We start from the raw sequence: 72,089 nt of genomic DNA on the forward strand, positions 1-72,089 counted from the left end.
GCCTGCTACAAAGTCTGCCCCATATAGTTACTGGAGTAATAATTATGATTCAACATTTAATTATTATTCAATTGAATTTATATAGTCACAATATAGTAAATATTGCTTTTGTGTGCGGTATGATGAACACATTTAGTAAGGTTAATACCCTGGTTAAGTTCTGCCTTGCGTCTGTGTCAAAAGCTTAGGTTCCAAGTGCAGGCCCATGTACTAAAATATATAAGGGAATGCCGGCTCTCTAATTCTTTATATGAAAATGACAGCTGGGGCGACCAAGACGGATCGCGTGTACTCAGATTTGCAATTCTAAGGACGTTCTCTCCAAAGGATCCATTAAAACCAGATTTAAATGGAGTTACCATGGGGTTGGTATGTCTTTACAACTACAGGCTAGCAAGAATTAAATGTTTTGTACAGTATGTGTTGGTGTACAAACCAATGTACGTGGTTGTTATAATGATATTCTACACATTTTTACATGTAACCAGTTGCAGATACATTAATTTCACCCACAAATTACATTTAATATGTATATATCTGAGGGGTTATCTGGAATATGATGGTGCTGGTTAAGTACTTGGAGAGACTTATGGAGTCTTTTATACTCTGATTAAAGTCGAAATAAATGAAAGTCCTCGATTTCAGGTCATAAATGTGTCCCCGGTCAAGGGAAAGTGATAAACAATCAAGACACTCCCCTACAGACTTGTAAAGGTATTTAGAGACCCGTTTTGTGGTTGATCCCTTTCATACACTCAAGCATCTACGTGACATTTATCAACATGGCTTTCTTTCTATTGTACTCTTTTTCCATAGGAGAAATTCTCTACCCGCAGATTAGTGAAGTGCTCAGGGACGAGAATGCGGTAAACACTCCCTAATTGGAATGCATGTTAAATGTGGTGAGAGATAATATAATGTGTACAGTTGCATTTATGCTTGTACTGTACTTCTTTTACATCTGACATTCAGCTCTCGTGACATGTTTTACAGGAACATTTATCACGACTCCATATATTAACCAAACTGTGATGGTAATAACAACAGCCAAACCAGGATTTGATACTAAACATTGTGCCTTTAAAAACAAAAAACAGAAACAATGCACATTTATGCTTTCAAACAAATAGTTAAGAAATGAAAAAACACATGGATTTTTACTGGCTGCTCAACAGCTAAATCAGGTTTCAAATTAAACTAAGGAGTACTGAAGAAAGCTTATGTTACTAAATCCTTTGTTCCATTTTTTAGAAGTTACCGTCATTTCACCATACCTGGTGTTGGTCCTTTGTACTCTTCTAGGTGAGCTCCAAGTATTGGGACCTCTTGGGCTCCAGCTGTATCCCCTCTGAGCCAAAGAACCTTGAAGCAGAATGAAAATTCATATACCGAGATTTGGTCATAGGAATGACAGGCTGTCGTAATTTACTTCTGTTGTAAACATGTTGTTTTCATTGGAATTAGACAGTCAATACACATTTGAAGTGAGATAATATCATAGGTAAGTTGGCAAGAGAAAACTGTGCTGTGATGAGTAACAAAATAATACCTATAACAGAAAACCTGCTGCACTGCACCTTCCTATATCGATGTTCTCTCTTGGTCATCATACCATAAATATGTCAGTATATCTACTCGTTCCATACTCAAAAATAATTCAAAACGTGTGTGAAGTCTGCTTCTCAACAGGTTAACTACAGATTTGACAATCAATTAGGTAAGATTGTTTTTCTCTGTACCTGTTCCCAAATCTCTGTCACCCAGAGTACACCAAATTATTGTAAAATGAACTTGCACTGCAAATTGATAATGAAATACATTGCTAAGTGTTCTAAACAACTTACCAGAGGCACTTGGACTCAGAGATAATGTACGATTTGAAAGAGCAGGATATTCATTCTGCAAATCAAATAGTTCTATATTATGCAAAGCACAGACTTATTATTTCTTACCTTAACTACTAAACATTGCTAATAAACATTATTTGAATTTAAACCGGTCACCAAAAGAACAGGAAATTTGGCATACTTTCTAGGAGCACGTGCCGTCCGACTTAAGAATGTAAACTGGCGATGCAATAAGGATTAAGCAATATAACATTGTCTCTTCAACTTTGTTAGCCCTTCACAGTTTAAAGTACAAAATTGAGACCACTGCAACATTAAAAAAAAAATAAAAAGCTGTGTGTGCTGAGCACGCGCATAGTAAGTGAAACTTCTTTGACTTTTGTCACAGAAATTGTATTTGTGTTGGTGATGTTTTAATTAAAAATCAAAATACAATTTCAGTTACAAAACGCAAATAAATTTGACTTAGAATGCGCGTGCTCGGCACACATCCCATGTATTAGCTATTTGCACTAAGTGTGAATTCCTTGTGTGTATGTGTGTCAGTGTGTGTGTCAGTCAGTCAGTCAGTCAGTCAGTGTGTGTGTGTGTATGTCAGTCAGTCAGTCAGTGTGTGTGTCAGTCAGTGTGTGTGTGTGTGTCAGTCAGTGTGTGTGTATGTGTGTCAGTCAGTGTGTATGTGTAAGTCAGTGTGTGTGTCAGTCAGTGTTTGGGTGGGTCAGAGTGTGCGGGGGGGTGTGGGTGAGTCAGTCAGTGTGCGGGGAGGGGTGGGTGAGTCAGTCAGTGTGCGGGGAGGGGTGGGTCAGTCAGTCAGTGTGTGGGGAGGTGTGGGTGAGTCAGTCAGTGTGCGGGGAGGGGTGGGTCAGTCAGTCAGTGTGCGGGGAGGTGTGGGTGGGTCAGTCAGTCAGTGTGCGGGGAGGTGTGGGTGGGTCAGTCAGTCAGTGTGCGGGGAGGTGTGGGTGGGTCAGTCAGTCAGTGTGCGGGGAGGTGTGGGTGGGTCAGTCAGTCAGTGTGCGGGGAGGTGTGGGTGGGTCAGTCAGTCAGTGTGCGGGGAGGTGTGGGTGGGTCAGTCAGTCAGTGTGCGGGGAGGTGTGGGTGGGTCAGTCAGTCAGTGTGCGGGGAGGTGTGGGTGGGTCAGTCAGTCAGTGTGCGGGGAAGTGTGGGTGGGTGGGTCAGTCAGTCAGTGTGCGGGGAAGTGTGGGTGGGTGGGTCAGTCAGTCATTGTGCGTGGAGGTGTGTGTGGGTGGGTCAGTCAGACAGACAGTGTGCGGGGAGGTGTGGGTGGGTCAGTCAGTGAGTGTGCGGGGAGGTGTGGGTGGGTCAGTCAGTCAGTGTGCGGGGAGGTGTGGGTGGGTCAGTCAGTCAGTGTGCGGGGAGGTGTGGGTGGGTCAGTCAGTCAGTGTGCGGGGAGGTGTGGGTGGGTCAGTCAGTCAGTGTGCGGGGAGGTGTGGGTGGGTCAGTCAGTCAGTGTGCGGGGAGGTGTGGGTGGGTCAGTCAGTCAGTGTGCGGGGAAGTGTGGGTGGGTGGGTCAGTCAGTCAGTGTGCGGGGAAGTGTGGGTGGGTGGGTCAGTCAGTCATTGTGCGTGGAGGTGTGTGGGTGGGTCAGTCAGACAGACAGTGTGCGGGGAGGTGTGGGTGGGTCAGTCAGTGAGTGTGCGGGGAGGTGTGGGTGGGTCAGTCAGTCAGTCAGTGTGCGGGGAGGTGTGGGTCAGTCAGTCAGTCAGTATGCGGGGAGGTGTGGGTGGGTCAGTCAGTGTGTGGGGGGGTGGGTGGGTCAGTCAGTGTGTCAGTCAGTGTGTGGGGGGGGGGTGGGTGGGTCAGTCAGTGTGTGGGGGGGGGTGGGTGGGTCAGTCAGTGTGTGGGGGGTTCAGTCAGTGTGTGGGGGGCGGGGGTGGGTGGGTCAGTCAGTGTGTGGGGGGGTGGGTGGGTCAGTCAGTGTGTGGGGGGGGTGGGTGGGTCAGTCAGTGTGTGGGGGGGTGGGTGAGTCAGTGTGTAGGGGGGTGGGTGGGTCAGTCAGTGTGTGTTCAGTCAGTGTGTGGGGGGGTGGGTGGGTCAGTCAGTGTGGGGGGGGGTGGGTGGGTCAGTCAGTGTGTGGGGGGGGGGTGGGGGGGTCAGTCAGTGTGTGGGGGGGGTAGGTGGGTCAGTCAGTGTGTGGGGGGTGGGTGGGTCAGTCAGTGTGTGGGGGGGGGTGGGTGGGTCAGTCAGTCAGTGTGCGGGGAGGTGTGGGTGGGTCAGTCAGTCAGTGTGCGGGGAGGTGTGGGTGGGTCAGTCAGTCAGTGTGCGGGGAGGTGTGGGTGGGTCAGTCAGTCAGTGTGCGGGGAGGTGTGGGTGGGTCAGTCAGTCAGTGTGCGGGGAGGTGTGGGTGGGTCAGTCAGTCAGTGTGCGGGGAAGTGTGGGTGGGTGGGTCAGTCAGTCAGTGTGCGGGGAAGTGTGGGTGGGTGGGTCAGTCAGTCATTGTGCGTGGAGGTGTGTGTGGGTGGGTCAGTCAGACAGACAGTGTGCGGGGAGGTGTGGGTGGGTCAGTCAGTGAGTGTGCGGGGAGGTGTGGGTGGGTCAGTCAGTCAGTCAGTGTGCGGGGAGGTGTGGGTCAGTCAGTCAGTCAGTGTGCGGGGAGGTGTGGGTGGGTCAGTCAGTGTGTGGGGGGGTGGGTGGGTCAGTCAGTGTGTCAGTCAGTGTGTGGGGGGGGGTGGGTGGGTCAGTCAGTGTGTGGGGGGGGGTGGGTGGGTCAGTCAGTGTGTGGGGGGTTCAGTCAGTGTGTGGGGGGCGGGGGTGGGTGGGTCAGTCAGTGTGTGGGGGGGTGGGTGGGTCAGTCAGTGTGTGGGGGGGGTGGGTGGGTCAGTCAGTGTGTGGGGGGGTGGGTGAGTCAGTGTGTAGGGGGGTGGGTGGGTCAGTCAGTGTGTGTTCAGTCAGTGTGTGGGGGGGTGGGTGGGTCAGTCAGTGTGGGGGGGGTGGGTGGGTCAGTCAGTGTGTGGGGGGGGGGTGGGGGGGTCAGTCAGTGTGTGGGGGGGGTAGGTGGGTCAGTCAGTGTGTGGGGGGTGGGTGGGTCAGTCAGTGTGTGGGGGGGGGGTGGGTGGGTCAGTCAGTCAGTGTGCGGGGAGGTGTGGGTGGGTCAGTCAGTCAGTGTGTGGGGAGGTGTGGGTGGGTCAGTCAGTCAGTGTGCGGGGAGGTGTGGGTGGGTCAGTCAGTCAGTGTGCGGGGAGGTGTGGGTGGGTCAGTCAGTCAGTGTGCGGGGAGGTGTGGGTGGGTCAGTCAGTCAGTGTGCGGGGAGGTGTGGGTGGGTCAGTCAGTCAGTGTGCGGGGAGGTGTGGGTGGGTCAGTCAGTCAGTGTGCGGGGAGGTGTGGGTGGGTCAGTCAGTCAGTGTGCGGGGAAGTGTGGGTGAGTGGGTCAGTCAGTCAGTGTGCGGGGAAGTGTGGGTGGGTGGGTCAGTCAGTCATTGTGCGTGGAGGTGTGTGTGGGTGGGTCAGTCAGACAGACAGTGTGCGGGGAGGTGTGGGTGGGTCAGTCAGTCAGTGTGCGGGGAGGTGTGGGTGGGTCAGTCAGTCAGTCAGTGTGCGGGGAGGTGTGGGTGGGTCAGTCAGTGTGTGGGGGGGTGGGTGGGTCAGTCAGTGTGTGGGGGGGTGGGTGGGTCAGTCAGTGTGTGGGGGGGGGGTGGGTGGCTCAGTCAGTGTGTGGGGGGGGGTGGGTGGGTCAGTCAGTGTGTGGGGGGTTCAGTCAGTGTGTGGGGGGGGTGGGTGGGTCAGTCAGTGTGTGGGGGGGTGGGTGGGTCAGTCAGTGTGTGGGGGGGTGGGTGGGTCAGTCAGTGTGTGGGGGGGTGGGTGAGTCAGTGTGTGGGGGGGTGGGTGGGTCAGTCAGTGTGTGGGGGGGGTGGGTGGGTCAGTCAGTGTGGGGGGGGGGTTGGTGGGTCAGTCAGTGTGTGGGGGGGGGGTGGGGGGGTCAGTCAGTGTGTGGGGGGGTGGGTGGGTCAGTCAGTGTGTGGGGGGGTGGGTGGGTCAGTCAGTGTGTGGGGGGGGGGTGGGTGGGTCAGTCAGTGTGTGGGGGGGGTGGGTGCGTCAGTCAGTGTGTGGGGGGGGGGGGTCAGTCAGTGTGTGGGGGGGGTGGGTGGGTCAGTCAGTGTGTGGGGGTGGGTGGGTCAGTCAGTGTGTGGGGGGGGTGGGTCAGTCAGTGTGTGGGGGGGGGGTGGGTGGGTCAGTCAGTGTGTGGGTCAGTCACTGTGGGTGGGGTGTGGGTGGGTCAGTCAGTGTGTGGGGGGGGGTGGGTCAGTCAGTGTGTGTCGGGGGGTGGGTTCAGTCAGTGTGTGTGTGGGGGGGGGGGTCAGTCAGTGTGTGTGGGGGGGGGGTCAGTCAGTGTGTGTGGGGGGGGGGCGGGTGGGTCAGTCAGTGTGTGGGGGGGGGTGGGTGGGTCAGTCAGTGTGTGGGGGGGGTGGGTGGGTCAGTCAGTGTGTGGGGGGGGGTCAGTCAGTGTGTGGGGGGGTGGGTGGGTCAGTCAGTGTGTGGGGGGGGTGGGGGGGTCAGTCAGTGACGGGGGGGGTGGGTGGGTCAGTCAGTGTGTGGGGGGGGTGTGGGGGTCAGTCAGTGTGTGGGGGGCGTGGGGGGGGTCAGTCAGTGTGTGTGGGGGGGGTCAGTCAGTGGGTGGGGTCAGTCAGTGTGTGGGGGAGGGGGTCAGTGAGTGTGTGGGGGTGTGTGTCAGTGTGTGTGTCAGTCAGTGTGTATGTGTGTGTGTGTATGTGAGTCAGTGTGTGTGTATGTGAGTCAGTACAGTATGTGTGTATGTGTCAGTGTGTATGTGTCAGTGTGTATGTATGTGTGTGTGTGTGTGTGTGTCCTGCCCCCCTTTCTCCTGACTCTCCCCAGCACACTTGTCCTCCCCCCAGCACACTTGTCCTCCCCCCAGCACCCTTATCCTTTCCCTGCACCCAGACCCTTTCAGCATTCCCCCCCCCCCCCCATTCCTACCAGATCGCGGCACAGAGGAGATGGAGGCAGTGTCGGCGGGGGGAGAGGGAGAAGCGCGTCATCGTCAGCTGGAGCCAACTCGGAGGCTTCTGATGGTGCTGTGGGGGACGTGGGGGACGCAGCGCACTCATCACCCCCCTCCTCCCCCCCCGTTTCCGGAGCAGTTCTATGCCTCGGCCGGGGCATGCACCGGGAGGAGAGGCCGCAGGAGATCAGTGCCTGCATAGAGCCCCGGGGAGCAGTGTGGGCTTCAGTGTCCCTGTGAGGAGAGTCATGGCGTCTCGAGCGTCGCCATGACTACCGGGCATGCGCAGCATATCAATGGGCGGGGAACGGGCGGGGAATCAGCGGCGCCGTCACAACTGCGCATGCGCGGCATGGCAGCGGCCGTTAGGAGCGCCGCATTTGTCACGATGTGTGGGGGGGGTGGGGCTGGGGGGGGGAGGGGGCTTAGGGGGGGGAGCGATTAGGAGCGGCGCCGGCGGCGATCTGATTTGTGGAGCGGGTGTGATGTCAGTGTTGGGGTCGGGCTGAGCCAGAACACAGCCCGGCCTCAACTGCCAGCACTGACGTCACATCCGTTTCATTTCTGTCTCCACAATTCTTTTTTGCCCCATCACGAATGAGGTGCCACTAAGGAAGTTTCACTTCAAAAAAAGTTTGCACTCACTATAATCAGTTTTTCTCAACAATCTTCTCAGGACAACTCAAATGTTAGGAATAACAAATTAATTACCAAGCATGTGTGCAATTATATTAAATATGAATGTGTGATGGATATAACCAGCCAATAGCCTAGCTAAGGTGCCCAAGTGAGAAGATTGAGAGAAAGTGTCGCAGACACACACAATTACAAGTTGCTATAAAACTACTTCAGAGCAATTTGCAGTCAGCTCTGAAGTGGGATCCAGCAGAACTTTCTAATGCACTAATTTGCACAGAACGATAGCCTACAAAGTGAAAAAAGATCCCAGCTCTGCAAGCTGAGGCAAAGAGACTAGTAACAGGCACTGGCATTCACGGACCGTTCTACTCCAAAAAGCTCAAATGGCTAAAATTCAACTAAAGCGTATTTTTGGAACAAAGGATCAGAGTTACAGTTTTGATTTGATTCAATAAGGTGGGTGGGGAGGGAGAGAACCCATACACTGCACTATATCCAGGAGGAAGATTAGAAAACAGACTTTGGCTTAGTCAGTATGCACTCTGTTCTAGAACCATAACAGTAAAATACATTTGCAAGACCAAAAAGGCAGATTGACTTACTGGATAATGACTAGAGTTGCCATTGTACGAGGCTTCGAAAACACTCTCAGTCATGCCAGTCCTTTCCCACTGGGGACACCGGTTTGCTATATAATAAGATTGTGGCTGCAATGCACCCGACATATGGCTTTCTGGTATACTTCTGTGCCTTTTAAGCTTTGAAAAAGACAGATCATCACTTGCTGCCCTTTTACGTCTGCTTGACACTGGTGAATTGATCAGAGCATTTACAGTTTCTGATACTTGCGTTTCTTGGCTAATTGCGTTTAGGATTCTTCGCCTGGGCAAAAACATCGGATGTGGATCCCCTAAAACTAGTTTCCTGTACACGGTTTTAAGTTCTGAACTGGTTTTAGCAGGACTTTTCACTATAGGAAATGTGGAAAAAGAATGCCTTCTTCTTATGGTGCCTTGAATCTCTTTGGGCCACATAATCAGCCCTACATGGTTAGAAGTCTGTGCTGGTGACTTTATCTCACAATTCTCCAGCTTCCTTTGATTCAGCAACGCCGCAGACAACAGTTTTGATGGCGATTCACCAACTTGATAGCTTTCTCTTGGACCCAATAATGAAGAACATGGAAGTACACATCTGGTAAACCATGCGTCACTTTTACGCAAACATTCTGGCCTTGATGCGATGCCGCTCTCATTACAGATTTCGTTAGTAAAAGTCTGGTCTGTGGGAAGGGTATGTGACAAAAAAGAAGCTTGCAGTAGATTCGGCTTTGCAACTTGAAGACTTTGTTCTGTGTAAGGATCTCTGGAGCACAAGCTCCTCTGCCCACGTTCAGCAATACCGGAATTGTTCAAATCGCTTGTATCTTCAGGTCTCCAAGGCATGTGGGAATTTGCCTCATAATTAACAGTGCAACACGCTTTCTCTTTCTTAGAAATTGGGCCCAGCAGCGACTTTGAAAGCCTGGATGTGGGAATCTCTCTTTTTACTCTGGTAAGATCTGTCTTGTGCTTGTTAGCGTACCAAACATTGCGTCTGTAGTATTGAAGTACATTAACGGCTGCCCATTTTTTGCTTTGGATTTCCATCAGTCTGCTGAAAAATTGTATCATATTCGGATAAAAGTCAGCAAGAGTGACATCCCCGAATTCAGAGAAATTAGAGTCGTTACAGTCCACAGATTCTGGCTTATCTGTTTCACTGTCCTCCCCTTCCGTAAAACAAAGTGTCTGCTTACATGCTCCTGCTGTACTATCCGACGCCAACTGTCTATTGTGTCTACCAATAAATCTTTTCAGTTGTGTGGCAATGGAGACTTTTAGAGGAGAAGCAAAAGAACGGGAAGCATTGGTACTTTTATGTTCAAGATATCCAAGAGAAATATCTTCTCTGTTACCTGGAAAATGAAAATTTATAACGTTATCAATTACATTTTAAAGATCTAAAAAAAGTCAATAATTGTTCAGCTTTAACACTGTGTATTTATTCTGCAGTTGTTTTTGTAACTGGATTGGACAAGTCCCATGACCTGCATTATTTTCAGCTCTGTGACCTCCTAGTTCCAGACATACCTTCGGTGAAGTTACCGCTGTGGAAGCAGGAGATTTAAATGGCCATGATTCCAGCTTCCTATTGGCCTGCGATTTGAACGGACATTTAATTTCCCTGGAGGCTTTATACCAGTAATTTGCACCAGCATATAGTAAGATTCAGCTCCGGGGAACTCCCCAAAACTAATAAAAACCAGCCGGGTTTGCCGCGAGATCTTTGATAGATGTACAATGTTCTGTTACGTATGCTGTAGAATAGGGGCTAGTGAATATATTCTGTCATGATGTAACAATGTGACAAAACATTGACATAATGCTAACTCAGATCACACAAGCTTTCCATCTGCAATGACACACCCTCTGTGAAGTGAAGTAATGCACCATTATAACAGTGACGTCACTTCCATTCACATAAATGAAAGTTAATGCACCATTGATTGTACAGTACAGCACATTGCTTCTCACCATAAAAGAGACCGCAGTTCCTAAACAACCAACTGGACAAGACAGATATCAGATTTTTCAGTGAATGGTTTCCAAATCAACCAATTTTGTCTACAAGGTCCTTGAGCAATCTACCAAACATTACTATACAGATGCAGCCTTGGTCGTATCAGGTAGAATAAACCCACTGAAAGCAGCCATGGTTTTTACGGTTCGTTCCCCGAGCCGCAGCGTTTTGCTTTTCTTCACACAGCTCTGGCGATAGTAATACTGGCTACATCTGTATCCAATACAAAGGCAGAGAATGGCGGGGGAGGGGGGCATTTTTTATTACCGTGTTTATTTTTCATTGGCGAAACTTTTACAGAAAAATATTTTTCTCCTGTGCGTTCAACCTACAAAAAAAAGAAAAGAAAAAGATAATAGATCACGTCCTAACTAAGGCCTCGTCCAGGCTCTTCGCTTGCGTGCTGAGGCGCAGGGAAAGCGTTGTCTTTCCCTGGCCTTGCGGTTGCTTGCCCTGCGCTCCGTCAGGGGGCGGGCCAGTTCCGTCACGGAGCTGGTCCGCCCTCATTGGGCGAACCGCTCACGTGACCGGCAAGCGCTTGATTTTTTTGGATTTTTAAAATTGGGTAAGACCTACGGTTCCGCGCGCTTGCGGAAGCGTAAGCGAGCCCCTACTGAAGCCGCTCTAATTGCGACTGTAGGGGCTCAGTGCTGAACGGGAGCGCGCGTCAGCATGCTTCAGCAAGCAAGTGCTTACCATGGACGAGGCCTAAAGGTGTAATTAGCAGTGACATCTACAAGTCATACTCTACATTTTACTTGCCAATTTCCTATCAAATGGCAGAAAAGCCAATTGGCTACAGATCATAGAATTTACTTAGTAAAAAGTCATTTATTTATAAAGAGATAATATTTAGCAGCGCAGTACAACGGGCTGTGAAAGACCATAACAATAAAATGACATTAACAGACAATAAGCAAGGAGGGCCTTGCTCAAAGGATACAGTCCAAAACGTGAGGGCGTGCAAGTTAGTGGGGAAGAAAAAAGGAAGGGTGTGTGCCGAGCATGCGCGTTCTAAGTGAAACTTCTTTGTGTTTTGTCACTGACATTGTATTTTGATTGTTATGATTTTGATTGAATTAAAGACTTGAGTATAATTTTTTTTCCTGCAGAAATTTCCATAATACCAGTTGGAAAAGATGATACAATTGACTTATGATAACTAAAGTAAGATATACAGGTAAACCCCGTTATAGCGCGACCCGTTTTCACGTGGCTCCCGTTTAAAAATAAATAAATATATAAATCAAAAATTTTTTTTACATGTTTTTTTGCACACTGCACGCTTCACACTGCACACACTGCACACACACTCTCACTGCACACACACACACTCTCACTGCACACACACACTCACTGCACACACACTCTCACTGCACCACTGCACACACTCACAGGACACTACATACTCACAGGACACTGCACACACTGACTGCACACTGCACACACACTGCACACACTCACAGGACACTGCACACACTCACAGGACACTGCACACTGCACACACTCACAGGACACTGCACACACTCACAGGACACTGCACACACTCACAGGACACTGCACACACTCACAGGATACTGCACACTGCACACACATTCACAGGACACTGCACACACACTCACAGGACACTGCACAGCACACACACTCACAGGACACTGCACAGCACACACACTGACAGGACACTGCACAGTACACACACTCACAGGACACTGCACAGCACACACACTCACAGGACACACACACTCTCTCCCTCTCCCCCCCCCCCCCCCCCCCACACACAGGATAGAATGTCTGTGGTGTAGAGCAGGAGAAGCTATCAGGAACACAGACACACAGACACACAGCTCTCTTCCTAGACAGGGCAGGCTCCCCTGGCGTCCCTGAAAAGTTTGCGAGTGAGAGCAGGAGAAGCTGCTGTGCGGGTGATCAGTGGACATGTGAGTAAAATTGCCATGGAGAGAAGGCTGCAGCCCTGAGCCTCGCACTCTCCAAGCACTGCCTGCAGCTCTCTGACTGCTGGGGAGGAGGGAGGAGTAGCACAGTGCAGCACAGTGCGATGATGCGATCCCAGCTCTCCCCCCTCTGTAGACACGGAACCCCGGGCGCGGCGGCCATTTTTAAATTTGTTTAATTAATTAATTAATTTAATTAGCGCGACCCCGTTTGTAGCGCGGTCGGATCGGGTGGTCCCCGAGGACCGCGCTATAACGGGGTTTACCTGTATACATAATTTGGATTTTAAAGTATCTAAATGCCGATACTTTCAAAAGTCTTTCATTCAATCAAAATCATAAAAATCAAAATACAAATCAGTGACAAAACAAAGAAGTTTCACTTCGAACGCGCGTGATCGGCACACACTTTTTTTTTAAAACTCACTTCTATATTTTGCTTTCATTCAGGATTACCCATGTTGTCCTTAGTTACAGTATGTGATACATTTGTATTTTATTTATTATTCATCCTCATGCTTGTGTTGCTGGTTCTTTTCATTCATAAATTTTCAACACACATACTAAGTTTTTTTTTTCAATTATCCTTAGACCAGAAGTGTTTGTTTATTTAGACAGTTGCATACATTGTATTGTATTGTATTGTATTGTATGTCTTTATTTATATAGCGCCATTAGTGTACATAGCGCTTCACAGTAGTAATACATGTGGTAATCAAATAAATAACAGATAATATAAATAACAGATCATGGGAATAAGTGCTTTAGACATAAAAGTAACATTTCGGAAGAGGAGTCCCTGCCCTGAGGAGCTTACATTCTAATTGGTAGGTAGGGAGAACGTACACAGACAGTAGGAGGGAGTTCTGGTAAGTGCGTCTGCAGGGGGCCAATCTTTATGTATCCTGTGTTCAGAATATCCACAGTGCTATTCATATGCTTCTTTAAGTAAGTGTGTCTTAAGGTGGGTCTTAAAGGTGGATAGAGAGGGTGCAAGTCGGGTACTGAGGGGAAGGGCATTCCAGAGGTGTGGGGCAGTCAGTGAAAAAGGTTTAAGGCGGGAGAGGGCTTTAGATACAAAGGGGGTAGAAAGTAGACATCCTTGAGCAGAACGCAAGAGTCGGGATGGTGCATAGCGAGAAATTAGGGCTGAGATGTAAGGAGGAGCAGAAAAGTGTAAAGCTTTAAAAGTGAGGAGAAGAATGGAGTGTGAGATGCGGGATTTGATCGGAAGCCAGGAGAGGGATTTCATGAGGGGAGATGCTGAGACAGATCTAGGAAAGAGTAGAGTGATTCTGGCAGCAGCATTTAGGATAGATTGTAGGGGAGACAGGTGAGAGGCAGGAAGGCCAGACAGCAGGAGGTTACAGTAATCAAGACGGGAGAGAATGAGGGCCTGAGTCAGAGTTTTAGCAGTCGAACAACAGAGGAAAGGGCGTATCTTAGTTATATTGCGGAGGAAAAAGCGACAAGTTTTAGAAATGTTTTGAATGTGAGGGGCGAATGTGAGAGAGGAGTCGAGTGTGACCCCTAGGCAGCGTGCTTGGGCTACTGGGTGAATGATTGTAGTTCCAACAGTAATGTGGAAGGAGGTAGTAGGGCCAGGTTTGGGAGGAAGTATGAGGAGCTCTGTTTTAGCCATGTTGAGTTTAAGGCGTCGGAGGGCCATCCAGGATGATATAGCAGAGAGACATTCAGAAACTTTGGTTTGTACAGCAGGTGTAAGGTCAGGTGTTGAAAAGTATATTTGTGTGTCGTCGGCAAAGAGGTGATAATTAAACCCAAAAGATGTTATTAGGTCACCTATAGAGAGTGTGTACAGAGAAAAGAGAAGAGGTCCCAGGACAGAGCCCTGGGGTACCCCCAAAGAGAGATCAAAAGAGGAGGAGGAGGTGTTAGCAGAAGAGACACTAAAAGTACGATGGGAGAGGTAGGATGAGATCCATGATAGAGCTTTGTTCCGAATACCTAGAGTATGGAGAATGTGGAGGAGAAGAGGGTGGTCCACGGTGTCAAATGCTGCAGAGAGGTCGAGTAATATGAGCAGAGTGTAATGACCTCTGTCTTTGGCAGCATGGAGGTCGTCAGTTATTTTGGTGAGGGCTGTTTCGGTGGAGTGAGCAGTGCGGAAGCCAGATTGTAGAGGGTCTAGGAGAGAATAGGTGTTGAGAAAATGGAGCAAGCGAGAGAATACAAGACGTTCAAGTAGTTTAGAGGCAAAAGGCAGGAGGGAGACAGGTCGATAGTTAGAAAGACAGGTAGGGTCAAGCTTGCTGTTTTTGAGTAATGGTATGACTGTTGCATGTTTGAAGGAGGATGGAAAGGTTCCAGAGCAGAGGGAGGAGTTAAAAATGTGTGTAAGCGTAGGGATTATAGTAGGAGCTAGAGGTTTTAGGAGATGGGAGGGAATGGGGTCAAGAGGGCAAGTGGTAGAGGGAGAAGAGGAGATCAACAGCGACACATCCTCCTCTGAGACAGTGGAAAAAGACTCAAGGAAGGCAGGAGGAGAGTTAGGAAGAGGTGTAGGATGGGGGGAAGAAACAGAGGGGATGTTCTGCCGTATGGATTCCACCTTTTCCTTAAAATAGTCAGCAAAGTCCTGAGCGGAGATGGAAGAAGGAGAGGCAGCTGAGGGTGGTTTGAGTAGAGTATCAAAGACAGAGAACAGTCGGCGTGGGTTAGACTTGTGCATGTTGATTAGTGCAGAAAAGTAGGCTTGTTTAGCTTGCGAGAGGGCAGAGTTGAAACAGGATAGCATAAATTTGTAGTGAAGGAAGTCTGCGAGAGTGTGAGACTTCCTCCAGAGGCGTTCAGAGGAACGAGTGGAGGAACGCAGCATGCGCGTGTGGGAATTTAGCCAGGGTCTAGGGTTAGAAGGGCGAGGGCGGCAGAGAGAAAGCGGGGCATGTAGATCAAGAGACGAGGACAAGACAGAGTTGTACTTTCTTTCATACATACAATGAATTTAACAGATGGGTGTGTAATATCAATTGTTACTTCTTTATAAGCTCATGTTCTGCTCATTTAGAGGGCTATTGAATCACCTTTGATGAAGCGAGAATTTACCTCACAAAATGTGCCAGGTGTGCCATAAATAGTGGGAACACCATAGCAACGTTTCCCAACATCCAGCACATGTGCAAGCAGCTCTGGCTGTTTCTGCACATGCGTGAAAATGGGAAACCTCTTCTATGCATGCGTGAGGGTGGACGGCCGTTTACACGCATGCACAAGCGGCTCTGGTCGTTTCTGCGAATGCGGTGCTGGCCTCTGTTAGTTGTTTCTGCGCATGCACGATAATGGAAAAGTTCTTCAGCACATGCGCGAATGCCATCAGGCGTTTGTACGCATGTGGATGCAACTTTTGCCGCTTCTGCGCATGCACTCTGACTGCTCCTGCACAAGCGGTTCTGATGTCACCTGCGCATGCGGCGACCACTTCTGTGTATGCGCGGTGCAGCACCAGCAAATTACGTCACTTCCGTTACACATTTTCGCCTCCGTGAAGGAGATTTTGTCCTATGAGAATTTACTAGGTGCCATTAAAGTTTCACTTCAAAAGATGGGTGTGGTTGTAAAGACTACTATGAATCTAGCACAGGGGTGGGCAACTCCAGTCCTCAAGGGCCACCAACAGGTCTGGTATTAATGATATTCCTGCGTCAGCACAGGTGGCTCAGTCAAAAACTGCCACCTGCGCTGAAGCAGGGATATCCTTAATACCGGACCTGTTGGTGGCCCATGAGGATTGGAGTTGCCCACCCCTGAGCTAATGTGTGTTGCAGTAGAGGCAGGAATAAGCAGAGTAACATAACAGGAGGATGTTGAAAACCATTCTTCGAAGGAAGGCGTTTTTCAGACACCTTATGTGAAGGGTAAGGCAAATTTGATGTTCCAGGGTAGGTAGAAAATGTTTGGACCCGGCAGAGGTTTTGGATGCAAGTTGAGGAATAGGAGACTAAAAAGTGAGATATCATGGAAAATGTGTGTGTGGAAGAGTTGTTTGGAGAGAACTTGCAATGTGTACAGAGCAGTGGTTCTAAAATGTAAGATTCAAAAATATATACTTACGGCCAATGTTTTAGGAATTGCTCTTTCATTGAAGTGAACAATAATATCTACATCTGCAACATATTTTTTCCCAAGCTTCAGATCTGAAAAATGCACTAAAGGAGCATGATCCTGTTAAAAATATATATATATATATATATATATATATATATATATATATATATATATATATATATATATATATATATATATATCACTATATATAGTATAGAATAGATCATGAAGCATATTTATATAATTTTTAAAAAAAAAGGGAAGAAGGGGAGGATTCAGCACCCACCTTCCGATTTCATTTTGGACAGACCATACTGTGCAGTGATATTTTGTGGATACCTCCCACGGGAAAATAGACCTTTAACTTGATCCAAAAAGTATGGGGTGTCACATAAATGGAATGATTTACTTAAATCTGCAGTTCAGGCTGCCGTTTTTTTTTAATGTATTTATTTTTTCATTTAATATGTGCATCAATAAAATCTGCACACTGACAAGTGATTAGCTAAGCTGCAGATCGATTGTTTCTCCTGTAATTAATCGCTGAAGATTTGGTTTTGGGGGTTCTTTACATCACCATTAGGGCAGCAGAAGATTCCCCAAGATGCAAAGTTCTGTGGGAAAGATCATGTGACCAGGCAGCCACTAGATACAATTGGTGTACTGCTAGAGAGGGCAAAAGGGGTATGCCAGAGCGTTTCAGAAGAGGAAGTGTGTGTGACTTTGTAAATGGTTGCTATAGAAACAAAAATGCTTGTTACATTATAATACATTAAAAATGTCTTTAAAAAATTGTTAAAAAAAAAAAAGGGCTACAAGTATTTTCTCATTGTACAGAACTGATTTATTAAAACAAACATACACGTAGGATATTGCTTGAACTGCAGCTTTAAACCCGTCCCCTGAGCTAAAATCTCACTTCTTTGTATTAACTAATTGCAACAACAAAATTGAAACAGAAAAAAAGCCCGTCTCTCAAAAACGAATTTTAAATAAATGGTTACATTGCGCAAACGTGGGAAATTCTGGTGGTCAGTTTGCCTCCAAACTGAAGATGGACTTCCTGTTTTTGTAAGCAACACATTCCACATCGGACAAAATAGCCACCATCCCTGGTTCAAATCCAAGCCTAAGGCTGGGTCCATAGAAGGGGAAGCAGGGCTGGACCGCGCTGACGCTGAGGCTCGCCTGCTGAAATCTGCGCGATTTCATGCCCATGCAGGCGAGCCAGCGGGCGCGATCGGAGGCGGGGGGAGACTGAGGGAGGCGGGGCAGTGACGTCGCTGGGCCAATCGCCCGCGACGCACCAATGTCAACGTCACGGCGCCGTGACATTGACGCTGCTCCGCGCTGATTGGTTGTTTTCAGCCGACAGCGCTCTGAAAAACAGCTTGGCTGTCGGCTGAAAAATCCAGCGCCTCAGCATGCCTGCGGACGCTCGCGTGAGCCCCCTCTCAAGGCATCCTCATTGAGGATGCAGGGGCTCAGCGCGGAGCGTATATATAAGAAAATAGATCAGGCAATTAAGTCACCAGCAAAACAATGTAATAAGTTAATAATGAATTTCACTGTATCCAATGAGGGAGCAGCAACAACTGAACCCTTTTAGGCACGCTAGATCGTGCGGGTAATCGCTGAGAGAGTTGTGCATCTTCATCTGCACATGAAAAAGAGATGCAGGGGTTTGTAAATCTCTGTACACTCAATTATCTCTGAAAAATTCTAGTTGTTGGTTTATTAAAAAATGTATGACAGTCATTGAATCATTTAAAACTATGAAGGAACATTAATACATAGTGACGGAAGAGTAACAGGGTAAGTTCTTTTTGTTTTTGTTTCCTGTCAATATAAATACTAATAGGGATTGGTTCATTGAACTGCTGCAATTACCTCCACACTCATTTCACTCCATGTTAGAGTGTTTTTGTCATTGAAGACAGACAGATGTAGTCAGATTGAATGATTAGAAGGACGCTCCCTCCCCATCAGAGGTACACACAAAAGCACCCTAAATAATGTAGTTAATGGCTGAACAATAAAGCAAAACATTCTCATGCAAACAATTTATTAAGCCTTAGGCAGAGGCCAGGCAGGGAGCGGGCGCTCATGCGCGGTGACGTCACTCTCCCTGCTCGGTTGGGAGATTTGTGGCTGGCTAGATGCGCACACTGGGGGCGCGGCCATGACGTCACAGAGCTGGTTCGCCCTCATTGGGCAAACAGCTCACGTGATGTGCGAGGAACAAATTCAATTTTGCTTGCTTTGGCAAGCAGGTAGGCGCCGCTCATGCACTTGCTCACACTGGCCACACATTGTCGCAATGTGTTTCATCGCGGCCAGCGTGAGCGCCCGCTGTGTTGCATTCATTATCAGGAGCAAATAAATAACAGGCAGTCCTTGGTTATCCAACAGAATCCGTTCTGGAAGTAGCGTTGGATAATGAAAACGTTGTAAAGTGAGTCCCATGTTAATCAGTGGTGGTGAGCGTTGGATAACGCATTCCGGCGTAGAAAAATGGCCCATAGGGTTGCATTGTAAAGCATTGGATATGCCATTCATTGTAATGTGAAACGTTGGACAGCGAGGACTACCTGTACTTGTGATGGATGGGGTAGCTGTCATCACAAAACTGGGATGAAGCCCAGCTAGCTACCCCATAATCCATGTAACTTGGCCACCTATGTAAGGCTTATTTTGGCCAAATGTACTTTAATATCTGGGGGAGAACAGGGAAAGTATAATGCACTATGTATGTAAATCAAAGCACTTTATTCCCTGTAAATGCAAGCCCCCAGTTTAGTGAATCAACATTGTTCTGTGATGTGATTTGGGAGTCAGCCCTGTAAAGTGTAAATTGGATTAGGTGACTGTATGTGCTCATTTCTAAGATGACAGACTTGTAATGTGATTTGCATGTGTACATTTCTATAGAGGGGACTCTGTGATTTAATCAGCTGAGGTTCCTTCAGAGAAATGTGTATTGTGACAAAGGCTGGGAACGTGGAGGTGTTAAAGACATTTGGCGAGTGGGAAAGAGTGGTCAATCAGGTCTGCTCTGATTGGCCAGCAACCCGTCCCATGTAAAGGATAGCAACAGAGGGCTATATAAGAGGCACTGCTGATCAGAGAATCTATCTGGGAGACATTCTGTGAAGGAGTTTGGATCTTGACTGTGACCAGCTGGAGATACGTTAGAGGGGCTGCTGTGTGATCAGCACTCTGATATCCTGGACGAGAAGCGGACAGGGCAAGCCTTTTTGAAGCAGGCCCCTGCACCTAGCGAGGCTAGTCTACTCCCCAGGTGGTATTGTATCTTGCTTTGTGCATCTTTGTTTTGTCTGCTGGCGTGCCAGAATAAACCTCATTTTACTCAACAACCTTGTCCTATTTGGTGCTAGTGATCCCGGTGTAAAAGTTCTGGTCTCCTGTGACAGTACTTACATTAGAAGATTTCAGTTCGGAATTGCTGGTAGTATCTGGATGGCTTCCACTGTCATCTTCACCTTTAACAGAAAGAAAATATATTCTTGCAAACCAATTCATTTAGTATTTTTTTTTTTTAGGGACAGAGTAATATTTTATCCTTCTTACCGGAGATAACGTAGCTGTCACAGCACACATTAATATTATCTTCAATCGCATGCACCTGACAAGGAGTAAAACGAAAGTATCACACCTTTATTCTAAAAACAGTGAAATAATTACAGAATATGGATGTCTGGTAAATAATGTCACCCATTAAAACAAATTTCAGGTATCAGCATTGCATCTTCGTTCGACTTTTTGATAACTCCTATGAACAGCCAGCTGATAAATGCTGGTTAAACCATACTCAAGTTAAAATGATGGAATTGTGAGGCGAGAGAATTTGAGGCCACGCTGGTGAACTGGGAATCTATATTCAGCTACTGTATAAACATGCTTCATAGATAAAATCAATAATCTACTCTACACTCTGTTTTGCCAACACAAAAGGCAAATCACACCTGGCAAGGGGGTCACCCCCTTTATCATTGGAACATGTGAATAACAATCAATAAACCCCACGTATTAAAAAAAAAAAATCTAAATGTAATATCCTCATTACCCGTTATAGAGCTGGCCTAGCCCGCATGGGTGGCTACAGCTATTGACCGGGGGGTGCGGCCCCCCCCCCCCCCCAGCTAGGCTGTTGGTCGCGTGCACGATCAGGGAAGGCAGTTGGGGCGGTTAGTTTTTAAATAGAGCCAAGGAACAAGCAACTGTCACTTGTTCCTTGGCGTTCAACAGTTTCACACACTCTCCTCTCTTCTCCTGCGTTTAGTAGGTTAAAATTGGTTTGATTTGGGCCCCCCTCCCGGGGTGAGGGATTTTCCCTTCCCTCCTCGTGGTGAGGGACCCTCCGCCTCCCCCCGTGTGTTTTTGCCGGTTTTGCCAGTGCCCGGGGGGGGGGGGGGGGGAATTGCAAGTAAGGCTGTTGTTTTTTGTCCTGCGTGGGACCTCCCTTCCTTCCTCGTGGTGAGGGACCCTCCGCCCCCCCCCCCCCCATGTGTTTTTGCCGGTTTTGCCGGTGCTCGGGGGGAGGTTGGGGATTGCGAGTAGGGATAGGTTTTTGTCCTGCCTTTCGTTATCGCGCTGTTTTATTGGTAGCAGCGGCGGGGGGAGGAGGGAGAAGGATGAGGAGAGTGACTCCTACCTGGGGCTGATGCGTGTAGGAAGGCGCATCGGCGTGGAGGTTTTTGCTTGGCGCCGTTTGCGAGCCCTGTTCCTGTCCTCCTATTGTGGCCGCTTGTGTGGCTGGGGGGGGGAAGAGAGGCTCGCCCAGCCCACGCTTAGCCGTGCGGTTGGGCTAATGGCAAGGGAGGTCTTTGCATACACGAGTGTCATGTGGTTCCGCCTCCTGACGATGATCAGGGGGTGGTTTTTTTGGGGGGGGGCTGGGGGCAAGGCTGTTATTACGTCTGGGGGAGGGGGCTGTTCGTGGTTTGGCTGGAATGGTGGGCTTTTGCCCCCCCTCCTCCCTCCTCCTTGGGGAGATATTGGCCCTTTTCCTTCCCCCCCTTTTTTCTTCCACTCTTTTAAACAGGGGCTGTCCATTTAAAAAAATAATAATAATTAAATAAATAATTAAAAATATATATTAAAAAAAAAAAAGGTTTAAAAAAAAAAAAAACGCCTTTTGAGGTTGGTCTTGGTTGTGGTTAATGGAAGCCAATTCTAAGGTTTTTCGTGTCGTGGGTGACACCATACTTAAAAAAAAAAAAAAGCTTTAGAGCGGTTCTAAGTCTATTCAAGTGAACTGGTTTTCGTGGAAAGATCGGCCAGGCAAGAGTTCAAGAGTAGTTTGCTGGCAGGATTTAGGTGGTGGAATTAAACCAGTGTTTGACGAGCCATTGGATAAATTCAGCGCTAGTAGCGATGTCCTTTCAGGTCAGCACCATGCAGCTTTTGGCGGAGGCGCACAACAATGAGGAAGGATGGTTTCAGAAGCAGATGTGTGCACTAGTGCTGAAAGCTGGAAGTGATCAAGGAAGTTTGGGCAGTCGTGGAAACGCGAGAGGACAGGGTGGTTCCCATGCTACCTGCGCTGAGGCGTGGCCATCATCAAGTGATGAAGGGGGTCCTAGTTACGGAGCACGGGAAGCGTTGGTGGTGCAGAAGGGTATGTCATGGCGGAGTTTTTGGAAATCACAGCCTATTTGGTTGAAGGCTGGGTGACTTTTGGGAGGAGCCTGGGAGATGGGTTCCCACATGAACAGGTGTGGGACATTGGGTCCCTGGAAAAACAGGGGTGGGACATGGGTCTCCACAAAAACAGGTGTGCGACATGGGTCCCCACAAAAAACAAGTGTTGGACATGGGTCCCCACAAAAACAGGTGTGGGACATGGGCCCCTGGAAAAAACAGGGGTGGGACATGGGTCTCCACAAAAACAGGTGTGGGACATGGGTCCCCACAAAAACAAGTGTTGGACATGGGTCCCCACAAAAACCGGTGTGGGACATGGGTCCCTGGAAAAAGCAAGGGTGGGACATGGGTCCCTGGAAAAAACAAGGGTGGGACATGGGTCCCTGAGAAAAAAAAAATAAATAAAAAAAAAAAACAAGGGTGGGACATGGGTCCCTGGAAAAACAGGGGTGGGACATGGGTCCCAACCTTATATAAAAAAAAAAAAAAAAAAGCATGGATGGAGGCGAGCAGTAGGTGGCTAAGTATTCCATTTCTCCCCTAAAAAAAAAAAAAAGGGGGGGATTTTGGGAGAGGGCCGACATGCTCGCCATAGCCGGTTACTGGTGAAAGGAAAGCTGGAAAAGGATAGTTGGTAATAAAAAAAAAAAAAAAAAAAAATAGAGGTTGGGGGGTTTGGTCCCAGCCTAGAAGAGAACGTAGGTAAAGGATTGGTCCTTTTAAAAAAAAAAAAAAAATAAGCGTTTATTCAGGAATAAAGGTTAGCTTAATTGGGGGTTTAATATTTGCTTCCTCATTTACAGGTAAATCTGGAACGGCCGGGACGCGGTCGACCTCGCTTCGTGGCGCTGGTACGTCGTCCACGGCTCGCAAGCGGTCCGGGCCTCGGGTTGAGCTTGCTGTCAGAGGCTTAGAGGACAAGGGTCTTGGGGCAGGTCCCGACAGGCGGTTCAAAACACCGCCGGGGACTGGGGCATCGAAGGGTAAGCGAAAAAGAGTTGCTTGTTTGGGAAATAAGGGCGTTACCTTGCCGGGCATTGTTAGCTCCCCTGGGCCACAGGTGTTGGAGTTGGGGTTAGCGGGCGATGCCGAGGCAAGAATGATTAGTGCGGTGGTTAAGGGCGTTCAGTTAGCTTTATTGCCGATGACAACGTTATTATCCACTAAGCAAGCAGTGGAGGCATGCAAGTCAAGTGAGCGGCAGGGGGGGTCAGATTCAGTGCTTGATGGGGGGAGCAACCGTGGAACAGTGGGTGGAGAGTTGGCTCAGGTGTCTTTGGGTGGGGAGAGTACAGCAGGTTGTACCCTTAGCACAGTGCCGAAAGTTATTCAAGATGCGTTGGCATCGGCCACAGCATTGCCGGTGCAGGTGGCGGGACAAGGAGCTGATTTAACGACAGTTGTTAGTTTGTTAGGTGAGCATCCGGTGGTGAATTCAGGTGCTGGGCAGGGGACAGGGCTCGGAAGGCCATTGGCAGGTTCAAAAAGGCTGCCGGATGCGGCCTATGGGGACTCATGTACGACCATATCACGTTCCTTAGGCGTGCATTTGTCAAAGGAAGTAAAGGAAAAGATTTGGGCGGGTGATTACGTTGAGATTTTGTCATTGCTTCCGGGTTACAATGAAGCGGTAGCTAAATCCGGAAAAAAAAAGGGGGAGGCTAAAAAGGAGGATGTGGAAAAGCGTCTTTTTCCTCGCAAGTTCAGTAATTGGTCGCAGGCATTTGGGATTTTGGCGGGCGTTGCGGGGGAAAAGGATCCGCATTTATGCTCGGCGCTTTTTAAGTATCAGGATACGATTAGAAAAGCGTTTCAGAAACACGGGGGGTCGTCCTTTCGTGGGTCAAATAGCCTCAAAGGGGTCTGGCGGGAGCATTTTCAGGTGCGCACATCAGGGAGAGGGCGTGCAGGTGGGAAGCAGTCGGGGGTATGTTGGCGTTACAACGAGTCAAGATGCAATTTTGAGAATTGTATGTAGATTCCAACATACTTGCGCTGGGTGCGGGGGTCAGCATCCCAAATCAAAGTGCTTTAAGAAAGATAGTAAGGGTTTCAAGGGAGCAGGACAGCAGGCTGTTCAGGAAGGCGGGAACGCCAGTTTCAGCAGAGGCAATGGCGCCTTGGCTGGAAAAATACCCCAATAGACGGGCAGCTAGCTTATTACGAGAGGGGTTTAAGGAAGGATTCAGGATCCCCTTTGAGTATCAGGAGGGATCGGGGGGCGAGAGGAATTTGAAGTCGGTCAGGTTGAATGGGGATGTGGCAAAAGAAAAAATTGATAAAGAGATTGAGTTGGGCAGAATGGCGGGCCCTTTCCTTTCCCCGCCCCTGAAAAATCTTAGGGTGTCGCTGTTGGGAGTGGTTCCGAAAAAGGAGGCGGGGGCTTTCAGGTTAATTCAACATCTGTCTTACCCGAAAGGGTCGTCAGTTAATGACGGGATAGATAGGGACTTATGCTCCGTAAGCTACGCCACTTTTGATCAAGCGGCGGCTTTGGTGGGAAGGATGGGGCAGGGGGCATTGATGGCGAAGGCTGACGTTAAGTCAGCTTTCAGACTCTTGCCGGTACATCCAGATGGTTTTCATTTATCGGGCTGTATGTTGGAAGGGCGTTATTTTGTTGACCTTTGTTTACCTATGGGTTGTGCATTGTCTTGTTTTTATTTTGAAACATTCAGCACATTTTGGAAAAATACCCCAATAGACGGGCAGCTAGCTTATTACGAGAGGGGTTTAAGGAAGGATTCAGGATCCCCTTTGAGTATCAGAAGGGATCGGGGGGCGAGAGGAATTTGAAGTTGGTCAGGTTGAATGGGGATGTGGCAAAAGAAAAAATTGATAAAGAGATTGAGTTGGGCAGAATGGCGGGCCCATTCCTTTCCCCGCCACTGAAAAATTTTAGGGTGTCACTGTTGGGAGTGGTTCCAAAAAAGGAGACGGGGGCTTTCAGGTTAATTCAACATCTGTCTTACCCGAAAGGGTCGTCAGTTAATGACGGGATAGATAGGGACTTATGCTCAGTAAGCTACGCCACTTTTGATCAAGCGGCGGCTTTGGTGGGAAGGATGGGGCAGGGGGCATTGATGGCGAAGGCTGACGTTAAGTCAGCTTTCAGACTCTTGCCGGTACATCCAGATGGTTTTCATTTATCGGGCTGTATGTTGGAAGGGCTTTATTTTGTTGACCTTTGTTTACCTATGGGTTGTGCATTGTCTTGTTTTTATTTTGAAACATTCAGCACATTTTTGGAGTGGGTGATCCGCAATAGGGTGCAGGCAGCAGGGATCATACATTATTTGGATGATTTCCTTTTCGTTGGTCCGCAGGGGTCTGATTTGTGCGCAAGGTGGCTTTTTCATTTTCAGCCATGGCGCGCGAATTTGGGGTTCCTTTGGCGAATGAAAAAACAGTGGCACCCACGACCACTCTCAGTTTTCTGGGCATAGTAATTGATTCAGTGAACAGGGAATATAGGTTACCTCCTGAGAAGTTAGTTGTTTTGGAGAGTATGATAAAGGATTTCATGCTTCTTAGGAAGGCCTCATTAAGACAGTTTCCGGTTTTGATGGGCCATTTGGTGCTTGCAGCTCGCATTATGCCTGTGGGAAGGGTGTTTTCCAGGCGCTTGTCAGCAGCTACAGCGGGGGTAAGGTGTCCCAACCACTTCATTCGGGTCACAACAGATATTCGGAAGGATTTGGTGGTGTGGCAAGAATTCTTACAGAGTTACAACGGAAGGACGTTGTGGAGGGGGCGTCCAGCGCGGAACGATGAGCTGCAGCTATTTACGGATGCGGCTGGGTCAGTAGGGTTTGGTGTATATTTTAATGGAGCTTGGTGTGCGGAGGAATGGCCAGAGGATTGGCGAGGGACTCAGCTTATCAGGAATCTGACATTTTTTGAACTTTTCCCTTTACTAGTGGCTGTACATCTTTGGGGGGACAAGTTTGCTAACAGGGAGGTGACGTTTTGGTCCAACAACTTGGGTGTGGTGGAGGCTGTGAATAATTTTGGTTCACGGTCCCCACCAGTGTTGGTTCTGTTGAGGCATTTTGTGTTACGGTGTTTACAGCTTAATATAGGTTTCAAGGCTAGGCATGTTCCTGGGGTGGAGAACAACATTGCTGATGCATTATCACGTTTGCAGATGGAGCTGTTTCGGAGGTTGGCACCGGGGGCGGAGACCCAGGGCGAACGGTGCCCAGCAGTCTTGTGGGATCTGGTAACGGAGGTGTGATTGATATAATCAAGGCTTCACTCGCCCCGGGTACGTGGGGTGCTTAGGTGGCTGCTTGGCGAGAATTTCGGGAGGCGGAAAGGTTGGCGGGAGGAAAGATCTCGGAGGTAGACATTTTGCTGGGTCACATGATGAGTTTGAGGGACAAGTGTTTAGCTGGTGGATCCATAGGGAGAAAGATGGCGGGTATATCGTTCTTCCTTAGGCTGAATGGTAGGGTTGATGTGTTTTGTGGTAAGGAAGGTGCTAGCAGGCATGGTTAAAGGGATAACTAGCAGGGATGGCAGAAGACCAGTGACGCCGGTAATTTTGGAAGGTTTGTTGTGGGTCACAGACGTGGTATGCTCTTCCAGTTTTGAGGCAGTACTTTTTAAGGTCACATTCATCATAGCATTTTTTGCAGCTCTGTGAGCAGGTGAATTGGTTTGTGTATCCAAGAAAGGAGGGGGTGGCTTGCAGCGGGCTGACGTAAGTTTAGGAGAAGGTTTGGTGAGGTTGCTGGTACGGAGGTCTAAAACGGATCCGAAAGGAAAGGGAGCGTGGATCTTGTTGAAGGGTTTGCCTGGAAGTGTGGTGTGCCCAGTAAAAGCTTTGGAAGATTATTTGGCCATTAGGCCAGAACAAGGGGGTCCACTGTTAGTGCACATGAACGGGGGGGCATTGTCAAGGTTTCAATATTTGCGGGTCTTTCGGATGTGTCTCAAGCAGCAAGGGTTAGAAGGGGGCAGTATGGAACGCATTCTTTTCGCATTGGGGCAGCGACGGAAGCAGCACGCGTTGGGCTCGCGGTAGCAAAGATACGGAGGATTGGGCGCTGGAAGTCAGACAGTTACCGGACATACATCAGGCCGGATTTGGTAGGGGAGAATGTTGCGATAGAGTAATCACTCTGCTGTTGTTTTTCTTTTTTCCCACCATGTTTTTGCCTCCTCAGATTTCGTGGTAATTTGGATCGTGGGAGATTCAATGGTACACTGGGCGGGGAAGAGGGTGAATTCGCGCCCGTATGGAAAGAATTTAGGTTTGAGTATGGAGCAGGTGGAGGTAACGTGGTGGGGGATGAGAGGGATGCGGTGGGGACGTCTTTTTCCGCTGCTAATTTCTAGGGCCAGGGGTAGGAGGGCACCGGACATCATCATTATTCATGTTGGGGGTAATGATGTGGCAAAATTGCGGTCGATTGATTTATTCCAGCAGATTAAGCAAGATTTGGCGCGCATGTTAGCGTTTTGGCCAAAGGTGCAATTATTTTGGTCCGAGATAATAAGATAATATGCAGGTTGGTTTGGAAAGGTGCGCGTATCCCGGGGAGAGTTAACAAGATGAGGAAGAGGTTAAACAGGAAGGTGGGGAATTTCTTGGTTCAATGTGGGGGTGGGGTCATTCGTCACCCGCAGTTTAGTTTTTAATTGAGTGGATGGTTTAGGGAAGATGGGGTACAGTTGTCGGATGTGGGTGTGGATATGTTTAATAATGATTTACAGGAAGGTTTGGAAGAGGTCATAAGGGGTATGGCGGTACGGGTCTGATTTAAGGGGGTTAAACAGGCCCGTTGGTGGCGGCAGTTGGGGGGGGGGGTGTTAACATTTCTTTATTTTGCAGATAAATAAGAGTATATATTCGAGACAAGGAAGAAAAGATAACGATGGAGGGGTCAGTGGACCAATTGCTTTGTCGCGGCGGCAGTTGGGGGGGGGGGGGTAGGTGCTTGTTCCCCAGAAGTGGCTCGGGGCTGGTTATCGGGGGGTTTGAAGCAATTGGGCAGGTCACCGGGACGTACTTCCGGGTGCCCCCTTTGCGTTGCCCAGCCCTGAGCATTCTGGCGCGGACAGGTGGTACGCTATCCCCATTTGTGTTAATAAATAAGCCGCGGCCTTTTACCTCCATATATGTGTCCTCTTGTTATTTGTATGTCTTTATGTAGAGGGTTTTTATGAGAGGGGGGGGGGGAAGCTCGCGCCTCCTTGGTCAATGAAAATGTTTACGTTTTGAAAACCAGACAACGCATGCATATAATGTAAATATCAAACTTAAGATAAAAAGGATCTATACATTTGTTAAGATATTTAATTCTGAAAGGAGCATTCCATACTAAGGTCACATATTGTAAATCGGTATGAAGCTGAACCGCATTCGTTTTGGTTCTGCGGACCCCATGCTTCCCAAGATACTAACTTCTGTAGTTGCTGTTGGTACTTACTGGATCTAAAACCTCCCATGGCACGTGGGCCAAAAGGATGCAATTTTGTTACCCCAGCAGGGGATGGTACCGAGGGTCACCAGTAGTGGATTTACAAAAACTGCCGGCCATAGTCACTTACCTGGTGCCGCGCCCCTCCTTCTGCAGCATCAAATGAAGCTACAACGTCCCATGGCTTCGCGTTACGATGGTAACGTGACGTCATGTTGTCATGGTACCGCGATGTGACACGGCAGCACGTTGCCATGGTACCGGACGTCGCTGCGTCATTTGACTCTGCAGAAGAAGCGCGGCATGACGCAGAAGGTAAGAACTTTAGAGGCCCTATTCTCTCCTGCAGCAACCAGTGGGGAAGAGAGAGGGGCCTCTTTATATTGTGGGGGGAGGGGGTGTAAAGAAATATGCCGGCCTAGGCACAGGCCTAATGGAAAATCCACCACTGGGGGTCAGAGGCAAGTATATCTGCAAGAGATGATTCCCAAAGCTGAAAATAACGCAGTACAGCTCCTGCTTCCAATCTAGGGGGGACAAAAGAAACCCAAGACCGAACCACAACTTCAATGCATGTTGTTGGAAATTCTAGATCTGCTTTGTAAAGCAGTGTAAAAAAAAAAAGTGTGACCACATAGGTATAATAATAATAATAATAAATGTACTACTAGAATAAGTATTTATTTGGGCTTTCACTGTGCGTGATATGCTATATATGAATACTTAATATCAGGAAACGCTTGTGATTAAAGTTGTTTGTGTATGGTTATATACAGTGGTTGACAAATCACCAAAAAATCTACTCGCCACACAAAAAAATCTACTCGCCACCTAGTACTAAACGTGTGCTGCTTGGGCCAATATTTACTCGCCCGGGGGATAAATCCACTCGCCCGGGGCGAGCAAATGTATAGGTTTGTCGAACACTGGTTATATATATATGGACACATTTCAACGTATGCATATGAGAGTATGCATGTGTAAGTCCCTCAGGAGGGTACGGCAGTCCTTGTCACAGCAATTCATTGCTCCCGTTTCATTTTTCTTTTTAGTCAATCCCTAACCGGGTTAGTCTTCAATTTGTAATTGCTGCAGCATTTACTAAAAAGGAACATTAACTCATAATGGAAGAAATCCCAAGCTTTGGTGGACAGAGCTCTTTTATAGAGGGACACCTAGCTCCTCCCTTACCTGTACATGTATGTCCTGTTGGAGGGGAAAGGATTACACATTATCTCCATAAAAGACTTTGCACTTATCTAAAAGGGAGTTGAGGATTTATGCATGAAATGTTATGGGAGCATGGAAAACACGGGGCATAATCCAGATGAGGAAGAGCGAGAAGAAACCACCAATGATGTACCATGCGTGTTAGTCCTGGTCTCCCGTGACACATGCTACCGGTAATCATTTGATCTCTGTACCACTCCTGAGCGGTGACGTCACCCTTGAGTGTCTGTGTCGCAGCTGCTCCCTGAAAGGAGGTGATTCCAGCCCCCGATGAAGCCACAACGGTGAAACATATGTTGGGCAAGCTAAGCGTCACCACCTAGTGCGCTGGCTATATCGGAGAGGACTGTTGCCTTCTCTCAGTTAGAGTGTTTCGGAGCCTTCTAAAGGAAGCACAACACTCTGACTACTTTCCTATTTGTCATGGTTCTGAGTACAAGACACATACTTTGTGATCTTGAAATAGCTGTTCTGCTAAACATAACAGACCTCTATGTTCATTTACCTTTGAACCCGTTGGTCTGGTACATATGTGTGTGTATATATCCGTATACTAGCATTAGCTGGCTCAACAAATATATTATTCTGAGCACACACACTACATTAAGCTATACTCTCCATTTAGGTGTAGTCCTCAAACTATATAGAACTGTATTGGTATAACTACCACTGTTAGTATAATTATATAGCAGTGGGACATTCTAAAATAGTTATTCCTAGCATACACTGTTAGTTTGAATTAGGCATACAGTTACCTGCTCCGTTTTTTAATTTATTTTAATCACTTTGGTTCACGTTAGCTTTTTGCTGCAATAAATATATTTTAATCATTTATTAATAAATAGTAATTTTTAACATAGGTATAGGTGTTCTCTTGTGCGGCTATTAGGGAGCTTTCTTTCTTTTCTTTGCTTATGATTCCAGCTTAACCTGCTCATCTGAGTGGAGCGTGGGGTGTGGACGCCTTAGGCCTCGGGCATGGTCAGTGCTTAGGCGCTGAGGCGCGCTGCTGCTCGGCAGCGAGCCCCTGCAGCCGCAATGAGAGCGGCTTTAGAAGGGGCTTCCGCAAGCGTGTCTTAAGAAAATTTTAGTTGCAGTGATGGAGTGTATGCTTTGGACCGGGAGAGGGTGCTTTCCCTATCGGAACGGGTATTTCCAATGCTGCAGTGATTGTGTGAATACACCTACCTGCATTGTTACCAATAGGCTGGCTGGGCTTCCTTGTGGGGTCCCTGTCACTTCGGTGTGCCTATGAGGGTCTGGTATTCCGACGACTCCTGATGGTTATTATACCCAATTGTTTTTATTTTTCCACTGTACCATATGTGTATTCAGTACCTTTTACCCACTAAAATATTTGTTTAGTAATGCTTTATGAGGGTTTGGGCTTGTCTTTTCTATCTATCTTAAGCAAAATAAGACTACAAAGTTGATAAATACCTTTTTCTTTGAACGATTTTTATATTTCGGTTTCTTTTTAATATTTTTATAGCAGCCATTCCATATTTTGGGTCCTAGATTTAAAAAAAAAAAAAAAGAAAGAAAAGATTGAGTAAAAATGAACACATTAAATAAAGCAGAGAAGGGGAGTCATCCGTTGAGATAATAATTTATTGGATTGCTAGACGTTATAGGTTTGCTTTTTCTTGTCATATTTAATGGGTTAAAAAGTGTCATCACAGTGCTAGGTGAACTACAATGGTAGCACAAATATTGCTGTAGTCTGGATACCCAACCAAGGAATGCTTGCAGTAGCAGCTGTTGGTATCAATATCAGGTCAGAATTAGGCTGTAGCCCGAGAGGAGAGAAATGCTGGCAGCTACAGAGACTTGCTCTGAACCAGTGGGCAGAAGTAGGTTAAAAGAGCCAAAACATCTGAGAAGACATCTACTGAGATAGGTAGGAGTGTTAAATGAACCACTCAAGGAGCATAACGGAGAGATAAGTGGATGGCTGAATAAAGATGGAAAGTATTGCAGACTTGAGGAGAGAGAAGTGGATCGTGTTCAACTTTCAATTAATGAAAGGAGGTCCCAATATGAACTGGCCGAAGACGTTCATTTTGATATCATTGGTAGGGATGACACAAACATCTTCCTACACTTACTAATAGCTACAAAGAAATGATGATCAAATCACGTGCAACAGGAAATTAATTACATGTTCTGTCCAAAACGAAGCCATTGATCTTTGCAACACTGGACACATGTCTAAAATTTTTTTTAGATATATATACAGGCATTAACGTACACAATGGGACCAAAGCATGTATGTTAAGCGAAAATGTACTTAAAGTGAAGCACTACCTTTTCCCCCCACTTATCGATGCTTCGGTACAGGTAGGGAGCCGGTATTGCTGTTCAGGACGTGCAGACAGGCGCATGCGCGAGCTGCCGTTTGCCTATTGGGCGAGGGGAATCAGCGCATCGCTACTACGGCGGTCTGTAGGGCAGAATAAGTGTCCGCACTCGCGAAGCAAGCGTATGGACACAGAGGTATGGTGCTATTGTAAATATGTCCTTACTCGCGAGTGTACTTAAAGTGAGTGTCCTTAAACTGGGGTATGCCTGTAAGCAATTCATTCTTTGACATGATGGTTAATGTAAAAAAATATGAAGCAGTTAGATCTATTCCCACCTTTCTCCAATTTCAGCGATGCCATATTGCAATTATAGAGAGGAGTGCCACCATAAAAAAAAGCTGACACGCTTGGCTACTACAGTGTAATCGGGACACCAAAACAGCAGCACTGGTGTAATTGCCTTGGTACTGCAGAATCTCCAACAAACGCCACTCGCAAATGAATGTTCCAAGTGTTTAATTAAATAGATCAATCTCTGGTCCCGATGGGATCTTTAACACTTGCAACATTCATTTGAATGTGAGACACGCATTAAAATAATGTTACAAGATATAACAAGCCAGAAAATGAAACCGTACAATTATTATGCATACAATCATACACAGTATTAACAGGTCACTTGACATTTCCTGGGGTTTGTTTTTTTAAAGTAGTAAGTAGTTTTCATGTTCATTTGGAAATATAAACACTTTACATGTCCGTGCTATTGGACCAGACTACATTTCTTGGCTCCAACAATTAACCGATTAAAAGAACAATTTACCCACTCACATGAGATTTCCCATGGACTTTTATCGGTTGCAAATACTTCCTTACCATTTGGGGTATCATAAGTTAAACTTGCAATATCTATTAGTAGATCATCTTCAAAAGGCTTGTCGTACTATGTAAAAAAAAAAAAACAGACATGAAAAGGCGTTGCAGCAGTTACTATTTACTTTGTAGCAGACAGAACCATAACAACAAATACCTTCACATTATTCAGCTACACCTCACACTTATCTGATATGGAATGTCGTGGTGGTGTGTGTTGGATACAGATATAACATTCACTGCTGGTTGTACTGCAGCACACAATCTGCTTTTTCAGGTGCTCCACTAAAATTAGGGTTGAAGCAGCATCCCCCACCAAAATAATATATATATATATAAAAAAAATAAAAATCAGAACCCAAAACAGTTAGATTGTATTGTGCAGATTTTTCTTGTTCTATTTAATTTTTTTCCAAAAAACTGGTTTACACAGTTTTCACCGGTTTATTATTGCACTGTTAAGACATCCCCATGCAAATAGCTGCTTTAAAATGTTTGTGGGTGGCAGCAACCATTTTTATTTCCCTCGGAGGGGAAGAAAAATAAAAATCATTTATCCAGAATGCCCTTACAGAATTTAGAAATGAAATAAACATTTATTTTTATGGCGGGCACAGGAGATTGTCACTTTATATGGAATACCAACTTAAAGTAGCCTGTGAAAACACATGCACAGGTGTACCAGGTGTGTTCTCTCTACTCTTGTACAGGCTTTCAAACCCATGTACTCCATTCCTCTGACAGACCTGAGAAATGTCTGCGAACCCCCCTGATGCAGATCACATCATAAATAATATATAGCACAGGCATAGGCTTTAAACGGTTAAATGAAAATATCATGTAAGAAACATCAATCCATATATTCATGGTAGAGCGATATGGCTCCTACCTTCATTAAAATCATTGTCATTTTAGCTTGGAAGACCTTCTCATTTCTGTCCAGTTCACTGTTCAAAACGCCGCTTGGGTCCAGAGGCAATTTCCCGGAGGACAGGTCAGCGAAGACCTGGGTAGGGTAAAATTAAACACGAAAAATCAAGTCTTCCGAATTCACCGACAAAGGCACTCAGGGTAGGGCTTTAACTTCTTAAAATGTCTCACTAATGTCATTGTTGTAGTACAGAAGAAGGGGCAACAAACAAGCCAATACGTTCACTAACTATCTAGGAGGTCGGTTACCTGATGTTTAACCAGAACCAAGCATAATAGGATGGAAGACTAGTGCTGGAACTTAATTTCAACATTACTGTTTGATACTCAAGACAGGTTAAAAATCAGCAGCTCACGATGCTATACCTTTTTGGTTCTTATTTGGTTTATAACTTACTTGGAATTGGGTTCCCCTTGAGCTGATCCATGGTCCTCCAACCTTCAATGGACCATTTAATTCCTGAGATATTTGTTGTTTTTTTGTGTGCTTGTTTTGACACACACAAAAAAAACCCCTACAAATAATAGCCATTTTATGTAAACCTGGCAGTAGTTCCTATAATCTTAGGTATTCTTGCTGGGTTTCAGGTAAGCTTTAAATAATCAAAAAGTGAAAATTGTCACTTTCTGGTCTTTCATCACAGAATTTTCAGTTTATATTTTATATTGTTATACAGTATTGAATAATTCACTAAGCACTTTCTTATTTAAGAATTGCACTTATATTTGGTTTTGAGCACAATTACCCTGATAACACTGTTTTATTCAAGCTTTAAATGATGTTACACTGGTGAGTTCTCTCCTTATAATGGGGCGGTTTATGAATCACTGAACCAAAATATTACACAAGGTTGTCTCTGCACTTCACTAAAAAACAGTATGAACCGGCTCCGGACACGCGCGGCAGTGAAGATACCGGAAAGGAGTGTGGGAATAGGCTCGGGTGACATTTCCAGCACACTCTGCAGTCAGACCACTACTAGAAGCATCCAGCATATACAGCTGCAATGCCTTCGAGGAGAACTACCCACTTTTCTGATGAACCCGCTGATTCAGAACAGAACAAGAAAAGTTTCCCTGTTGAACGCACTCACTGTACGAGTGCATTCAACAGGGAAGCTTTTCTTGTTTTGTTTATCACTGCTAGAGGACATACCTGTTTCTTGGGCTATTACATAGGCCAGCCATTGTGCAACTGCTTTCCCATCATTGGGACTACAGTACACATTTTACATCTTTTCTTTGCCAACAAGGGAGGACCTAACTAAGGACTCGTCCATAGTGAATGCGTGTGCAACGTCACGCTCGCCTGTTCTGTCCTGCAGGCAGAAGCGACAGGGAGGCGTGGCTGTGATGTCACAGAGCTGGTTCACACTCATTGGGCGAACTGCTCACGAGAACCAGCATCGCACAGCAAATTCAATAAAGGTTGTCGCGCGAAGCGCCGGTCGCTCTTGTGCACGCGCTCACACTATACACACTTATAATGGCGCCCTAGTGTTTGTTTTCGGCGCAAGCGACGTCACTCACGTCGTCTCCGCACAATGTACGCAGCCTAAGGCTACGGCCCCTGTAACTCAGCTGCAACGCGCGCCCGCGAGATTGGCGGCGCGTGCAGCCGATTACCTGGTCTGCAGGGAGCTGCAGTAAGAGACCGGGGGGGCGTGGCGGAGGAGTGACGGGGGCGTGGCCATGACGTCACCCGGCAGGTTCGCCCTCATTGGCTGAACCGCCGGGGGGCGTGCCGTATCGCTCGACGCTAGGTCCTGCTCTCAATTCTATTGAGAGCAGGAGTAGCTCTCGCTCGAGCGCTGCGGCCCCCGCTCGCAGCGGGCCCGGCGCCATTGCGGGGAGGGCTCTCGTGCGCGCAGCGTCCGCCACAGCGGACGCTGTAGTAGGCAGCGGGGGCAAGGCCTAAGGGTCTTAAGGGAAGTACCACAGACCTTTCGGTGGTAACAGATTTTCATTGTGTTCTTTTCCTTCTCATTTCCCCCCCCCCCTTTGGTCATCTGTTCTTGTGTGTAGTATTTCCCTTTTGCGCACGGTGTTTTGGATTTGTGTTCACACACTGTGCTCTGTTCTCTCTCTATCCGTGTGTTCTTGCATGTATATATACATACAGTGTCTAAACTGTTCATTCATTCGTGTTTTTTGTTATGATTTTGTAATATGGGTAAAGTTTTTTTTGGCATATCCATTTGACACTTACTCATCATTTATGAGTGCTGGGAACATTTTTTTTCTTCAAAGGGTTAAACATCACCCTCAATAGCAAATCAAAGCTTTGCTGTCAAAGTACTCGGATTCCTTCAGTCACAGGGCCAGCAATAAACTTCAGTGTTTCTGCAAGCAGGTTAGGGGTTAAATGAGTTATTTATAAAAATGTTTTACCAGGAAGTAATACATTGAGTTACCTCTCCTTTTCAAGTACTGTATGTCTTGGGCATAGTTACAAAAATTACACATGCAGTGTTGCATGGTTTCACTATGTAAAAAAAAATGTTTTAATGAATTTTTCTGCATACTTTCAATACATTAAAATGTGGATGCAATTGTGTAAAACAAAAAACAAGAATCCAATAATAGCTTAATATTAACGCTTTGCTGTTCTGTGCAGTGTTTTTCTTTTACTACAGTAAATGCTTTAATCAGAACTGCTGGACACAACAATCGTGTAACGCGTTTTATTATTAACAAAAAAAACAACTAGGTGTAAAAGCAGTAAAATCTGAATTCCTATGATAAAAAAAATAATACTTGGACAGTACACATGCAGTAACATTTAGCCAAACCATTGCTAACATGGCGATGCACTCCTGCCCCATCCCAGATGTCACCACATAAACCTGCAGTGTCCTATGCTGGGAATGAGAGATGAATTGTATGAACGGATGTGTAAGGCTGGTGAGATAGGGCCAGTGGGTAATCCAACCACGGGGCCCTGCAGAGAGCTGTCACTCCAGGAAGCAGACACTCTTCACCTTTGCATATTACTGCCTACCCGGCCCAGAGTCCGGGCTCTTTCACCCTAATCACGGACTTCTGAGCACGGCTCTTCATGCACAAGGCGCTCTTTACCCAATTCTCTGCCCGTGTGTTGCTTGCCACCCTGGCAGCGCGTGGGGTAACCCTGCTCAGTGCCCCGCCGGCTCTGCCCGTGGTTACCTCGTTGCACGGCCGCGGATCAGCAGCCTGCCCGCTCCTTCCTGCCCTTGCGCCCTGCATGATGATGCCGCCGCCGCCGCTGCAGACGCCCCGTTCTATGCCACCAAACCAGCGCCTGGTGGTGAGGGCAGGCGTAGTGACGTCACTGATAGCCAGCACGCCAGCCCTAGTCACAGTAATGCAGCACGGAGGGGGCTGGGGCAGCAGTCTCCCTAGCTGAGGTGCGCGTGTTCTGTGCGCTGAGGTGCGCGTGTTCTGTGCGCTGAGGTGCGCGTGTTCTGTGCGTTCTTTTAACAATGTTACTCTTTCTGTTATTAAAGCAGAAATCATGTTGAAGGAAACACGGATATCAGTCTCCAAGGACAGAACATGAGTGACATGTAGGTGTTCTGGACCGAAAGTGGCCTTTTCATTTTCATCAAGAAGATCTGATTGTATTCTACAAACCTTCCCAATTCAATATGCTGTGAAGGTGCTTTTGAGTACTGGACAAGATTGTAGTCACATTAGATTGGAGCTGATCTCATCTCCAGCCAGGGAAAGGGGAATAATTTAACAGCATAGTACTGTGTATAATTACAGGCTGTCCTCGGTTATCCAATGGAATCCGTTCTGGAAGTAGCGTTGGATAGTGAAACCGTTGCAAGGGCTGTTCTATAGAGGGCACGCTTGCTACGTGATTGAGTGTGTGTGTTGTGTCTGTGTGTGTTGTGTAGGTTGTGATATGAGTATGTGTTCTGTGTGTGTTGTGATCATGTGTGCTGTGTCTGTGTTGTGATTGAATGCAGCAGTGCGTAAACGGGGGGGGGGGGGGGGCGCAAGATTATCTATGGGGGCGCGTGCAGCGAAACCTGGTGTGCGTGGGCCGGCAGATGCTGTGCATGGAAGGGCCAAGAAGATGTGCACGGACGGGCAGCCGAAGATGTGCGCGGGCGAACAGGATAGTGCCGGTGGCGGCCACGTGATTGTGTGTGCGCACGCGCGAGGGCTTCGGAGGTACGGGGAGGAGCACGCCCCAGCGCTGTGATGTCAAACGCCCCTCCTTCCGGTGTCTGCCCTGCAATAGCGCTGGGTTCCTGCTCTCCGCTGGCAAACTGTTTCGCTGCGATCCTCTGCAACTTCCTCTGCAAGTGAAAGGGTAGGCTGCCACTATCAATCATACTATGAATATACAGAAATAATTAAAAATAACACAACATTGAAAACGGAAATAAATAAATAATACATAATACTGTAGGTAGGAGTGTGGATGACACTGGGGAAAGCAAGCTAAAGAGCAGGGAGAATAAAAAGGCAAATGGGAGAAGGAAAAAAGGGAGGGAAGGGAAAAAAATGGAGAGAGGAAAGGGAGGTAGCAAAGAAGTGGATGAATGCCCACCCTAAAGGATTGCCTTTGTGCACGTACGCTCTCCCAAGCTTGGCGCTTGGGGAGACAAACAAAATTGTCTTTGTAGCACGCTCAGCAGCAGTCAATGCACACAGCCACACACACACAGCTACACACAAAAATAGCCCTGATCCACTCCCCCCCCCCCCACTCGTGCTTGCAAAATTATGTGACTCATGCTTTGAGATGTCACCGCTCTCAGCGGCAACATGGACGCAGCCTAATTTTGCAAGCGTGAGCTGTTGAAATATATAAGTATTTAGACATATTTGTATTTACATTGTATACCGTTTAATAAAGGGTTTTTTTTTCCATACGATTTTTATTACATCAGGCAGGGGGGCCCCGAGAAAGGTCATGGATGAAAAGGGGGGCTCGGCATAAAAAGTTTGCTCACCCCTGGATATGCCATTCGTTGTATAGTGAAACGTTGAAGAGCGGGGACTAACTGTAATGGTATGATAATGCACTACAGTATTCATTTATATAGCACTCTATATACAGCTTCCAGGCACTAGTCCCCTGCCTGTGTAAGGCCGCGCGTATAGTGACCGCGACGGCGACACGTGACGTCACCCGTCGCCGCTAGCGAAAGTTGTATTTCGCTTTGCGGCGGCGGCGCGGGCGACCAGGCCACTGATTGGTTCAGGAGCTGTCACACGAGGCGACAGCCCCTGAAAAATCAAATCTTCCGGCTGCAAAAAATCGCGTCGCCCCGTCACGCTTACTATAAGCGCACGCGACGGCGACAATGCATGTTTTCGGGCGACGTCGCGTCGCCACCACCGGCACTATAAGCGCGGGCCTAAAGCTCACCGTTTAATTATTGCACCACTATACAATATGCTGTGAAACTACTTTCCTGCACTGGGGAAGAGAGCAGCTCCATTTAAACAATAGGGACTAAAATAGTTTCTTGCACAAAGAAGCGGCTCCACAGCATGTTACATTAGGGCCTTGGAGCTTAAGGACAAAGCAGACAAAGTGACTATCCCACAGTTACAAGGAGCTTGTACTGCTTCAAATCCTGTTTAGCCACTTCACAGTTCTAAATGCTTTAAAAGAAATTCTATTCTTCAGCAACCAAGCACCAAACCACAGCTTTTATCAAATGCACTACCACCACTGTCCATAGTTTGTTACCAATCATAATGCTCCTTAACCATTGTAAGATCTAATAGGACATAGCCTTCAACTGAAGCGGAACGCAGGGAAGCAGCTTCATGAGGACAGATTTCGGGCTGACAACAAAGTGAGGGCTGCCGATGCTGATAACTATATCAGACATGTCAATGCCCATTGATTTTCTCCATATCACTGATTCTGAGTTCGTCACTGATTTTTAGCATGAGGGGTTTCATAGACTTCAATATAGTCTGATGAAAGTCAGTCTGGAATAAGTTGGACACTGAACCGAGCCTTCTCCACAATATCTAAGGCCGTGCCTATAATGCCGTCGACCGCGACTCGACGTGTGACGTCGCCACCGGCGGAAGTTATGTTTCGCCGGGCAGCAGCGTTGCGGGATTCCGGCAATTTGATTTGTTCAAGGGCCGTCACGTGACGCAACAGCCCTTGAAAAATCAAAATTTGCCGGCTTCCAGTTTTTGCGACGGCGACATCACTCCGTTACTTTGTCGCGCGCACTATTTTACGTTGGGAAAAAAAAAAGGCATGCATTTATTTGCAGAAAGATCACAACAGTTCAGAGAATGATTCCCTATGTCAGGTGCAGTGAGCAAGTATAGTGCTCCCCACTCTCTTAAATAGTATGGAGGCTGCAAGACCACCACTTAAATTTCCCACCACGCAAATCATGACATTACCGTAAAGCAGGGGTGCGCAAGGTTTTTTTGGGCCGAAGAAGTCTTCCAGCGATCGCGTCGACCCCATTATGGGCACCCGCGATGGACTGCATGTACTTGCTAAGGCACTGCGCAAAATCGCAGTCGCCAGTACTATAAACGCAGCCTTAGGCTGCGCTTATAATGCCGGCGACGTTGCGGCAAAACATGTATTGCCGCCATTGTGTGCGCTTATAGTAAGCGCAATGCGACGTGGCGGCGCGAAATTTGGTGCTGGTCAAATTTGATTTTTCAGAGGCTGTCGCCACGTGACTGCCTCTGAATCTATATATATATATATATATATATTTCAACCATTATCACCTACAGTACAGTAGCATACAGTGCTCCCACTGCAGCAAGGGATTCTGGGAAATGACATGCAATGTTTACTCGCTCATCCCACAACGTGGCGGTATCAAATATAGCGTTTTCCCAGTTATTATATCCCTGCAGGATGTAGGATAATCCCAGCCAAACCCACATACTTACTACATTCCCGTTATGTCACATGTATTATTTCCTGTGAAGGAAGCGCTATGTATATTCCCATTATGGTCACAAATTGGACGATACTGTATTTCCATTATGTCTCCTATTATTTTCCCATGATATCTCATAGAATACTGTCATCCAAAACCACATCATTATTGAATGATTGAAAATGATGCCTCCGTTTTATGTCAAGATTGTCTTGACACTTAGACCCCCAAGATTTCAATAGCGCCTCACTTAAAAGATGACATTATTTTTGATTCAAATGAACTTTTATGGTGCAGAAGCCGCATGGTGCCTGTGCCTACAGTGTATGTATTTGTCAGTGTGTCTCTATCTGCATTTCTGTCTCTTGCTGGCCGCCAGCCTGTGTGATGATGTCAGCCTGTCTGTGATGTAAGAGAGACATTGTGATATCATCACATACTGTAGGCAGGATGGCAGGTGTAAAGCTTCTAAAAGAGAGAGGGAGGGAGAGAGGTAGAGGAGAAAGAGGGAGAGAGAGAGCAAGCAGCTCCTCCCTCCCATGCAAATGACTGGAGGCAGAGGAGTAGAGGGACAGAAGCCTGTGCTGCTTGTAATGGGACAGGATTTGGGGTGCTGTTTCATGCTCTATCTCCCTCCCTCCCACTGTCTCAGGTGCAGAAAGTTTTCAAGGGAGAGAGGAAAGGAAGAGGAAAATGGAAGCTGAGGAGAGCTGGTCCTGTCCCTCTTGTTGGTAAAGAGGGGGCATCCAGAAAGAGGTAAGGAGATAGTTTTATTTTAATTCAAGAAGGAGTGCCTGGTGGCGAAGCTGGTGTGCTCTGTCACACTACAGACCCCTCCCTGTGTGTGTGTGTGTGCGTGCGTGCGTCTGCAGGGGGTATCTGTCCCATCCATAGATATCAAGGGTACTGCAGCTGCTGCTGCTGTTCAAACTTTTGCTTTAGGCCCATTCCTTTGATGTTAATAAGCGTTTCTAGTACAATCTTTTTCGCTCTGTTCACCCACATCTTTACATTACCTCGTGTGTGTGTGTGTGTGTGTGTGTGTGTATGTGTATGTGTGTGTACGTGTGTATAGCATGTGTTTGAAACACTATACTGTATCTGCATAGAAAAAAAGCCTTCTTTTAGTAATGTACAGTTCAAATACTGTATGAACATGACCCCATCTCATCTCATCCCCCTTACTCTGGATACAAAACATTCATGTATTCGTTTGCAACTTTTCATACAATTTGCTTGCACCATTTCAGAGAAATTAAATATTTAAAATGGAAATAAATTGGTAACTGCAGTAACAAACAACACTGTACATGCTAATAGTACATCCATGTAAGCAGTACATACATGCTCAGGAGTTGTTTTTTTGGATCGGTATATACTTGTCATTATCCACTTCAACCATTTTAATTCCCCCCTTTTAAATTATTGTACTGGTTGATGTGTATGTATATATATATATATATATATATATATATATATATATATATATATAGATATATATCTATATATCTATATATATATATATATATATATATATATTTCAACCATTATCACCTACAGTACAGTAGCATACAGTGCTCCCACTGCAGCAAGGGATTCTGGGAAATGACATGCAATGTTTACTCGCTCATCCCACAACGTGGCGGTATCAAATATAGCGTTTTCCCAGTTATTATATCCCTGCAGGATGTAGGATAATCCCAGCCAAACCCACATACTTACTACATTCCCGTTATGTCACATGTATTATTTCCTGTGAAGGAAGCGCTATGTATATTCCCATTATGGTCACAAATTGGACGATACTGTATTTCCATTATGTCTCCTATTATTTTCCCATGATATCTCATAGAATACTGTCATCCAAAACCACATCATTATTGAATGATTGAAAATGATGCCTCCGTTTTATGTCAAGATTGTCTTGACACTTAGACCCCCAAGATTTCAATAGCGCCTCACTTAAAAGATGACATTATTTTTGATTCAAATGAACTTTTATGGTGCAGAAGCCGCATGGTGCCTGTGCCTACAGTGTATGTATTTGTCAGTGTGTCTCTATCTGCATTTCTGTCTCTTGCTGGCCGCCAGCCTGTGTGATGATTCAGCCTGTCTGTGATGTAAGAGAGACATTGTGATATCATCACATACTGTAGGCAGGATGGCAGGTGTAAAGCTTCTAAAAGAGAGAGGGAGGGAGAGAGGTAGAGGAGAGAGAGGGAGAAAGAGGGAGAGAGAGAGCAAGCAGCTCCTCCCTCCCATGCAAATGACTGGAGGCAGAGGAGTAGAGGGACAGAAGCCTGTGCTGCTTGTAATGGGACAGGATTTGGGGTGCTGTTTCATGCTCTATCTCCCTCCCTCCCACTGTCTCAGGTGCAGAAAGTTTTCAAGGGAGAGAGGAAAGGAAGAGGAAAATGGAAGCTGAGGAGAGCTGGTCCTCTCCCTCTTGTTGGTAAAGAGGGGGCATCCAGAAAGAGGTAAGGAGATAGTTTTATTTTAATTCAAGAAGGAGTGCCTGGTGGCGAAGCTGGTGTGCTCTGTCACACTACAGACCCCTCCCTGTGTGTGTGTGTGTGCGTGCGTGCGTCTGCAGGGGGTATCTGTCCCATCCATAGATATCAAGGGTACTGCAGCTGCTGCTGCTGTTCAAACTTTTGCTTTAGGCCCATTCCTTTGATGTTAATAAGCGTTTCTAGTACAATCTTTTTCGCTCTGTTCACCCACATCTTTACATTACCTCGTGTGTGTGTGTGTGTGTGTGTGTGTATGTGTATGTGTGTGTACGTGTGTATAGCATGTGTTTGAAACACTATACTGTATCTGCATAGAAAAAAAGCCTTCTTTTAGTAATGTACAGTTCAAATACTGTATGAACATGACCCCATCTCATCTCATCCCCCTGACTCTGGATACAAAACATTCATGTATTCGTTTGCAACTTTTCATACAATTTGCTTGCACCATTTCAGAGAAATTAAATATTTAAAATGGAAATAAATTGGTAACTGCAGTAACAAACAACACTGTACATGCTAATAGTACATCCATGTAAGCAGTACATACATGCTCAGGAGTTGTTTTTTTGGATCGGTATATACTTGTCATTATCCACTTCAACCATTTTAATTCCCCCCTTTTAAATTATTGTACTGGTTGATGTGTATGTATATATATATATATATATATATATATATATATATATAGATATATAGATATATATCTATATATCTATATATATATATATATATATATATATATATATTTCAACCATTATCACCTACAGTACAGTAGCATACAGTGCTCCCACTGCAGCAAGGGATTCTGGGAAATGACATGCAATGTTTACTCGCTCATCCCACAACGTGGCGGTATCAAATATAGCGTTTTCCCAGTTATTATATCCCTGCAGGATGTAGGATAATCCCAGCCAAACCCACATACTTACTACATTCCCGTTATGTCACATGTATTATTTCCTGTGAAGGAAGCGCTATGTATATTCCCATTATGGTCACAAATTGGACGATACTGTATTTCCATTATGTCTCCTATTATTTTCCCATGATATCTCATAGAATACTGTCATCCAAAACCACATCATTATTGAATGATTGAAAATGATGCCTCCGTTTTATGTCAAGATTGTCTTGACACTTAGACCCCCAAGATTTCAATAGCGCCTCACTTAAAAGATGACATTATTTTTGATTCAAATGAACTTTTATGGTGCAGAAGCCGCATGGTGCCTGTGCCTACAGTGTATGTATTTGTCAGTGTGTCTCTATCTGCATTTCTGTCTCTTGCTGGCCGCCAGCCTGTGTGATGATGTCAGCCTGTCTGTGATGTAAGAGAGACATTGTGATATCATCACATACTGTAGGCAGGATGGCAGGTGTAAAGCTTCTAAAAGAGAGAGGGAGGGAGAGAGGTAGAGGAGAGAGAGGGAGAAAGAGGGAGAGAGAGAGCAAGCAGCTCCTCCCTCCCATGCAAATGACTGGAGGCAGAGGAGTAGAGGGACAGAAGCCTGTGCTGCTTGTAATGGGACAGGATTTGGGGTGCTGTTTCATGCTCTATCTCCCTCCCTCCCACTGTCTCAGGTGCAGAAAGTTTTCAAGGGAGAGAGGAAAGGAAGAGGAAAATGGAAGCTGAGGAGAGCTGGTCCTGTCCCTCTTGTTGGTAAAGAGGGGGCATCCAGAAAGAGGTAAGGAGATAGTTTTATTTTAATTCAAGAAGGAGTGCCTGGTGGCGAAGCTGGTGTGCTCTGTCACACTACAGACCCCTCCCTGTGTGTGTGTGTGTGCGTGCGTGCGTCTGCAGGGGGTATCTGTCCCATCCATAGATATCAAGGGTACTGCAGCTGCTGCTGCTGTTCAAACTTTTGCTTTAGGCCCATTCCTTTGATGTTAATAAGCGTTTCTAGTACAATCTTTTTCGCTCTGTTCACCCACATCTTTACATTACCTCGTGTGTGTGTGTGTGTGTGTGTGTGTGTGTATGTGTATGTGTGTGTACGTGTGTATAGCATGTGTTTGAAACACTATACTGTATCTGCATAGAAAAAAAGCCTTCTTTTAGTAATGTACAGTTCAAATACTGTATGAACATGACCCCATCTCATCTCATCCCCCTGACTCTGGATACAAAACATTCATGTATTCGTTTGCAACTTTTCATACAATTTGCTTGCACCATTTCAGAGAAATTAAATATTTAAAATGGAAATAAATTGGTAACTGCAGTAACAAACAACACTGTACATGCTAATAGTACATCCATGTAAGCAGTACATACATGCTCAGGAGTTGTTTTTTTGGATCGGTATATACTTGTCATTATCCACTTCAACCATTTTAATTCCCCCCTTTTAAATTATTGTACTGGTTGATGTGTATGTATGTATATATATATATATATATATATATATATATATATATATATATAGATATATATATATATATATATAGATATATATCTATATATCTATATATATATATATATTTCAACCATTATCACCTACAGTACAGTAGCATACAGTGCTCCCACTGCAGCAAGGGATTCTGGGAAATGACATGCAATGTTTACTCGCTCATCCCACAACGTGGCGGTATCAAATATAGCGTTTTCCCAGTTATTATATCCCTGCAGGATGTAGGATAATCCCAGCCAAACCCACATACTTACTACATTCCCGTTATGTCACATGTATTATTTCCTGTGAAGGAAGCGCTATGTATATTCGCATTATGGTCACAAATTGGACGATACTGTATTTCCATTATGTCTCCTATTATTTTCCCATGATATCTCATAGAATACTGTCATCCAAAAGCACATCATTATTGAATGATTGAAAATGATGCCTCCGTTTTATGTCAAGATTGTCTTGACACTTAGACCCCCAAGATTTCAATAGCGCCTCACTTAAAAGATGACATTATTTTTGATTCAAATGAACTTTTATGGTGCAGAAGCCGCATGGTGCCTGTGCCTACAGTGTATGTATTTGTCAGTGTGTCTCTATCTGCATTTCTGTCTCTTGCTGGCCGCCAGCCTGTGTGATGATGTCAGCCTGTCTGTGATGTAAGAGAGACATTGTGATATCATCACATACTGTAGGCAGGATGGCAGGTGTAAAGCTTCTAAAAGAGAGAGGGAGGGAGAGAGGTAGAGGAGAGAGAGGGAGAAAGAGGGAGAGAGAGCAAGCAGCTCCTCCCTCCCATGCAAATGACTGGAGGCAGAGGAGTAGAGGGACAGAAGCCTGTGCTGCTTGTAATGGGACAGGATTTGGGGTGCTGTTTCATGCTCTATCTCCCTCCCTCCCACTGTCTCAGGTGCAGAAAGTTTTCAAGGGAGAGAGGAAAGGAAGAGGAAAATGGAAGCTGAGGAGAGCTGGTCCTGTCCCTCTTGTTGGTAAAGAGGGGGCATCCAGAAAGAGGTAAGGAGATAGTTTTATTTTAATTCAAGAAGGAGTGCCTGGTGGCGAAGCTGGTGTGCTCTGTCACACTACAGACCCCTCCCTGTGTGTGTGTGTGTGCGTGCGTGCGTCTGCAGGGGGTATCTGTCCCATCCATAGATATCAAGGGTACTGCAGCTGCTGCTGCTGTTCAAACTTTTGCTTTAGGCCCATTCCTTTGATGTTAATAAGCGTTTCTAGTACAATCTTTTTCGCTCTGTTCACCCACATCTTTACATTACCTCGTGTGTGTGTGTGTGTGTGTGTGTGTGTGTATGTGTATGTGTGTGTACGTGTGTATAGCATGTGTTTGAAACACTATACTGTATCTGCATAGAAAAAAAGCCTTCTTTTAGTAATGTACAGTTCAAATACTGTATGAACATGACCCCATCTCATCTCATCCCCCTGACTCTGGATACAAAACATTCATGTATTCGTTTGCAACTTTTCATACAATTTGCTTGCACCATTTCAGAGAAATTAAATATTTAAAATGGAAATAAATTGGTAACTGCAGTAACAAACAACACTGTACATGCTAATAGTACATCCATGTAAGCAGTACATACATGCTCAGGAGTTGTTTTTTTGGATCGGTATATACTTGTCATTATCCACTTCAACCATTTTAATTCCCCCCTTTTAAATTATTGTACTGGTTGATGTGTATGTATATATATATATATATATATATATATATATATATATATATATAGATATATATCTATATATCTATATATATATATATATATATATATTTCAACCATTATCACCTACAGTACAGTAGCATACAGTGCTCCCACTGCAGCAAGGGATTCTGGGAAATGACATGCAATGTTTACTCGCTCATCCCACAACGTGGCGGTATCAAATATAGCGTTTTCCCAGTTATTATATCCCTGCAGGATGTAGGATAATCCCAGCCAAACCCACATACTTACTACATTCCCGTTATGTCACATGTATTATTTCCTGTGAAGGAAGCGCTATGTATATTCCCATTATGGTCACAAATTGGACGATACTGTATTTCCATTATGTCTCCTATTATTTTCCCATGATATCTCATAGAATACTGTCATCCAAAACCACATCATTATTGAATGATTGAAAATGATGCCTCCGTTTTATGTCAAGATTGTCTTGACACTTAGACCCCCAAGATTTCAATAGCGCCTCACTTAAAAGATGACATTATTTTTGATTCAAATGAACTTTTATGGTGCAGAAGCCGCATGGTGCCTGTGCCTACAGTGTATGTATTTGTCAGTGTGTCTCTATCTGCATTTCTGTCTCTTGCTGGCCGCCAGCCTGTGTGATGATGTCAGCCTGTCTGTGATGTAAGAGAGACATTGTGATATCATCACATACTGTAGGCAGGATGGCAGGTGTAAAGCTTCTAAAAGAGAGAGGGAGGGAGAGAGGTAGAGGAGAGAGAGGGAGAAAGAGGGAGAGAGAGAGCAAGCAGCTCCTCCCTCCCATGCAAATGACTGGAGGCAGAGGAGTAGAGGGACAGAAGCCTGTGCTGCTTGTAATGGGACAGGATTTGGGGTGCTGTTTCATGCTCTATCTCCCTCCCTCCCACTGTCTCAGGTGCAGAAAGTTTTCAAGGGAGAGAGGAAAGGAAGAGGAAAATGGAAGCTGAGGAGAGCTGGTCCTGTCCCTCTTGTTGGTAAAGAGGGGGCATCCAGAAAGAGGTAAGGAGATAGTTTTATTTTAATTCAAGAAGGAGTGCCTGGTGGCGAAGCTGGTGTGCTCTGTCACACTACAGACCCCTCCCTGTGTGTGTGTGTGTGCGTGCGTGCGTCTGCAGGGGGTATCTGTCCCATCCATAGATATCAAGGGTACTGCAGCTGCTGCTGCTGTTCAAACTTTTGCTTTAGGCCCATTCCTTTGATGTTAATAAGCGTTTCTAGTACAATCTTTTTCGCTCTGTTCACCCACATCTTTACATTACCTCGTGTGTGTGTGTGTGTGTGTGTGTGTGTATGTGTATGTGTGTGTACGTGTGTATAGCATGTGTTTGAAACACTATACTGTATCTGCATAGAAAAAAAGCCTTCTTTTAGTAATGTACAGTTCAAATACTGTATGAACATGACCCCATCTCATCTCATCCCCCTGACTCTGGATACAAAACATTCATGTATTCGTTTGCAACTTTTCATACAATTTGCTTGCACCATTTCAGAGAAATTAAATATTTAAAATGGAAATAAATTGGTAACTGCAGTAACAAACAACACTGTACATGCTAATAGTACATCCATGTAAGCAGTACATACATGCTCAGGAGTTGTTTTTTTGGATCGGTATATACTTGTCATTATCCACTTCAACCATTTTAATTCCCCCCTTTTAAATTATTGTACTGGTTGATGTGTATGTATATATATATATATATATATATATATATATATATATATATATATATATATATATATATATATATATATATATATATATATATAGATATATATCTATATATATATATATATATATATATATTTCAACCATTATCACCTACAGTACAGTAGCATACAGTGCTCCCACTGCAGCAAGGGATTCTGGGAAATGACATGCAATGTTTACTCGCTCATCCCACAACGTGGCGGTATCAAATATAGCGTTTTCCCAGTTATTATATCCCTGCAGGATGTAGGATAATCCCAGCCAAACCCACATACTTACTACATTCCCGTTATGTCACATGTATTATTTCCTGTGAAGGAAGCGCTATGTATATTCCCATTATGGTCACAAATTGGACGATACTGTATTTCCATTATGTCTCCTATTATTTTCCCATGATATCTCATAGAATACTGTCATCCAAAACCACATCATTATTGAATGATTGAAAATGATGCCTCCGTTTTATGTCAAGATTGTCTTGACACTTAGACCCCCAAGATTTCAATAGCGCCTCACTTAAAAGATGACATTATTTTTGATTCAAATGAACTTTTATGGTGCAGAAGCCGCATGGTGCCTGTGCCTACAGTGTATGTATTTGTCAGTGTGTCTCTATCTGCATTTCTGTCTCTTGCTGGCCGCCAGCCTGTGTGATGATGTCAGCCTGTCTGTGATGTAAGAGAGACATTGTGATATCATCACATACTGTAGGCAGGATGGCAGGTGTAAAGCTTCTAAAAGAGAGAGGGAGGGAGAGAGGTAGAGGAGAGAGAGGGAGAAAGAGGGAGAGAGAGAGCAAGCAGCTCCTCCCTCCCATGCAAATGACTGGAGGCAGAGGAGTAGAGGGACAGAAGCCTGTGCTGCTTGTAATGGGACAGGATTTGGGGTGCTGTTTCATGCTCTATCTCCCTCCCTCCCACTGTCTCAGGTGCAGAAAGTTTTCAAGGGAGAGAGGAAAGGAAGAGGAAAATGGAAGCTGAGGAGAGCTGGTCCTGTCCCTCTTGTTGGTAAAGAGGGGGCATCCAGAAAGAGGTAAGGAGATAGTTTTATTTTAATTCAAGAAGGAGTGCCTGGTGGCGAAGCTGGTGTGCTCTGTCACACTACAGACCCCTCCCTGTGTGTGTGTGTGTGCGTGCGTGCGTCTGCAGGGGGTATCTGTCCCATCCATAGATATCAAGGGTACTGCAGCTGCTGCTGCTGTTCAAACTTTTGCTTTAGGCCCATTCCTTTGATGTTAATAAGCGTTTCTAGTACAATCTTTTTCGCTCTGTTCACCCACATCTTTACATTACCTCGTGTGTGTGTGTGTGTGTGTGTGTGTGTGTATGTGTATGTGTGTGTACGTGTGTATAGCATGTGTTTGAAACACTATACTGTATCTGCATAGAAAAAAAGCCTTCTTTTAGTAATGTACAGTTCAAATACTGTATGAACATGACCCCATCTCATCTCATCCCCCTGACTCTGGATACAAAACATTCATGTATTCGTTTGCAACTTTTCATACAATTTGCTTGCACCATTTCAGAGAAATTAAATATTTAAAATGGAAATAAATTGGTAACTGCAGTAACAAACAACACTGTACATGCTAATAGTACATCCATGTAAGCAGTACATACATGCTCAGGAGTTGTTTTTTTGGATCGGTATATACTTGTCATTATCCACTTCAACCATTTTAATTCCCCCCTTTTAAATTATTGTACTGGTTGATGTGTATGTATGTATATATATATATATATATATATATATATATATATATATATATATAGATATATATCTATATATCTATATATATATATATATATATATATTTCAACCATTATCACCTACAGTACAGTAGCATACAGTGCTCCCACTGCAGCAAGGGATTCTGGGAAATGACATGCAATGTTTACTCGCTCATCCCACAACGTGGCGGTATCAAATATAGCGTTTTCCCAGTTATTATATCCCTGCAGGATGTAGGATAATCCCAGCCAAACCCACATACTTACTACATTCCCGTTATGTCACATGTATTATTTCCTGTGAAGGAAGCGCTATGTATATTCGCATTATGGTCACAAATTGGACGATACTGTATTTCCATTATGTCTCCTATTATTTTCCCATGATATCTCATAGAATACTGTCATCCAAAAGCACATCATTATTGAATGATTGAAAATGATGCCTCCGTTTTATGTCAAGATTGTCTTGACACTTAGACCCCCAAGATTTCAATAGCGCCTCACTTAAAAGATGACATTATTTTTGATTCAAATGAACTTTTATGGTGCAGAAGCCGCATGGTGCCTGTGCCTACAGTGTATGTATTTGTCAGTGTGTCTCTATCTGCATTTCTGTCTCTTGCTGGCCGCCAGCCTGTGTGATGATGTCAGCCTGTCTGTGATGTAAGAGAGACATTGTGATATCATCACATACTGTAGGCAGGATGGCAGGTGTAAAGCTTCTAAAAGAGAGAGGGAGGGAGAGAGGTAGAGGAGAGAGAGGGAGAAAGAGGGAGAGAGAGCAAGCAGCTCCTCCCTCCCATGCAAATGACTGGAGGCAGAGGAGTAGAGGGACAGAAGCCTGTGCTGCTTGTAATGGGACAGGATTTGGGGTGCTGTTTCATGCTCTATCTCCCTCCCTCCCACTGTCTCAGGTGCAGAAAGTTTTCAAGGGAGAGAGGAAAGGAAGAGGAAAATGGAAGCTGAGGAGAGCTGGTCCTGTCCCTCTTGTTGGTAAAGAGGGGGCATCCAGAAAGAGGTAAGGAGATAGTTTTATTTTAATTCAAGAAGGAGTGCCTGGTGGCGAAGCTGGTGTGCTCTGTCACACTACAGACCCCTCCCTGTGTGTGTGTGTGTGCGTGCGTGCGTCTGCAGGGGGTATCTGTCCCATCCATAGATATCAAGGGTACTGCAGCTGCTGCTGCTGTTCAAACTTTTGCTTTAGGCCCATTCCTTTGATGTTAATAAGCGTTTCTAGTACAATCTTTTTCGCTCTGTTCACCCACATCTTTACATTACCTCGTGTGTGTGTGTGTGTGTGTGTGTGTGTGTATGTGTATGTGTGTGTACGTGTGTATAGCATGTGTTTGAAACACTATACTGTATCTGCATAGAAAAAAAGCCTTCTTTTAGTAATGTACAGTTCAAATACTGTATGAACATGACCCCATCTCATCTCATCCCCCTGACTCTGGATACAAAACATTCATGTATTCGTTTGCAACTTTTCATACAATTTGCTTGCACCATTTCAGAGAAATTAAATATTTAAAATGGAAATAAATTGGTAACTGCAGTAACAAACAACACTGTACATGCTAATAGTACATCCATGTAAGCAGTACATACATGCTCAGGAGTTGTTTTTTTGGATCGGTATATACTTGTCATTATCCACTTCAACCATTTTAATTCCCCCCTTTTAAATTATTGTACTGGTTGATGTGTATGTATATATATATATATATATATATATATATATATATATATATATATATAGATATATATCTATATATCTATATATATATATATATATATATATTTCAACCATTATCACCTACAGTACAGTAGCATACAGTGCTCCCACTGCAGCAAGGGATTCTGGGAAATGACATGCAATGTTTACTCGCTCATCCCACAACGTGGCGGTATCAAATATAGCGTTTTCCCAGTTATTATATCCCTGCAGGATGTAGGATAATCCCAGCCAAACCCACATACTTACTACATTCCCGTTATGTCACATGTATTATTTCCTGTGAAGGAAGCGCTATGTATATTCCCATTATGGTCACAAATTGGACGATACTGTATTTCCATTATGTCTCCTATTATTTTCCCATGATATCTCATAGAATACTGTCATCCAAAACCACATCATTATTGAATGATTGAAAATGATGCCTCCGTTTTATGTCAAGATTGTCTTGACACTTAGACCCCCAAGATTTCAATAGCGCCTCACTTAAAAGATGACATTATTTTTGATTCAAATGAACTTTTATGGTGCAGAAGCCGCATGGTGCCTGTGCCTACAGTGTATGTATTTGTCAGTGTGTCTCTATCTGCATTTCTGTCTCTTGCTGGCCGCCAGCCTGTGTGATGATGTCAGCCTGTCTGTGATGTAAGAGAGACATTGTGATATCATCACATACTGTAGGCAGGATGGCAGGTGTAAAGCTTCTAAAAGAGAGAGGGAGGGAGAGAGGTAGAGGAGAGAGAGGGAGAAAGAGGGAGAGAGAGAGCAAGCAGCTCCTCCCTCCCATGCAAATGACTGGAGGCAGAGGAGTAGAGGGACAGAAGCCTGTGCTGCTTGTAATGGGACAGGATTTGGGGTGCTGTTTCATGCTCTATCTCCCTCCCTCCCACTGTCTCAGGTGCAGAAAGTTTTCAAGGGAGAGAGGAAAGGAAGAGGAAAATGGAAGCTGAGGAGAGCTGGTCCTGTCCCTCTTGTTGGTAAAGAGGGGGCATCCAGAAAGAGGTAAGGAGATAGTTTTATTTTAATTCAAGAAGGAGTGCCTGGTGGCGAAGCTGGTGTGCTCTGTCACACTACAGACCCCTCCCTGTGTGTGTGTGTGTGCGTGCGTGCGTCTGCAGGGGGTATCTGTCCCATCCATAGATATCAAGGGTACTGCAGCTGCTGCTGCTGTTCAAACTTTTGCTTTAGGCCCATTCCTTTGATGTTAATAAGCGTTTCTAGTACAATCTTTTTCGCTCTGTTCACCCACATCTTTACATTACCTCGTGTGTGTGTGTGTGTGTATGTGTATGTGTGTGTACGTGTGTATAGCATGTGTTTGAAACACTATACTGTATCTGCATAGAAAAAAAGCCTTCTTTTAGTAATGTACAGTTCAAATACTGTATGAACATGACCCCATCTCATCTCATCCCCCTGACTCTGAATACAAAACATTCATGTATTCGTTTGCAACTTTTCATACAATTTGCTTGCACCATTTCAGAGAAATTAAATATTTAAAATGGAAATAAATTGGTAACTGCAGTAACAAACAACACTGTACATGCTAATAGTACATCCATGTAAGCAGTACATACATGCTCAGGAGTTGTTTTTTTGGATCGGTATATACTTGTCATTATCCACTTCAACCATTTTAATTCCCCCCTTTTAAATTATTGTACTGGTTGATGTGTATGTATATATATATATATATATATATATATATATATATATATATATATATATATATATATATATATATATATATATATATATATATATATATATCTATATGTATATATATATATATATATATATTTCAACCATTATCACCTACAGTACAGTAGCATACAGTGCTCCCACTGCAGCAAGGGATTCTGGGAAATGACATGCAATGTTTACTCGCTCATCCCACAACGTGGCGGTATCAAATATAGCGTTTTCCCAGTTATTATATCCCTGCAGGATGTAGGATAATCCCAGCCAAACCCACATACTTACTACATTCCCGTTATGTCACATGTATTATTTCCTGTGAAGGAAGCGCTATGTATATTCCCATTATGGTCACAAATTGGACGATACTGTATTTCCATTATGTCTCCTATTATTTTCCCATGATATCTCATAGAATACTGTCATCCAAAACCACATCATTATTGAATGATTGAAAATGATGCCTCCGTTTTATGTCAAGATTGTCTTGACACTTAGACCCCCAAGATTTCAATAGCGCCTCACTTAAAAGATGACATTATTTTTGATTCAAATGAACTTTTATGGTGCAGAAGCCGCATGGTGCCTGTGCCTACAGTGTATGTATTTGTCAGTGTGTCTCTATCTGCATTTCTGTCTCTTGCTGGCCGCCAGCCTGTGTGATGATGTCAGCCTGTCTGTGATGTAAGAGAGACATTGTGATATCATCACATACTGTAGGCAGGATGGCAGGTGTAAAGCTTCTAAAAGAGAGAGGGAGGGAGAGAGGTAGAGGAGAGAGAGGGAGAAAAAGGGAGAGAGAGAGCAAGCAGCTCCTCCCTCCCATGCAAATGACTGGAGGCAGAGGAGTAGAGGGACAGAAGCCTGTGCTGCTTGTAATGGGACAGGATTTGGGGTGCTGTTTCATGCTCTATCTCCCTCCCTCCCACTGTCTCAGGTGCAGAAAGTTTTCAAGGGAGAGAGGAAAGGAAGAGGAAAATGGAAGCTGAGGAGAGCTGGTCCTGTCCCTCTTGTTGGTAAAGAGGGGGCATCCAGAAAGAGGTAAGGAGATAGTTTTATTTTAATTCAAGAAGGAGTGCCTGGTGGCGAAGCTGGTGTGCTCTGTCACACTACAGACCCCTCCCTGTGTGTGTGTGTGTGCGTGCGTGCGTCTGCAGGGGGTATCTGTCCCATCCATAGATATCAAGGGTACTGCAGCTGCTGCTGCTGTTCAAACTTTTGCTTTAGGCCCATTCCTTTGATGTTAATAAGCGTTTCTAGTACAATCTTTTTCGCTCTGTTCACCCACATCTTTACATTACCTCGTGTGTGTGTGTGTGTGTGTGTGTGTGTGTATGTGTATGTGTGTGTACGTGTGTATAGCATGTGTTTGAAACACTATACTGTATCTGCATAGAAAAAAAGCCTTCTTTTAGTAATGTACAGTTCAAATACTGTATGAACATGACCCCATCTCATCTCATCCCCCTGACTCTGGATACAAAACATTCATGTATTCGTTTGCAACTTTTCATACAATTTGCTTGCACCATTTCAGAGAAATTAAATATTTAAAATGGAAATAAATTGGTAACTGCAGTAACAAACAACACTGTACATGCTAATAGTACATCCATGTAAGCAGTACATACATGCTCAGGAGTTGTTTTTTTGGATCGGTATATACTTGTCATTATCCACTTCAACCATTTTAATTCCCCCCTTTTAAATTATTGTACTGGTTGATGTGTATGTATATATATATATATATATATATATATATATATATATATATATATATATATAGATATATATCTATATATCTATATATATATATATATATATATTTCAACCATTATCACCTACAGTACAGTAGCATACAGTGCTCCCACTGCAGCAAGGGATTCTGGGAAATGACATGCAATGTTTACTCGCTCATCCCACAACGTGGCGGTATCAAATATAGCGTTTTCCCAGTTATTATATCCCTGCAGGATGTAGGATAATCCCAGCCAAACCCACATACTTACTACATTCCCGTTATGTCACATGTATTATTTCCTGTGAAGGAAGCGCTATGTATATTCGCATTATGGTCACAAATTGGACGATACTGTATTTCCATTATGTCTCCTATTATTTTCCCATGATATCTCATAGAATACTGTCATCCAAAAGCACATCATTATTGAATGATTGAAAATGATGCCTCCGTTTTATGTCAAGATTGTCTTGACACTTAGACCCCCAAGATTTCAATAGCGCCTCACTTAAAAGATGACATTATTTTTGATTCAAATGAACTTTTATGGTGCAGAAGCCGCATGGTGCCTGTGCCTACAGTGTATGTATTTGTCAGTGTGTCTCTATCTGCATTTCTGTCTCTTGCTGGCCGCCAGCCTGTGTGATGATGTCAGCCTGTCTGTGATGTAAGAGAGACATTGTGATATCATCACATACTGTAGGCAGGATGGCAGGTGTAAAGCTTCTAAAAGAGAGAGGGAGGGAGAGAGGTAGAGGAGAGAGAGGGAGAAAGAGGGAGAGAGAGAGCAAGCAGCTCCTCCCTCCCATGCAAATGACTGGAGGCAGAGGAGTAGAGGGACAGAAGCCTGTGCTGCTTGTAATGGGACAGGATTTGGGGTGCTGTTTCATGCTCTATCTCCCTCCCTCCCACTGTCTCAGGTGCAGAAAGTTTTCAAGGGAGAGAGGAAAGGAAGAGGAAAATGGAAGCTGAGGAGAGCTGGTCCTGTCCCTCTTGTTGGTAAAGAGGGGGCATCCAGAAAGAGGTAAGGAGATAGTTTTATTTTAATTCAAGAAGGAGTGCCTGGTGGCGAAGCTGGTGTGCTCTGTCACACTACAGACCCCTCCCTGTGTGTGTGTGTGTGCGTGCGTGCGTCTGCAGGGGGTATCTGTCCCATCCATAGATATCAAGGGTACTGCAGCTGCTGCTGCTGTTCAAACTTTTGCTTTAGGCCCATTCCTTTGATGTTAATAAGCGTTTCTAGTACAATCTTTTTCGCTCTGTTCACCCACATCTTTACATTACCTCGTGTGTGTGTGTGTGTGTGTGTGTGTGTGTGTGTATGTGTATGTGTGTGTACGTGTGTATAGCATGTGTTTGAAACACTATACTGTATCTGCATAGAAAAAAAGCCTTCTTTTAGTAATGTACAGTTCAAATACTGTATGAACATGACCCCATCTCATCTCATCCCCCTGACTCTGGATACAAAACATTCATGTATTCGTTTGCAACTTTTCATACAATTTGCTTGCACCATTTCAGAGAAATTAAATATTTAAAATGGAAATAAATTGGTAACTGCAGTAACAAACAACACTGTACATGCTAATAGTACATCCATGTAAGCAGTACATACATGCTCAGGAGTTGTTTTTTTGGATCGGTATATACTTGTCATTATCCACTTCAACCATTTTAATTCCCCCCTTTTAAATTATTGTACTGGTTGATGTGTATGTATATATATATATATATATATATATATATATATATATATATATATATAGATATATATCTATATATCTATATATATATATATATATATATATTTCAACCATTATCACCTACAGTACAGTAGCATACAGTGCTCCCACTGCAGCAAGGGATTCTGGGAAATGACATGCAATGTTTACTCGCTCATCCCACAACGTGGCGGTATCAAATATAGCGTTTTCCCAGTTATTATATCCCTGCAGGATGTAGGATAATCCCAGCCAAACCCACATACTTACTACATTCCCGTTATGTCACATGTATTATTTCCTGTGAAGGAAGCGCTATGTATATTCCCATTATGGTCACAAATTGGACGATACTGTATTTCCATTATGTCTCCTATTATTTTCCCATGATATCTCATAGAATACTGTCATCCAAAACCACATCATTATTGAATGATTGAAAATGATGCCTCCGTTTTATGTCAAGATTGTCTTGACACTTAGACCCCCAAGATTTCAATAGCGCCTCACTTAAAAGATGACATTATTTTTGATTCAAATGAACTTTTATGGTGCAGAAGCCGCATGGTGCCTGTGCCTACAGTGTATGTATTTGTCAGTGTGTCTCTATCTGCATTTCTGTCTCTTGCTGGCCGCCAGCCTGTGTGATGATGTCAGCCTGTCTGTGATGTAAGAGAGACATTGTGATATCATCACATACTGTAGGCAGGATGGCAGGTGTAAAGCTTCTAAAAGAGAGAGGGAGGGAGAGAGGTAGAGGAGAGAGAGGGAGAAAGAGGGAGAGAGAGAGCAAGCAGCTCCTCCCTCCCATGCAAATGACTGGAGGCAGAGGAGTAGAGGGACAGAAGCCTGTGCTGCTTGTAATGGGACAGGATTTGGGGTGCTGTTTCATGCTCTATCTCCCTCCCTCCCACTGTCTCAGGTGCAGAAAGTTTTCAAGGGAGAGAGGAAAGGAAGAGGAAAATGGAAGCTGAGGAGAGCTGGTCCTGTCCCTCTTGTTGGTAAAGAGGGGGCATCCAGAAAGAGGTAAGGAGATAGTTTTATTTTAATTCAAGAAGGAGTGCCTGGTGGCGAAGCTGGTGTGCTCTGTCACACTACAGACCCCTCCCTGTGTGTGTGTGTGTGCGTGCGTGCGTCTGCAGGGGGTATCTGTCCCATCCATAGATATCAAGGGTACTGCAGCTGCTGCTGCTGTTCAAACTTTTGCTTTAGGCCCATTCCTTTGATGTTAATAAGCGTTTCTAGTACAATCTTTTTCGCTCTGTTCACCCACATCTTTACATTACCTCGTGTGTGTGTGTGTGTGTGTGTGTGTGTATGTGTATGTGTGTGTACGTGTGTATAGCATGTGTTTGAAACACTATACTGTATCTGCATAGAAAAAAAGCCTTCTTTTAGTAATGTACAGTTCAAATACTGTATGAACATGACCCCATCTCATCTCATCCCCCTGACTCTGGATACAAAACATTCATGTATTCGTTTGCAACTTTTCATACAATTTGCTTGCACCATTTCAGAGAAATTAAATATTTAAAATGGAAATAAATTGGTAACTGCAGAAACAAACAACACTGTACATGCTAATAGTACATCCATGTAAGCAGTACATACATGCTCAGGAGTTGTTTTTTTGGATCGGTATATACTTGTCATTATCCACTTCAACCATTTTAATTCCCCCCTTTTAAATTATTGTACTGGTTGATGTGTATGTATATATATATATATATATATATATATATATATATATATATATATAGATATATATCTATATATATATATATATATATATATATTTCAACCATTATCACCTACAGTACAGTAGCATACAGTGCTCCCACTGCAGCAAGGGATTCTGGGAAATGACATGCAATGTTTACTCGCTCATCCCACAACGTGGCGGTATCAAATATAGCGTTTTCCCAGTTATTATATCCCTGCAGGATGTAGGATAATCCCAGCCAAACCCACATACTTACTACATTCCCGTTATGTCACATGTATTATTTCCTGTGAAGGAAGCGCTATGTATATTCCCATTATGGTCACAAATTGGACGATACTGTATTTCCATTATGTCTCCTATTATTTTCCCATGATATCTCATAGAATACTGTCATCCAAAACCACATCATTATTGAATGATTGAAAATGATGCCTCCGTTTTATGTCAAGATTGTCTTGACACTTAGACCCCCAAGATTTCAATAGCGCCTCACTTAAAAGATGACATTATTTTTGATTCAAATGAACTTTTATGGTGCAGAAGCCGCATGGTGCCTGTGCCTACAGTGTATGTATTTGTCAGTGTGTCTCTATCTGCATTTCTGTCTCTTGCTGGCCGCCAGCATGTGTGATGATGTCAGCCTGTCTGTGATGTAAGAGAGACATTGTGATATCATCACATACTGTAGGCAGGATGGCAGGTGTAAAGCTTCTAAAAGAGAGAGGGAGGGAGAGAGGTAGAGGAGAGAGAGGGAGAAAGAGGGAGAGAGAGAGCAAGCAGCTCCTCCCTCCCATGCAAATGACTGGAGGCAGAGGAGTAGAGGGACAGAAGCCTGTGCTGCTTGTAATGGGACAGGATTTGGGGTGCTGTTTCATGCTCTATCTCCCTCCCTCCCACTGTCTCAGGTGCAGAAAGTTTTCAAGGGAGAGAGGAAAGGAAGAGGAAAATGGAAGCTGAGGAGAGCTGGTCCTGTCCCTCTTGTTGGTAAAGAGGGGGCATCCAGAAAGAGGTAAGGAGATAGTTTTATTTTAATTCAAGAAGGAGTGCCTGGTGGCGAAGCTGGTGTGCTCTGTCACACTACAGACCCCTCCCTGTGTGTGTGTGTGTGCGTGCGTGCGTCTGCAGGGGGTATCTGTCCCATCCATAGATATCAAGGGTACTGCAGCTGCTGCTGCTGTTCAAACTTTTGCTTTAGGCCCATTCCTTTGATGTTAATAAGCGTTTCTAGTACAATCTTTTTCGCTCTGTTCACCCACATCTTTACATTACCTCGTGTGTGTGTGTGTGTGTGTGTGTGTGTGTATGTGTATGTGTGTGTACGTGTGTATAGCATGTGTTTGAAACACTATACTGTATCTGCATAGAAAAAAAGCCTTCTTTTAGTAATGTACAGTTCAAATACTGTATGAACATGACCCCATCTCATCTCATCCCCCTGACTCTGGATACAAAACATTCATGTATTCGTTTGCAACTTTTCATACAATTTGCTTGCACCATTTCAGAGAAATTAAATATTTAAAATGGAAATAAATTGGTAACTGCAGTAACAAACAACACTGTACATGCTAATAGTACATCCATGTAAGCAGTACATACATGCTCAGGAGTTGTTTTTTTGGATCGGTATATACTTGTCATTATCCACTTCAACCATTTTAATTCCCCCCTTTTAAATTATTGTACTGGTTGATGTGTATGTATATATATATATATATATATATATATATATATATATATATATAGATATATATCTATATATCTATATATATATATATATATATATATTTCAACCATTATCACCTACAGTACAGTAGCATACAGTGCTCCCACTGCAGCAAGGGATTCTGGGAAATGACATGCAATGTTTACTCGCTCATCCCACAACGTGGCGGTATCAAATATAGCGTTTTCCCAGTTATTATATCCCTGCAGGATGTAGGATAATCCCAGCCAAACCCACATACTTACTACATTCCCGTTATGTCACATGTATTATTTCCTGTGAAGGAAGCGCTATGTATATTCCCATTATGGTCACAAATTGGACGATACTGTATTTCCATTATGTCTCCTATTATTTTCCCATGATATCTCATAGAATACTGTCATCCAAAACCACATCATTATTGAATGATTGAAAATGATGCCTCCGTTTTATGTCAAGATTGTCTTGACACTTAGACCCCCAAGATTTCAATAGCGCCTCACTTAAAAGATGACATTATTTTTGATTCAAATGAACTTTTATGGTGCAGAAGCCGCATGGTGCCTGTGCCTACAGTGTATGTATTTGTCAGTGTGTCTCTATCTGCATTTCTGTCTCTTGCTGGCCGCCAGCCTGTGTGATGATGTCAGCCTGTCTGTGATGTAAGAGAGACATTGTGATATCATCACATACTGTAGGCAGGATGGCAGGTGTAAAGCTTCTAAAAGAGAGAGGGAGGGAGAGAGGTAGAGGAGAGAGAGGGAGAGAGAGAGCAAGCAGCTCCTCCCTCCCATGCAAATGACTGGAGGCAGAGGAGTAGAGGGACAGAAGCCTGTGCTGCTTGTAATGGGACAGGATTTGGGGTGCTGTTTCATGCTCTATCTCCCTCCCTCCCACTGTCTCAGGTGCAGAAAGTTTTCAAGGGAGAGAGGAAAGGAAGAGGAAAATGGAAGCTGAGGAGAGCTGGTCCTGTCCCTCTTGTTGGTAAAGAGGGGGCATCCAGAAAGAGGTAAGGAGATAGTTTTATTTTAATTCAAGAAGGAGTGCCTGGTGGCGAAGCTGGTGTGCTCTGTCACACTACAGACCCCTCCCTGTGTGTGTGTGTGTGCGTGCGTGCGTCTGCAGGGGGTATCTGTCCCATCCATAGATATCAAGGGTACTGCAGCTGCTGCTGCTGTTCAAACTTTTGCTTTAGGCCCATTCCTTTGATGTTAATAAGCGTTTCTAGTACAATCTTTTTCGCTCTGTTCACCCACATCTTTACATTACCTCGTGTGTGTGTGTGTGTGTGTGTGTGTGTGTATGTGTATGTGTGTGTACGTGTGTATAGCATGTGTTTGAAACACTATACTGTATCTGCATAGAAAAAAAGCCTTTTTTTAGTAATGTACAGTTCAAATACTGTATGAACATGACCCCATCTCATCTCATCCCCCTGACTCTGGATACAAAACATTCATGTATTCGTTTGCAACTTTTCATACAATTTGCTTGCACCATTTCAGAGAAATTAAATATTTAAAATGGAAATAAATTGGTAACTGCAGTAACAAACAACACTGTACATGCTAATAGTACATCCATGTAAGCAGTACATACATGCTCAGGAGTTGTTTTTTTGGATCGGTATATACTTGTCATTATCCACTTCAACCATTTTAATTCCCCCCTTTTAAATTATTGTACTGGTTGATGTGTATGTATATATATATATATATATATATATATATATATATATATATATATAGATATATATCTATATATCTATATATATATATATATATATATATTTCAACCATTATCACCTACAGTACAGTAGCATACAGTGCTCCCACTGCAGCAAGGGATTCTGGGAAATGACATGCAATGTTTACTCGCTCATCCCACAACGTGGCGGTATCAAATATAGCGTTTTCCCAGTTATTATATCCCTGCAGGATGTAGGATAATCCCAGCCAAACCCACATACTTACTACATTCCCGTTATGTCACATGTATTATTTCCTGTGAAGGAAGCGCTATGTATATTCCCATTATGGTCACAAATTGGACGATACTGTATTTCCATTATGTCTCCTATTATTTTCCCATGATATCTCATAGAATACTGTCATCCAAAACCACATCATTATTGAATGATTGAAAATGATGCCTCCGTTTTATGTCAAGATTGTCTTGACACTTAGACCCCCAAGATTTCAATAGCGCCTCACTTAAAAGATGACATTATTTTTGATTCAAATGAACTTTTATGGTGCAGAAGCCGCATGGTGCCTGTGCCTACAGTGTATGTATTTGTCAGTGTGTCTCTATCTGCATTTCTGTCTCTTGCTGGCCGCCAGCCTGTGTGATGATGTCAGCCTGTCTGTGATGTAAGAGAGACATTGTGATATCATCACATACTGTAGGCAGGATGGCAGGTGTAAAGCTTCTAAAAGAGAGAGGGAGGGAGAGAGGTAGAGGAGAGAGAGGGAGAAAGAGGGAGAGAGAGAGCAAGCAGCTCCTCCCTCCCATGCAAATGACTGGAGGCAGAGGAGTAGAGGGACAGAAGCCTGTGCTGCTTGTAATGGGACAGGATTTGGGGTGCTGTTTCATGCTCTATCTCCCTCCCTCCCACTGTCTCAGGTGCAGAAAGTTTTCAAGGGAGAGAGGAAAGGAAGAGGAAAATGGAAGCTGAGGAGAGCTGGTCCTGTCCCTCTTGTTGGTAAAGAGGGGGCATCCAGAAAGAGGTAAGGAGATAGTTTTATTTTAATTCAAGAAGGAGTGCCTGGTGGCGAAGCTGGTGTGCTCTGTCACACTACAGACCCCTCCCTGTGTGTGTGTGTGTGCGTGCGTGCGTCTGCAGGGGGTATCTGTCCCATCCATAGATATCAAGGGTACTGCAGCTGCTGCTGCTGTTCAAACTTTTGCTTTAGGCCCATTCCTTTGATGTTAATAAGCGTTTCTAGTACAATCTTTTTCGCTCTGTTCACCCACATCTTTACATTACCTCGTGTGTGTGTGTGTGTGTGTGTGTGTGTATGTGTATGTGTGTGTACGTGTGTATAGCATGTGTTTGAAACACTATACTGTATCTGCATAGAAAAAAAGCCTTCTTTTAGTAATGTACAGTTCAAATACTGTATGAACATGACCCCATCTCATCTCATCCCCCTGACTCTGGATACAAAACATTCATGTATTCGTTTGCAACTTTTCATACAATTTGCTTGCACCATTTCAGAGAAATTAAATATTTAAAATGGAAATAAATTGGTAACTGCAGAAACAAACAACACTGTACATGCTAATAGTACATCCATGTAAGCAGTACATACATGCTCAGGAGTTGTTTTTTTGGATCGGTATATACTTGTCATTATCCACTTCAACCATTTTAATTCCCCCCTTTTAAATTATTGTACTGGTTGATGTGTATGTATATATATATATATATATATATATATATATATATATATATATATAGATATATATCTATATATATATATATATATATATTTCAACCATTATCACCTACAGTACAGTAGCATACAGTGCTCCCACTGCAGCAAGGGATTCTGGGAAATGACATGCAATGTTTACTCGCTCATCCCACAACGTGGCGGTATCAAATATAGCGTTTTCCCAGTTATTATATCCCTGCAGGATGTAGGATAATCCCAGCCAAACCCACATACTTACTACATTCCCGTTATGTCACATGTATTATTTCCTGTGAAGGAAGCGCTATGTATATTCCCATTATGGTCACAAATTGGACGATACTGTATTTCCATTATGTCTCCTATTATTTTCCCATGATATCTCATAGAATACTGTCATCCAAAACCACATCATTATTGAATGATTGAAAATGATGCCTCCGTTTTATGTCAAGATTGTCTTGACACTTAGACCCCCAAGATTTCAATAGCGCCTCACTTAAAAGATGACATTATTTTTGATTCAAATGAACTTTTATGGTGCAGAAGCCGCATGGTGCCTGTGCCTACAGTGTATGTATTTGTCAGTGTGTCTCTATCTGCATTTCTGTCTCTTGCTGGCCGCCAGCCTGTGTGATGATGTCAGCCTGTCTGTGATGTAAGAGAGACATTGTGATATCATCACATACTGTAGGCAGGATGGCAGGTGTAAAGCTTCTAAAAGAGAGAGGGAGGGAGAGAGGTAGAGGAGAGAGAGGGAGAAAGAGGGAGAGAGAGAGCAAGCAGCTCCTCCCTCCCATGCAAATGACTGGAGGCAGAGGAGTAGAGGGACAGAAGCCTGTGCTGCTTGTAATGGGACAGGATTTGGGGTGCTGTTTCATGCTCTATCTCCCTCCCTCCCACTGTCTCAGGTGCAGAAAGTTTTCAAGGGAGAGAGGAAAGGAAGAGGAAAATGGAAGCTGAGGAGAGCTGGTCCTGTCCCTCTTGTTGGTAAAGAGGGGGCATCCAGAAAGAGGTAAGGAGATAGTTTTATTTTAATTCAAGAAGGAGTGCCTGGTGGCGAAGCTGGTGTGCTCTGTCACACTACAGACCCCTCCCTGTGTGTGTGTGTGTGCGTGCGTGCGTCTGCAGGGGGTATCTGTCCCATCCATAGATATCAAGGGTACTGCAGCTGCTGCTGCTGTTCAAACTTTTGCTTTAGGCCCATTCCTTTGATGTTAATAAGCGTTTCTAGTACAATCTTTTTCGCTCTGTTCACCCACATCTTTACATTACCTCGTGTGTGTGTGTGTGTGTGTGTGTGTGTGTATGTGTATGTGTGTGTACGTGTGTATAGCATGTGTTTGAAACACTATACTGTATCTGCATAGAAAAAAAGCCTTCTTTTAGTAATGTACAGTTCAAATACTGTATGAACATGACCCCATCTCATCTCATCCCCCTGACTCTGGATACAAAACATTCATGTATTCGTTTGCAACTTTTCATACAATTTGCTTGCACCATTTCAGAGAAATTAAATATTTAAAATGGAAATAAATTGGTAACTGCAGTAACAAACAACACTGTACATGCTAATAGTACATCCATGTAAGCAGTACATACATGCTCAGGAGTTGTTTTTTTGGATCGGTATATACTTGTCATTATCCACTTCAACCATTTTAATTCCCCCCTTTTAAATTATTGTACTGGTTGATGTGTATGTATATATATATATATATATATATATATATATATATATAGATATATATCTATATATCTATATATATATATATATATATATATTTCAACCATTATCACCTACAGTACAGTAGCATACAGTGCTCCCACTGCAGCAAGGGATTCTGGGAAATGACATGCAATGTTTACTCGCTCATCCCACAACGTGGCGGTATCAAATATAGCGTTTTCCCAGTTATTATATCCCTGCAGGATGTAGGATAATCCCAGCCAAACCCACATACTTACTACATTCCCGTTATGTCACATGTATTATTTCCTGTGAAGGAAGCGCTATGTATATTCCCATTATGGTCACAAATTGGACGATACTGTATTTCCATTATGTCTCCTATTATTTTCCCATGATATCTCATAGAATACTGTCATCCAAAACCACATCATTATTGAATGATTGAAAATGATGCCTCCGTTTTATGTCAAGATTGTCTTGACACTTAGACCCCCAAGATTTCAATAGCGCCTCACTTAAAAGATGACATTATTTTTGATTCAAATGAACTTTTATGGTGCAGAAGCCGCATGGTGCCTGTGCCTACAGTGTATGTATTTGTCAGTGTGTCTCTATCTGCATTTCTGTCTCTTGCTGGCCGCCAGCCTGTGTGATGATGTCAGCCTGTCTGTGATGTAAGAGAGACATTGTGATATCATCACATACTGTAGGCAGGATGGCAGGTGTAAAGCTTCTAAAAGAGAGAGGGAGGGAGAGAGGTAGAGGAGAGAGAGGGAGAAAGAGGGAGAGAGAGAGCAAGCAGCTCCTCCCTCCCATGCAAATGACTGGAGGCAGAGGAGTAGAGGGACAGAAGCCTGTGCTGCTTGTAATGGGACAGGATTTGGGGTGCTGTTTCATGCTCTATCTCCCTCCCTCCCACTGTCTCAGGTGCAGAAAGTTTTCAAGGGAGAGAGGAAAGGAAGAGGAAAATGGAAGCTGAGGAGAGCTGGTCCTGTCCCTCTTGTTGGTAAAGAGGGGGCATCCAGAAAGAGGTAAGGAGATAGTTTTATTTTAATTCAAGAAGGAGTGCCTGGTGGCGAAGCTGGTGTGCTCTGTCACACTACAGACCCCTCCCTGTGTGTGTGTGTGTGCGTGCGTGCGTCTGCAGGGGGTATCTGTCCCATCCATAGATATCAAGGGTACTGCAGCTGCTGCTGCTGTTCAAACTTTTGCTTTAGGCCCATTCCTTTGATGTTAATAAGCGTTTCTAGTACAATCTTTTTCGCTCTGTTCACCCACATCTTTACATTACCTCGTGTGTGTGTGTGTGTGTGTATGTGTATGTGTGTGTACGTGTGTATAGCATGTGTTTGAAACACTATACTGTATCTGCATAGAAAAAAAGCCTTCTTTTAGTAATGTACAGTTCAAATACTGTATGAACATGACCCCATCTCATCTCATCCCCCTGACTCTGGATACAAAACATTCATGTATTCGTTTGCAACTTTTCATACAATTTGCTTGCACCATTTCAGAGAAATTAAATATTTAAAATGGAAATAAATTGGTAACTGCAGTAACAAACAACACTGTACATGCTAATAGTACATCCATGTAAGCAGTACATACATGCTCAGGAGTTGTTTTTTTGGATCGGTATATACTTGTCATTATCCACTTCAACCATTTTAATTCCCCCCTTTTAAATTATTGTACTGGTTGATGTGTATGTATATATATATATATATATATATATATATATATATATATATATATATATAGATATATATCTATATATATATATATATATATATATATTTCAACCATTATCACCTACAGTACAGTAGCATACAGTGCTCCCACTGCAGCAAGGGATTCTGGGAAATGACATGCAATGTTTACTCGCTCATCCCACAACGTGGCGGTATCAAATATAGCGTTTTCCCAGTTATTATATCCCTGCAGGATGTAGGATAATCCCAGCCAAACCCACATACTTACTACATTCCCGTTATGTCACATGTATTATTTCCTGTGAAGGAAGCGCTATGTATATTCCCATTATGGTCACAAATTGGACGATACTGTATTTCCATTATGTCTCCTATTATTTTCCCATGATATCTCATAGAATACTGTCATCCAAAACCACATCATTATTGAATGATTGAAAATGATGCCTCCGTTTTATGTCAAGATTGTCTTGACACTTAGACCCCCAAGATTTCAATAGCGCCTCACTTAAAAGATGACATTATTTTTGATTCAAATGAACTTTTATGGTGCAGAAGCCGCATGGTGCCTGTGCCTACAGTGTATGTATTTGTCAGTGTGTCTCTATCTGCATTTCTGTCTCTTGCTGGCCGCCAGCCTGTGTGATGATGTCAGCCTGTCTGTGATGTAAGAGAGACATTGTGATATCATCACATACTGTAGGCAGGATGGCAGGTGTAAAGCTTCTAAAAGAGAGAGGGAGGGAGAGAGGTAGAGGAGAGAGAGGGAGAAAGAGGGAGAGAGAGAGCAAGCAGCTCCTCCCTCCCATGCAAATGACTGGAGGCAGAGGAGTAGAGGGACAGAAGCCTGTGCTGCTTGTAATGGGACAGGATTTGGGGTGCTGTTTCATGCTCTATCTCCCTCCCTCCCACTGTCTCAGGTGCAGAAAGTTTTCAAGGGAGAGAGGAAAGGAAGAGGAAAATGGAAGCTGAGGAGAGCTGGTCCTGTCCCTCTTGTTGGTAAAGAGGGGGCATCCAGAAAGAGGTAAGGAGATAGTTTTATTTTAATTCAAGAAGGAGTGCCTGGTGGCGAAGCTGGTGTGCTCTGTCACACTACAGACCCCTCCCTGTGTGTGTGTGTGTGCGTGCGTGCGTCTGCAGGGGGTATCTGTCCCATCCATAGATATCAAGGGTACTGCAGCTGCTGCTGCTGTTCAAACTTTTGCTTTAGGCCCATTCCTTTGATGTTAATAAGCGTTTCTAGTACAATCTTTTTCGCTCTGTTCACCCACATCTTTACATTACCTCGTGTGTGTGTGTGTGTGTGTGTGTGTATGTGTATGTGTGTGTACGTGTGTATAGCATGTGTTTGAAACACTATACTGTATCTGCATAGAAAAAAAGCCTTCTTTTAGTAATGTACAGTTCAAATACTGTATGAACATGACCCCATCTCATCTCATCCCCCTGACTCTGGATACAAAACATTCATGTATTCGTTTGCAACTTTTCATACAATTTGCTTGCACCATTTCAGAGAAATTAAATATTTAAAATGGAAATAAATTGGTAACTGCAGTAACAAACAACACTGTACATGCTAATAGTACATCCATGTAAGCAGTACATACATGCTCAGGAGTTGTTTTTTTGGATCGGTATATACTTGTCATTATCCACTTCAACCATTTTAATTCCCCCCTTTTAAATTATTGTACTGGTTGATGTGTATGTATATATATATATATATATATATATATATATATATATATATATATAGATATATATCTATATATCTATATATATATATATATATATATATATTTCAACCATTATCACCTACAGTACAGTAGCATACAGTGCTCCCACTGCAGCAAGGGATTCTGGGAAATGACATGCAATGTTTACTCGCTCATCCCACAACGTGGCGGTATCAAATATAGCGTTTTCCCAGTTATTATATCCCTGCAGGATGTAGGATAATCCCAGCCAAACCCACATACTTACTACATTCCCGTTATGTCACATGTATTATTTCCTGTGAAGGAAGCGCTATGTATATTCCCATTATGGTCACAAATTGGACGATACTGTATTTCCATTATGTCTCCTATTATTTTCCCATGATATCTCATAGAATACTGTCATCCAAAACCACATCATTATTGAATGATTGAAAATGATGCCTCCGTTTTATGTCAAGATTGTCTTGACACTTAGACCCCCAAGATTTCAATAGCGCCTCACTTAAAAGATGACATTATTTTTGATTCAAATGAACTTTTATGGTGCAGAAGCCGCATGGTGCCTGTGCCTACAGTGTATGTATTTGTCAGTGTGTCTCTATCTGCATTTCTGTCTCTTGCTGGCCGCCAGCCTGTGTGATGATGTCAGCCTGTCTGTGATGTAAGAGAGACATTGTGATATCATCACATACTGTAGGCAGGATGGCAGGTGTAAAGCTTCTAAAAGAGAGAGGGAGGGAGAGAGGTAGAGGAGAGAGAGGGAGAAAGAGGGAGAGAGAGAGCAAGCAGCTCCTCCCTCCCATGCAAATGACTGGAGGCAGAGGAGTAGAGGGACAGAAGCCTGTGCTGCTTGTAATGGGACAGGATTTGGGGTGCTGTTTCATGCTCTATCTCCCTCCCTCCCACTGTCTCAGGTGCAGAAAGTTTTCAAGGGAGAGAGGAAAGGAAGAGGAAAATGGAAGCTGAGGAGAGCTGGTCCTGTCCCTCTTGTTGGTAAAGAGGGGGCATCCAGAAAGAGGTAAGGAGATAGTTTTATTTTAATTCAAGAAGGAGTGCCTGGTGGCGAAGCTGGTGTGCTCTGTCACACTACAGACCCCTCCCTGTGTGTGTGTGTGTGCGTGCGTGCGTCTGCAGGGGGTATCTGTCCCATCCATAGATATCAAGGGTACTGCAGCTGCTGCTGCTGTTCAAACTTTTGCTTTAGGCCCATTCCTTTGATGTTAATAAGCGTTTCTAGTACAATCTTTTTCGCTCTGTTCACCCACATCTTTACATTACCTCGTGTGTGTGTGTGTGTGTGTATGTGTATGTGTGTGTACGTGTGTATAGCATGTGTTTGAAACACTATACTGTATCTGCATAGAAAAAAAGCCTTCTTTTAGTAATGTACAGTTCAAATACTGTATGAACATGACCCCATCTCATCTCATCCCCCTGACTCTGGATACAAAACATTCATGTATTCGTTTGCAACTTTTCATACAATTTGCTTGCACCATTTCAGAGAAATTAAATATTTAAAATGGAAATAAATTGGTAACTGCAGTAACAAACAACACTGTACATGCTAATAGTACATCCATGTAAGCAGTACATACATGCTCAGGAGTTGTTTTTTTGGATCGGTATATACTTGTCATTATCCACTTCAACCATTTTAATTCCCCCCTTTTAAATTATTGTACTGGTTGATGTGTATGTATATATATATATATATATATATATATATATATATATATATATATATATATATAGATATATATAGATATATATCTATATATCTATATATATATATATATATATATTTCAACCATTATCACCTACAGTACAGTAGCATACAGTGCTCCCACTGCAGCAAGGGATTCTGGGAAATGACATGCAATGTTTACTCGCTCATCCCACAACGTGGCGGTATCAAATATAGCGTTTTCCCAGTTATTATATCCCTGCAGGATGTAGGATAATCCCAGCCAAACCCACATACTTACTACATTCCCGTTATGTCACATGTATTATTTCCTGTGAAGGAAGCGCTATGTATATTCCCATTATGGTCACAAATTGGACGATACTGTATTTCCATTATGTCTCCTATTATTTTCCCATGATATCTCATAGAATACTGTCATCCAAAACCACATCATTATTGAATGATTGAAAATGATGCCTCCGTTTTATGTCAAGATTGTCTTGACACTTAGACCCCCAAGATTTCAATAGCGCCTCACTTAAAAGATGACATTATTTTTGATTCAAATGAACTTTTATGGTGCAGAAGCCGCATGGTGCCTGTGCCTACAGTGTATGTATTTGTCAGTGTGTCTCTATCTGCATTTCTGTCTCTTGCTGGCCGCCAGCCTGTGTGATGATGTCAGCCTGTCTGTGATGTAAGAGAGACATTGTGATATCATCACATACTGTAGGCAGGATGGCAGGTGTAAAGCTTCTAAAAGAGAGAGGGAGGGAGAGAGGTAGAGGAGAGAGAGGGAGAAAGAGGGAGAGAGAGAGCAAGCAGCTCCTCCCTCCCATGCAAATGACTGGAGGCAGAGGAGTAGAGGGACAGAAGCCTGTGCTGCTTGTAATGGGACAGGATTTGGGGTGCTGTTTCATGCTCTATCTCCCTCCCTCCCACTGTCTCAGGTGCAGAAAGTTTTCAAGGGAGAGAGGAAAGG

General features: G+C 44.3%; 2 protein-coding genes across 4 annotated transcripts; one reads left to right on the forward strand and one right to left on the reverse strand.

Moving 5' to 3' along the window:
* Positions 1 to 1,274: 1,274 nt before the first annotated feature.
* On the reverse strand, positions 1,275 to 36,924 carry LOC142475203 (uncharacterized; the record flags this gene model as incomplete). Its single annotated transcript, XM_075581177.1, has 9 exons — positions 36,613 to 36,924; positions 33,494 to 33,610; positions 32,608 to 32,674; positions 30,869 to 30,942; positions 19,695 to 19,749; positions 19,545 to 19,606; positions 10,354 to 10,414; positions 8,067 to 9,421; positions 1,275 to 1,362 (listed from the first exon to the last, which is right to left on the reverse strand). Coding segments are annotated over exons 1-9 (2,026 nt in total), but the record flags the coding sequence as incomplete, so codon positions are not given.
* Positions 21,047 to 27,965, forward strand: LOC142475206 (uncharacterized). Of its 3 annotated transcripts, XM_075581179.1 has the most exons (3): positions 21,047 to 21,744; positions 22,574 to 22,753; positions 25,918 to 27,963. In XM_075581179.1, exons 1-3 carry the CDS (start codon positions 21,501 to 21,503, stop codon positions 26,052 to 26,054), a joined length of 561 nt encoding a protein of 186 aa, XP_075437294.1. In that variant the 5' UTR covers positions 21,047 to 21,500; the 3' UTR covers positions 26,055 to 27,963. The 3 variants fall into 3 exon arrangements, 2 of the variants coding, with proteins under 2 accessions (XP_075437294.1, XP_075437293.1); XR_012790786.1 differs by having other exon boundaries at positions 21,047 to 22,753; positions 26,942 to 27,965; XM_075581178.1 differs by having other exon boundaries at positions 22,574 to 27,963.
* Positions 36,925 to 72,089: the final 35,165 nt, after the last annotated feature.

The sequence above is a fragment of the Ascaphus truei genome, unplaced genomic scaffold, assembly GCF_040206685.1.
Source record: "Ascaphus truei isolate aAscTru1 unplaced genomic scaffold, aAscTru1.hap1 HAP1_SCAFFOLD_1104, whole genome shotgun sequence".
Taxonomy (NCBI): domain Eukaryota; kingdom Metazoa; phylum Chordata; class Amphibia; order Anura; family Ascaphidae; genus Ascaphus; species Ascaphus truei.

Excerpts from the sequence above, each read along its gene's own strand:
- LOC142475206 (XM_075581178.1), top strand. The coding sequence starts at position 21,501 with ATGTCCTTTCAGGTCAGCACCATGCAGCTTTTGGCGGAGGCGCACAAC. Across the intron at positions 21,745-22,573 it reads AGCGTTGGTGGTGCAGAAGG|GTAAATCTGGAACGGCCGGG; the intron begins GTATGTCATGGC and ends CCTCATTTACAG.